The sequence below is a fragment of the Prosopis cineraria genome, unplaced genomic scaffold (assembly GCF_029017545.1).
Source record: "Prosopis cineraria cultivar Desert tree isolate PC_DT_omini unplaced genomic scaffold, ASM2901754v1 PC5, whole genome shotgun sequence".
In the NCBI taxonomy this organism is placed as follows: Eukaryota; Viridiplantae; Streptophyta; class Magnoliopsida; order Fabales; family Fabaceae; genus Prosopis; species Prosopis cineraria.
The window spans coordinates 707,545-779,633 of record NW_026555336.1 but is presented as its reverse complement, the minus strand read 5'-3'; the positions used below and the strand labels follow the sequence as shown (position 1 = coordinate 779,633).

At 31.7% G+C, this 72,089-nt stretch overlaps 1 protein-coding gene, 2 non-coding genes and 1 pseudogene across 3 annotated transcripts; all 4 read right to left on the bottom strand.

Annotated features, from left to right (window-relative positions):
- Positions 1 to 8,135: 8,135 nt before the first annotated feature.
- Positions 8,136 to 8,243, bottom strand: LOC129312270 (small nucleolar RNA R71). Its single transcript, XR_008593514.1, has one exon. It is a non-coding gene; the product is annotated as a small nucleolar RNA R71 (small nucleolar RNA).
- Positions 8,244 to 30,149: 21,906 nt separating this feature from the next.
- Positions 30,150 to 31,559, bottom strand: LOC129311434 (protein bfr2-like). Its single transcript, XM_054953764.1, has 4 exons — positions 31,245 to 31,559; positions 30,594 to 30,911; positions 30,416 to 30,519; positions 30,150 to 30,159 (listed from the first exon to the last, which is right to left on the bottom strand). Exons 1-4 carry the CDS (start codon positions 31,557 to 31,559, stop codon positions 30,150 to 30,152), a joined length of 747 nt encoding a protein of 248 aa, XP_054809739.1.
- A 3,707-nt stretch (positions 31,560 to 35,266) lies between these two features.
- LOC129312225 (small nucleolar RNA Z159/U59) lies at positions 35,267 to 35,349 on the bottom strand. The gene has a single exon (XR_008593477.1). It is a non-coding gene; the product is annotated as a small nucleolar RNA Z159/U59 (small nucleolar RNA).
- Positions 35,350 to 35,631: 282 nt separating this feature from the next.
- Positions 35,632 to 35,720, bottom strand: LOC129312226 (small nucleolar RNA Z159/U59; annotated as a pseudogene).
- Between the last annotated feature and the right edge of the window lie 36,369 nt (positions 35,721 to 72,089).

Below are 72,089 nucleotides of genomic sequence, written 5' to 3'. Positions count from 1 at the left end.
TAATCTCTGATTTTATATTTTCTTAAATATCACTAACAGTGTCGTGTTAATACTACCAGCACTTATATGAATCCTTTGTGTTTTTAAGCCTTGGATTCTTTGTTATCTCTATGGGTAGTATTATTAACAATGCCCATATTCTCTTGAAGGCTTATATATTACTTTTCATATCTTATTACTTTGGGCAGTAATGAGTCCCTACCAGTATTAAGGTCTCATTTGATCTAAAAGCTTTTGGGGTATTAGAGCCGTTTTACTGATATTCTTCTTAGATTCAATTGTTTCTCTCAATTGCTTGACACTATCGATACTGTCAGTGCCCCTATTGTCCAGACACCTCCCCTTGTGTTCCTTATTCAAAACTTTTGGACACTACCCATAGTATTTATGATGCATTAATACTTCAAATTACCTTTTGTATCCATATCAGTATTGGACTCTTCAATGCTTTTTCAATATGTATTCATAAAACATCCAAATATTATTTTTTAATTTATATGAAATTTAGCTTTTGATACATATCTGATACTTTAAGATTGTGAGTCAATTCTTTAAAATTGATATTTTTTTTGACTGCATTAAAGAAAAGTGGACATTATATCCCAAATGTTGGTGGGTAATATATGATTCTTCAATCCTTCTACTTCAAAAGCTTGCTCTTAAGCTTGTTGTATGGTCTTGCTCTTCATCATGTTGTAAAAGGAATTAGAATACATATTCATTCATTCATTCAATGAAAAGAAGCAAGTTGAATCCTAAAAAGGCAGGATACTTAGTTTATATGTCCACACATATTTGTGACTCTTGGCTATGAAAAGTGAAGAATACAAACAAAGTAAGTCTACAATGTGGGACATTAGTGAAGATGAATGGGATGACCTTCATGGTGCTAGAATTGTAGAAGTGGCAAATATATCCTAGATGAACCAGATATAGAAACTATCCTTCTTATAGATGATGGTTGATGAGAAAAGATATTAATACTATACCTATTAGTAGAAACTAGGTGGCAGACACTTAGGTATGGATTGAATAAAAGTACAATTAATGATTATATTTTTCTTGGTATTACTATAAAGGATCATATATGTATGCTACTTTGGATATTTTTTGAATTGAAATTATATTTTTATTATTTTAATGACTTTTTATAAATATATACATGCATGTATTGGAAATGTATTGTATCCAATACCTGTTTCGGTATTCGTGCATCCTAGATTTCAACATTACCAATAGTAAGATGACTCTACCTGTATTTAAACATCACTACTCATATTGATTCACTTTGTTTTCAATAAGCTTTATAGAGACACTTCTGGTATTAAGCATTCAATACTGGTAATGCTATCAATTATGAGGCTTTGTTTCACAACTCTTTGTTTTAAAGCTTCGTCTCTTTGATTTAATCATTTCTATCCACTTCTATGAGTTGTGTATCTCTCTTATTAATCTAAATCCACATTAAACACATCTTTGGATTGTTTTTAACTCATCTTGATCTTAAATTATTCCTTAACAGCCATATTACATGTGCTATGTCGTTATTCCTTTCACCTACTTTTTATCAAAGCATTAAATGCATTTAGATGTTTATCGCCTTTCTTGTTGTGAGTAAGAAACTCTACCATATAGTGCTATGCAACACCATCTTTTTTGAAGAAACTTAGAAGAAAGAAGCTCGACATTCTTACGGCTAATTCAATGAGTCTAATAGATGATCTTTCAATCTCTTCAACTATAAATAAGTTCATTTTTGAAGATGAAGGTGGAAGAGTTATTGCATGAGCTAACACATTCATATTCTTACCAACCTTTTATGCTTCCATTTACTAATTTTACACTTCACTGAATGTCTATTCTCCCTTTAAGAGAGTTTTCACTATAGTAGTTCACTTTGTAAACTTACTTTATTTACCTCTATTTTTCATACTTGAGAACAAAGGACTTAAGCTCAAGAAGTTTAAGTGGGTTTAACTATTACATTGGTAAGGAAGAGTGATTCAAACTCATAGTCTGGAATTGTATTGAAATAACCAAGGGTCCTAATTAATCTTGAGGATTTAGTAGAGAAAAATCTCAAATAAAGCCTAAGCTCTTGATGTAGGCTTAATTTGTTAGAGTTAAACCAGGATAAATACTTGTATACAATTTCCTCTCTCTCTCTTCCTCTCTCAATATATTTGGAGATATCGTTTATACTCTTATCTTATTTAATTTTGGTATTATTGGTCAAAGTTTTAATTAGCTCAATATAATACACCCTTCCTCTCAGAAACATTTACAGTATGATTCCAATATTAGTCTTAATTAACAATAAATCATGAGTGATGTCCAATTATAATGACATTATAATCTTTCAAGGCATATGAGGATTCTTTTACCATATGAGGCATCAATTTAGCCACTAAAATATTACCTGTCTCTACCCAAGATCTCAGTCTCACAATTTCAGTTTTGTCTAAAATTCGGACTTGTTTAGTCTTGAATTAATATCGAGACAACAAAATTTCTTCCATTGAATAGACCCATGCTTTTTTTGTTAAAGTAAGTACAAATGTATAACTCCTCAAGTAAGGGTGTTCAAAACTAATCTACACCAATCACACCAAACCAAACCAACATGAACCGACAAAACTAATTATAAATGAGGCTTAGTTTGGTTTTTCTTTTAACAAAACTAATTGGTTTGACTTGGTTTAGGTTTTAATTTCTGAAAACTTGAACCAAACCGAATGAAATCTTATTATGTTTATTATATATATTTTTATAAATTTGTCAAAGTTTTTTCCCCTTTTTCAAGTTTAATTATTTGTAAATCATTAGTAAAAATAAGTTACAATTAGCTCAATGTTATTTATAATTATTTAAGATAATTTTTTAACTTTATAATCAAGTGTTTTAAAGATAGTACATTGATTTTTAATAGTTGAATATGCTAATTAATTGTTAAAAAAATATTCTTTTGTACTCAAGAGATTTTTTCATTGCAAATAATAATTAGTAGTTAAAAATTATCAATTGACATAAATATATATTGATGATTATGAAGAATATCTCATTAAAAAGGTTCAAACTTGATCAAGACCTAAACCAAACCGATCCAAATCACTCAAAAACCAAACCAAATTGATTAGAGAAAAAAACCAAAATAGCGAATTGATTGGTTCGATTCAGTTTGGTTTTTTCTTAAAACCAAACCAAACCAAATCGAACTGAACTTATGAATACCCTTATCCTCAGGAATTTCAAATGCACTTAAACTCATCACTGCAGGAATTGGGTTCAAGCTTTCCCTAGCCCCTTCTCATCAATGGACTCTTGAGGTATACAAAGTAATGTAGTTCATTCAATTATGCAGGATTGAACATAAAAAATGGTGTAATAAATAAATAAATACACAAACAACATTGAAGCAAAACTTAATTTCTTGGTAAGATGATATTTTCTTTTTACTTTATTTATATTTTATATTACTTATATTCTAGTTATTAATAGAATATATTAATTAATAGAGATATAATATTAAATTCGGTAAGCCATCCTATCCAAATTTCAAGTATTAAGCCACGTTCAAACATGGATGATTATCATAAGAGATTCCTAACATATCATAAGATTCCCTTTCTTGAAAATCTACACTTTTCCAAACCCATAAAATAGAGGGAATTCTTATATCAACAAAAAATGGACACTGTAATTTTATTGCACTGTAAAAAAAGCTATTCTATGGACCATCTCTTTTTAGTAGATTATCTCATGCAAAAGATTAATATTTTATAGAAAATATCACACTATTTGCTCCCATTCTTTATCGAATCATATGAATCGATTTAGAAATAATGAAATTTCTATTTTTTTTATTAAATTACATGAAATTTTACCTAACTCCATATATGGAATGTATGAAATACCTATGAATAGAGGAATAAATTTTCTTTCATTGTATTACAATTTGATTGTACTATTTGATTCTATTCAATCAACAAAAATCCAAATAGGTTGTATAAACAAAAGGTTTTTTTTTGTACAACCTATTTGGATTTTTAATTATTTTATTTGTATGCACCAACTTTATAAGAAATAATATTGATAGCCTCTACTCATGTCCTAAATCATCTGAGACCTAGATTTGCCTCAATTATGGGTCTCGTGCCTTTAGCTTTACTCAGGTTAGCTTTTTTTATTTCAAGAGTTTGCTGAACTTCTTTGGATCCACGTCACTGCCCTTCTCCACATCATTTATTAAAACAATGATCTCATTATTTCCTATTCTAGCAAAACTGCCTATTAGAGCCATCATTACCTATTGGCAATTAAGGCGTATTTTCAAAATATCAATATCTACAACTGTGGCAATAGGTGCACAATTTGGTAATACTTTAATTTGTCCACTATTAGTAGATAAAATAATTTTCCTTCACTTTTGAATCCCAAACAATTCAATTTAGGTTTAGTATACAAAGATTTAAGGTCATTTCTTCAATTTGATCTCCATTTCTAAGTTTGTAGCCTTCGCAATAGCTTCATCGATGTTACCTACCAAATAAAAGGCATGTTCAGGAAGGCCTTCTAAACCCGAAAGCATATGGAATTTACATTACAAGTGATTCATTAAGCTTCTTTTTCTCAACACAATTTAATATTTTAGTTTACTTTTCATTTTTAACAATATTACTTTTTTATGTAACATTGAATATTCAGTGCATACTTTTGAATTACATTCAAATTTTCTTATCATATGCTCCTTCTACGTCACAATATATAGCATTTTCTAGAAATTTTAATTGGTTCAAAATAAACGGCATTGTGTTTTTTTTTTAATTGTTTTTTAATTACACCTCTACTTCATTTATTAGTGATGTTTTCGAAAAAAAAATTAATGTATTTAGAATTTTAATTATCATTGTAAAAGCACTTACATATGATGTTTAATGAATATATAATTGAAAAGATGTATAATTTTTAAGAGCTTAAAGTTTCATATAACTTGTTTAGAACCATAAAGTAGTTACAATGTTCTATATTTTACAATCCAGATGGAGAAGATTTTTGGAGAAATACCCATAGGTTCTAATTAATGAAATTAATTATAAATAGATTCACTGAATTTGTTAAGAGTTATGCCATTTAGAAGTCCAATTTAACAATTTAATGTTTACAAGTCTAAATTTTATATTTATTTGTCAAGTTGTATCATTTATAATTGATCGTGTGTGTGTATTTTCACAAGTTCTCAAAACTTGAACTGTTGTGGAAAAATACACATAATAAATTTTAAAAGACACAACTCGACTTGTAAATATAAAATTTAACTTGTAAAGATTAAATTGTTGAAGTTAACTTGGAAATAACAGAACTTTGACTTATAAATATGAAAGTTTATTTTACTTGTAAATATTAAATTTTTAATATAGGAAGCTATAACAATTTCAGACTTTGTGAATGTGCTAATGAAAATTGTTGGTATTAAAATGATTGAAAGGGTAAATTATCACTTTTGACCCTCGGACTACACCCTTAATCTTTAAAAAAAACAAAAAAGAAAATGATGCAAAACAACCCTTGCTATTAAATGAGAGACATTAAACGTCCATTAAAAATTTGTGTGGCCCACAAAATGTCCTGGGTGTCAACTAATGGGTCTTTTTATAGTTGATCAGTCATCGCGGACAAGTCAACACTAGCCAATTGACCACCCCAAGTTGGTCAATGTGGTCAAAAAGCATTAAGGTTGATTAGGCCAATTTATACATATATTATAAAACATTAATGGGTCCTAAATTGGATAACAATGGCTTATAATATGAGAAAAATATGAATAAATTACCTTAGGCTAAAGGATGAAGAATTATGCCTCTAGTTATATCCAGTCATGGATGAGGAAAAGTTGAAAATGTCAGTACGTGCTTCTACCATGAGTGAATGAAATTACAAAGGATTTGATCGGGGGCAGATGAACGGCATTCTATATGATTTCACCACGGGCAGACGAAAATACAAAGAGCACAATATAATTGTGGGTGGACAAAAAATCAAAAACACAAATCATCTGTAGAATTAATCCTAAATTAACATAATTAAGACGAAAGAACCAAACAGGCTTGGGTTAATGGGCTTTTAGATTTTTATGGTGTAAAAACTATATGACATACCTTGGGGAGGCTCATTTAGGGCATCCAATCACATCTTTGAGAGCTAGGAGGCAAAACACAAAATTTAGAAGAGTTCTTCCGAACTAGAAGCTTTAGCTCTTTATTTATTCTTTTTATTTTGTCTATGTCTTTTATTGAGAATTTGTATGACTTCTCTATGGGTTGTTTTTAAATCCCCATTGAAGGTAGTGAGTGGCTTGACTAGGATGGTTTTGCTATTTCATTTTTTTATTTATTTTTTCTATTGAACATTGAATTTTGTCTATGAAATGTACATATTTACTTTTATATTTATCTATCTTGATTTAATTGTCTTTTTATATAGATGCCCAATATTTAAATTGTCTGTGGGTAGTTTGAAGAATTAGAAAGTGAAAGACTTACATAAACTTAGAGAGATATGCATCAAAAACAAAATTAAAAATAATTTAGGTATGGGTGGTGATTTAGATCATAGCTTCATGATATAGTTAGAGAATAAAATTGAGTAGGAGCAAAATTTAACTCTAATTAAATATATTCTAATATGCTAGATGGTAATTTGACACCTTAGAAATGGTCACTATAAATGAAGGGAAATAAATAATTGAATTAGAATAAGCCATTCCAGTAAGTGAATCCTGATCCTTAGCGCTCGTTTAATTGGTTGGTTCCTATATTTTCTATCCCATTCTTGCGCTCTTTATTTAATTCAATAATTCTCTCAAATCACTTGCATTTATCATAACAAATATCATTGCTTTCCTTTGTGTTCGACCTAAAATACTCCAAATTTATTACTATACCTGGGGGGAGAGCTGGAATTGAGACTATCAAAGTGGATTTTCCTCCCACTATATCATCTACAAAAGCTATTCATCTTATAGTACAGGGTCATAATAAAGACTTAAAGAGATGAGACTATAGCTGTTAGAGTGGTTTTCATGCTAGCTAGTATATCTAGCAAGGATAAGCTAGGCCCCCGCTCTTGGTGCAATAAAAAAGGTGTTCAGGCTCTTTCTTTCACTCCTAATTCTGTTAACGCATAAGTTCCGTCGCTACTTTCTAGCCTACTATAACTAGAAGGCTATTTTCTAGTGCGATCATCCCTAGCTTGTTTGCTTGGCGGGTTTTCATTAACACAATAGTAAAGAATAAAAGAAAGTCACAGTTACATTGAGACGACAAACGAGGACAATACCTATTTCTTCTCCAAGTTGTGAGTAGAAGTAGTGGATCAAGTCACTTTAGCCGACAGGCAAACCTTTCATGATTTGTAAATCATTTATGAAGTGGCCCTTAGCAAAGATAGAAGGGAATGATCCTTGTGAGAAGGGCTGCTGGCGTTAGAAAACTACTATTGTGGTGAGTTCTCATCAAATGTTCTGGCTTGGATCAAATTCCATAGGATTGGTAAAAAATTCTTATTGCTGATGAAATTCATTTAGAAGGCTGTCCGATAATCTTGTACACTTCTGGGAGCCGATCAAGTTTTTAGAGCCATTTTCGAGTAAGGCAAACATCTTTGTTAGTTTCTTAATTTAATTTTTTTCTTTTTTTAAAACAACATTTTTTTAATTTGTTTCTTTCTTTTACTATGATGTATTTTTTTCGTTGCATGTTTACTATAAGCTCAAAAAGCCTTAGTGATTCTCTATTGACTTTTGTTAATTATGAAATTGAGCGTGCTTGCAAGGGAAATTGTAAGAAGTAGAAGCAAAGATAAAAAATAGCTATCATTGCTAACACCACCTTCCATCGTATTATGGGAGAGCTACAGAAGATGCTCTAGCTTTCATCAAGAATTTCTACTATGTGGTGTCCTTACTTCCTCTAAATGAGATGACATTAAAGATGAACTTCATATGTGATGCTTAGTGCATGGTCTTTATAATCATGCTAGTGAGTGGCTAATAAATCCACCTAAAAACTCACTCACTACATGGGATCAAATTTATGATGCTTTTATGTCAAGATTTTACTCACTGCACCACACTGAGGAGCTCCAGGTACAAGATTTTTAATTTCTCCCAACTACTAAGAGAGCCATTCCAAGAGGCATGGGAGAGATTTAATAAGCTACTAAAGCAATGTCCCTTACCATGACTTCACCCCTATAATAGTAATTAATAAATTCTAAAAGGGGTTGGTGATGGATTATCAAAACCTAGTAGACATAGCTACTGATGGCTTTGGAGGAGAAAGAATAATAGACCAAATGATAAACATTTATGAACATTTGGCTAGAAACTCAAGGCAAAAAGGCAATAGTGGGAGAAAAGTTTAGGCTTACTAAGTGGAGTCAAGCTTTAATTTGCTATCACAGCTTAATTAAAGGAGTTTAACAATAATATTTTTAACTAATCTCTAATGCCATTACTCGTAGATCTTCTATTCTTGTGGATACTACTAATTATTCTTATAGGTTTGTGCAAGTAACTACAACAACTAAGTAGTAGATGCTTACTTCATTGGTGCTGCTCAGTGTCAAGGAAGGCCTTATAATCCTTATGGTGACACCTACATACAACTCTAGATAGAAGAATCACCCTGATTTCTAATGGAAACCATATAAAGGCACCAAATGGAATTTGAACAGCAGAAAATGCCATTTGCCCTATCACTACAGCCTTCAACCATTGATACACGCTTCAATAAGTTGGAGGAGCTATTATCTAAAATGTGCATTACTCAAGACAAAGCTCTCCAAACTATGGAAGCTTATATCAATCTGCTAATAGAAATTTAGAGAATTAAATATGGCAGTTGGCTAGCAAGGTCTCTGAGCACTCTCAAGGACAACCTTCCAGTACCATAGAGCAAGGAGTTATGATGATCACTTTAAGGAGTGATAAATAGTTGGAGGACCTATTTCCTCTATAACATGCATAAAGAAAAGAACCACCACTGAGAAAGGATGTTAGTACTCTTGAAAAGGTAAATGACCACAAAGAGGACTCCACTCCCTTTAATGTCAAGCCTTTTAACCTCATATTAATTTCCCTCAAGCTCTTAAGAAACAAAAGCATGATGTGGACTTCAATAAATGCCTTGTATTGTTTAAGAAACTCCATATCAACATCCCTTTTGTGGAAGCTTTAGCTAAGATCCAAACCTATGCTTAGTACATGAAGGAGCACATCTTGACCAAAAAGAAACTTCAAGAATTTGACACTATAGCCCTTATGGAACAATGTAAAGCTGTAGTTCAATGAAAGATAACTTAAAGCTCGAAGATCCAAGGATTTTTTCTATTCCTTGTCTTGTTAGTAACTTAAAAATTTATAAATGCTTATGTGATTTGGGTTATTCTATTAATCTTATAGTACTGTTTGTGTTAAGGAAGCTTAGAATCATTGACCTCAAGCACATTAATGTCACTTTAAAGATGGCAGATAGATCATCATAGTACTATCTTAGAGTTGTGGAGAATGTCCTAGTAAAAGTCGTTAACCTTTACTTACTTGCAAACTTTATTGTTTTAGAATTAGGAGATGACAAGGATGTTTCCTTTATTATGGGGAGACCATTTTTAGCCATAGGGGGTGCTATGGGCAAGTTGAGTTTTAGAATATGGAATGATAAAGAAATTTTAAAATTTGCTAAGCCTACACTACTGCTAAAAATAAAAAAGTTTTTTGTGGCATTTAAAATTTTAGTTTTATAGAATTTATAAAACTCTATAAGTCAAAGCTGTCTAATATCTCAGGTGATGCTTCATTAATTAATGAAATGCCATGTAGTTGTTATAATTGCAAGGGTGTTTAATCTATAAAATACCACCTTTGTAAATGATTTTTATAAACAAATAAAATAAAAAGGAAGAGGTATAGGAAATGCGACCATTGTAAATTACTTTTTTTATAACAAATTGAGGTGGTGTTTCCTTTTATTAGAAGCGTCACCTCTCTATTTTATTTTTTATTTTTTTAAAAATAACTACCAAAGATAGTGTCATTTCTTCATGGAAGAAAGAAACACTACCTCTCTTATTTTTTAAAAAAATTGATAGAGGTGGCAATTTCTTCACCTAGAAACACCACCTCTTATATTATTTTTTTTAAAAATATTTTTTTAAAACTATATACATCCAAATTTTCCTTGTACAACAATTCCAGCAATACAATGCCAATCTAGCTATTCAGATATGCACAAAAAGATACAAAACATATATATCATAGCTATTCAGGTATGCATAGAAAGATACAAAACATATATATCATAGCTATACAGGTATGCACAGAAAGATACAAAACATATATATCATAGCCAATACAACATACAAGTTTATAACTCTATCTATCTATCTATCTATATAGTTCACCAATTAGTCAACACATCCCATGATAAATTTCAATAGTTTTACCAACAATGACAATGTATACAATTACCCTTGTCTTCTAATTGTTTCTAATAATCTTACAAAGCAATTCTTATATACAATTCAATTTCATCCCCCATTTTACAACTAAATTACAATTTATTTTGAAGATATACCAAGTTTTTGAAGCCTCCAAAACATAGGATGACCACCTTCAATTAGATCTTAAATTTGCCCATCATTGTATTCCATGCACTTTATGTCCTCATAGTACTACAAAATAATTATTATGATAGGATGTAAAAATTGACTGAAAATTATTGAATTGAATAAAAGTAAATGAATTTAAATTTTCATACCAAACTCAGAACAAAAGTTTGATCATGAGTGATAATATCTTTCATGAATTTCATAATGTAACACCCACAATCATTGAGATTGGGTTGGAAAGGGCATTAAAAAATCAAAAGGTCATGTAAATTTATGAATCTAATAAATATATTTTTAATAACTCAATAAATTCTTGTAAATATGAATATACAATAATATTTTGCTAATCATAAATCTTATAGTGAAGCCTTTATTTCTAGAAAAGGAGATCCCAAAGTGACTTCAAAAACTGTTCAATTCCCTATCAAAATAGAAAAGAAATTAATCAATAATAATAATTGAATCAAATATATAAGAATACGTAAAATAAATTAACAAACATAAATACTTACTTATTGAACAACCTTAACATAGTAAGGCGATTTTTTGGCATACTTTCATGTAAAGGAATTAGGTAATAAATTAAAGGCGAAGGAACAACTACAATATTGATAACAATCAAAATCAAATGTTGTTTAAAACAAATTTAAATTTTATTTATATATTAATAAATTGAAGTATTTAACACCAAAGAATAAATAAGTAATAAAATAATTACCCCACAATGTAAGGTACTGAGAATAACATATCTTTTCTAACTTTTGTCTTTTTTGGTTGACAATCCTTTCACAAGATCTATCTGTTCAGATAGACTCAACGTCCCCTTAAAGGAATAGAAAATATATGTAATAGTATGTTGATAAATAACAAAAAACTATATTACAACGAATCAGAATAGTTGATAAAAAATGAAAAATATCAAAGGATTGTTATGAAACAAGCACCTTATCTATGAAACAGTCTCTTTCTATTAATCATAATTAATCAATATAACTCCTGGCAATCCAAGATTTAACTAGAAAGGATGATTACCAATGTTTAATTTAAAAATAAGGGATCCCACATTATCTAAATAAAAATGAGTTGAAATCAATCAAAACCTTTCATATCAAAGTAAAAATATATTACGAAAGCATTGGATACTTTAGAGGAGTAAAAGAAGTAAAAAACGGTTGAAAACAAAACATGTACTGTGATACAAGGCAATGCACGATGGCTCGTGCATGCTGCACCGCGACGTGTTGCATGAAATTTCTGCTGATTCTGCTATCATTTGACAGCATAATCAGGAAACTTTTAACTTGCCCTAATTCTCCATCTAACATCTGAATGATGTGATCTAGGTGTTTATGTAAAGATCTTTACAATAACTAGCTAATGGCATAGTTTCACTTCCAAAACATGTCACACTAGGAAGTTGGACACCCAAACACATTTAAACCACTTTTCAACACTTTTACACAAAATAGGTGTATAAAACCTTCAACAATTGCCAAAAGCTTTTTCTACCACCTGGACCATGTTTAATGGACTTAAGACTACTAGTACAACACGTCAAAAGCACTAAGACATCAGTATCATAAAAATTCACTCAACCCCATTTTACCAAAAATAGAGGGGGAGGTAATTTGTCATTGCATCTTGCCTAAATCTTCACAATAAATTCAAATCATTATTTCTACACTTGAACTAGTATTTTAGCCCTATAAACATATATATCAATATACATAAAGACTAAATATCCAAAATACAAATCTAACATTTCCAACAACTAAAATAGTGCAAGTGTGATGGCATGTATCCTATAAGTGGCAAGTCATATACTGTTACACAATTAAATCTAAACTAGAGGTATACAGAAAGGAATGTGCTAATTCCCCACCTCTTTAGTCTTCTCCCTCTCAACACTAGAGCTAGAGTTTGAAAAATATTAAATGAAAGGAGTAAGTCTAGCCACTCAGTAACTAAGGTTAGACTTACCCTATGCAATTATATATCAATTATAAACCAAATACATACAAAAGGAAATTAAGTATGTAAAACATGCTGGCATATAACATAACTTATCGATTATCATTAAATAACTTCTTTAATTCTCATAATTAGATGCATTGTCACCATATTTTCAAATATGTGACATGACCTATACTCATGCCACTTACTACCACTTAACATTTATGACACGTCGTCATAAATTTACTTAGGCAATGATCAACCAACCTTATATCCTCCTTATTTCTTAGATTGAAACCGTGGGCTATAACACTAATTAGGGCTCCGTTCATGTAATTGGACCACCCAATCTCACCAATCGTGAGGTATGACCAAGTCAAAGATCATAGAACTCACTCTTGAACCACAGCTTCCCCATTCTCAAATCTCCGGGGTGTCTCATACCTAAGCTATTCTCCTCATTAAACTGGTGGAGATAGCTAGGTTCTAGTCCCTTGACAAACTATAGGATAGTCCCTCGATAAATTATGGGACAAGGCTATACCCCTGTGCATTGGAGGGCAGCCTAAATACCATATAAATTTTTCTCTACTCCCAATCCCTAGGAAAACTCTTGCCATTGATCATGCCATAATTATTACTCACTTGTTTTCATATTTTTTTTGCTTTTATATACTCTTTATCATAACAATTACATTAAGCTCACGACCATGTACTGCCTAAGTGTGTATTCTCATCATTTTCTCAAGATTCATTTCTCATTAACATAAAAATACCTCTACACAACATCACATTCATTTTTTAAAAACATAAGCATATTCATAGTTAAGATTCTCTTGACTTCACATTTTGCATTTTCAAGCCAAAATAGCTTTTTCATGCAATCATTGAAACATATATATAGTTTTTACTTTAAAAATAAATCCCACACATGTAACATTCACAATTCATATTTAACAACCAACTAACAATCAATTAACATATAACTACCTAAAGTAGAATTTCTCCTGGTTACCTCAAACCTTTGAGAGGTCAAAGGTTTACTCCTCAATCAACTAGCTTTCAAGCTTTAATTTTTGATTCAATAGGTGATCAAGAGCTAAAACTACAATCAACTAAGTTGAATTTCATCAACATAACAAACTCAAACATTTGAAACCTCAATCTTTACTTCTAAATTGCCCAACATTTGCTCTACAAGAGTTGGAGCCTATCCATTGAGTTTAATAATTACCTTTAGCCCCCAGTAGTATTAATGAGCCATTAAATCCCCATTAATGGCATCACAAACTTCCAAGCAACTATAATAAATTAGATTTTTGGATATTAATGGTGCCTAACAACCTAAGATACCAAAACTCATTATACCTAGGTTTAGATACAATAATCTACCCCTATTAACTCTATTTGAGTTAACAAATTCAAATCTATAACCTATATAGATCGAAATTTTACTTTCACTATCAAACTCTAACCATAAAATCATAAATATAGAAGAAATGGGGAGATTAATGAGTATGATACTTACCTTGAGTGTTTGTAGCCTTCAAAATACTCTCAATATCATCCATAAGTAAACCTTAATAGAGTATTAGCATGCCTCTCCATTTTTTTTCTTTTCTTTCTCTCTATTTCTATCTCATTTTGCATCTGATAAATGATAGAAAATAGCCATGTGCCGTAGTGAACGCACAGTGTGTCATGGCACATGGCACAGAGAGATCTGCCCTCATTCAGAAATGTCTGTGCACTGTGACAGACAATCTCCACATCGCGGCGCAGCAACATCAACTCTTCCTTTTCTTCTCCTTTTGATGCCCAGGTGGCCTGCCTCGATACCGGACCCACAACTAAGGCTGAAATACCATTAAATATGATTATTAGACCTCTTTGGCCACATACCACTTCAACTTGCTTAATTACCCTAATTAGGTTTAATTAATCAGAGAATCAAAACTCGAGATGTTACAATCTATGTGTTGATAGAAGTAGTATTCACCTATTCTTGATTAAATATTTCCATTATGGATTTTTTATCAAGAAATTCCCAACTCTCAGCTTTATAATAGATTTGTTTTTCATTTCAATTGTTTTGCTCTTAATAGTAATTCTCAGTACAAGAGAGCGAAGAGCATTATGACAATTACTAGCCATTTTCATTTTTGAAGCTTCATGAGGTCTACTTTTTTATTTTTGTGTGGTAATAGATTCCTTGGAGATATTACTATGTACTTCAATTATTTTCTTATTCTTTGATTTTGATTAAGTCTGTAAAAATCATGAAATTAAGTCATACAATTATAATTACATCTAACAAATTATAATAAAGTGTGAATTATAATTAACTTGTCAAAGAACTCAATGAGATATAGAGGCCATGCAACAAAAGCCCCCTCAACATCTTTAATTAATACAATATCCTCATTAAAAGGTATTGGTAATTTGGCCTCATCATTTGTACGAATGTCCATAGAAACTCATAATATACTAGGGTGTAATGGAATTGTATATCTTCAATAAAAATTGTAATAGTACCCACAACAATTGCCTTTTCGAAGGGAATTTCTATATACAATTTGCATTTGATTCACCCTATGAACAAATAAAATATTTAGCAATTTATGTTATAAAAAATGATAATGTCCTTAAAAGTTGATTAGAAAAGGTACTGTCAGAGGGAGAGCAGGGTAGTTTTATAAAGAGATGTAGCTATCTCACAAACTAGGGCTTTCAACTACTATAATTCTCACCAAGCCCTGCTACATCATAGTGTTCATCTACTTGAATAATTTCTTATTATGTTCTTGCAATTGATGATATTACTCTTCATATTACTGCTCGCACAATTGCTGTTTTAGCATTTATTGCCAAAATGTATTCATTTCTCCTTTTAACTCAACAATGACACTCTTGTTTGAGTATCTTTAGCCCCCAAAAATAGATTGTTTAGGTAACACTAAAATCAACTCCTCAAACATGACTAGGAATTTCTAAAACATTTAATGTTTTTATAAGAATGTCATCGTAGCCAAATTGTTGTTCTTCTTCTACCCTTTCTTGTAATAATGTTTGCTATCACCTAATGATCATAACAAATTATTTATGACATCGAATCATTTAAATAAAAGTTTAAACATGAATTAAATACTAATACTTATAAAAGTTTGCCAAACTTGTCTCATACCTTCATCTTCAATTTTACTTTTTGAGTTTAATCTTCTTTTCACCCACATTTCTTATCGTGTAAGTTTTTTGCAATCTAAATTATCTTCTATGATCTACATATTAAAAAAATTAACTGAGTTCATAAATCACTCAACATATGTAATAGATGCATGTAATTATTGAATATAAGGAATGTATATTATCTTGCCCAATGAATGTGTATCATTTTCATCCCTTCTTAAATCGATAGTTTTGATCTTCTGCTAATTCATGATACTGCTTACTTTTCTTATATTCAAAATACAAATCATTCACATTAATTCATATTAATTATGTATAGGTAAAACTATATTTAATTGGAAAAATTGTGCATTACCTTAAATTTTTCAATTGTGTGTGTAAGAACAAATCCATCCTAAATTTATTGAGATATGACCCCTTCATAAAGCTCTAGTGGGGTTTCAATAATATGTTCGGTATTATCTATTAAATACTATTTGCAAATATTTGCATAGAATTTTCCAAGAACTCTAGCTTTTTTATGAGTCTTGTCAAGTAGAAAACAAGACTACAAGAAGAAGTAAAACAATTTGAATCACTATATGTGCAAGAAAAAACAATCAAAATAATGGAATATTAATGATTTTTTTTACCTCAACTTGTTCCCATATGAATCTCTTCTATTCTCCCTAGACTTCTCACTAATTAGTAAATGTAATAGGCATATGGTCCTAAGCTACAGCCCTAATATAATTGCCTAACTTTTTTTCATTTGGTTTAATGGCTAACCCTTGACATTCTAGCCAACTGGTAGTTTTATTCATATGTTTCTATTTCTTATCAATTTGGCCATCATAATTCTACCACATGAAACATCTTCATGAATTTTCTCTTTTGTTGCTTGAGGTTCAACATTATCATCATCTTCACTAGTAATATATCATCATTGCTATAGGAACCCATTTTTGTGGAAGAAAATTAAATCGACACATCAACAAGGGCATGTTAAGAAAAATAAGATACACAAGTAAATTAATTTGAAGGAAGTAAAGTTGAGCCATGCGAGTTAAAATTAAAATAACTTTTTTTTTTGTTTGATTTAGACTTGATAGGTTGACCCAAATCCTATCTCTATGATCGTCTCTCATGTACACATGCTCCTCTTCAATTAAATTATTATCAAAATATTGTATTGTCCCATAGAAAGGATCATCCTCAATATTCATATCTTAATTACCTTGAGCATCGTCATCTTCTTCATGTTTTTTGTTTAATAAAAGTATAATAGACAATTTTTTTGTAGGATCAAGAATAAAAAACACTTGTTAAGCTTGCGAAACTAAAATAAAATGTTCATCTTTATATCCAACTTTTGATAGATCCACTTGAACAAATCCTAATTTATCAATCACAATCTACTATTATTGTTATCAAACTACATCTGAATACAAGCACCTTGAACATAGAGTAATCCAACTCCTATATACATTCAATGACACTAAAGTATGACATTTCTGCATAGATAGGGTTGATATCTTTTGAATTGGATTCATGTAGAGGACTAGCAATAAGAGTTACTCTATTATGCTGCATTGTACTATGATCATCTTATTGTTTGGTATAGAACATGTAAACATTGATTATATAACTAGTGTAAGATAAAAACATGTAAACTTAATCCCTTGGCTAGCCATCTCAATTTTTTCAAAAACATTACTGGGATTCTTCCCCAACTCCTTAAGGATGTAACTTTTAAACTACTTTACAAAGTTTTGATTGTGTTCTTATGTTATCAAATTCTCATTTCTAACATTAAACATGTCGATGAGATTATCATTGTATTCTTCCACAAATGGTTGAACTTCTTTAGTGTTGTGCAAAACATATAGGTAAGCACGTTCACATTTAGTTGTTGAAATGTTAATTACTTTATTTTTTATTATTCCTTTCCTTGATCTTCATCCATCATAGTGAGACTTTAAAAGCCTTATAGTATCAATGTTGGATAGATAATTTATACACAATTCAATTGCTTCTTCAAATATATACCATTCATTAATACAACCCTCAAGAACATATTTCTTTTTCACATAGCCTTTAATATTTTCATGCAATACTCAATTGGGTACATTCATCTTAAGTAAGCCAAGCTGTACATTTAAACTTCTTTGACCAAATGAACTATTAGATGAACCATGATGCTAAAGAATGAAGGTGAGAAATACATTTCAAGTTCACACAAGGTCAAAGTAGTTTACCTTTGCAATTCTAGAAACTTTGCAAGGCCAACCACTTTAATTTATCACAAATCATCTTAAAGAATAAACATAGATTAGGATGGTGCTTCGCATTTTCTTGGGAAAAATTTCTCAAATATCAATTAGTAAGAAATTTTGTATGAGTACATGACAATCATGAGATATAAGACCCTATAACTTCAAGTCTTCCATTGTTACATAGTTATTTATATTTGAAGAGTATTCCTCTAGCACTTTAACTTTATGGAGGAACTAAAAAAAAGATTTTTTTTTTCTCTTTTTCATTAGAGTGTAAGCCAGTAGTGGTAGATAAGTATGACTTTCATTCTTTATTAGAGCCAACTCTTTTCTTATTCCATGGAGACCAAATCCAAGCTTGACTTGTTACTATCCTTACTTTTTCCTAGCAATTGGAGCAACGTCTCAATCACACTGTTGTAAATAGTTTTTAAATACATGACATGGAACAAGGAAATGTCTTAGATGTAAGGACTTCTACTATGGCAGATAAAAAAAAATAATTTTTTCTTCCAATCACTTGTCATAACATTTCTCACTCAAGGTTTGCCAAAATGATTGTTCATGACTTATTGGCATGGTCTCATAGTCAACTAATATTATTAGTCAACAAGTGTGTCTATTATTTTTGAAAAAAGTTATTGATTATATCCTAAAGAAAAACCGGCAACATAATGGTTTAAAAATGAAAGTTTCCCAGGTTTCACACCTTTTATTCAACACTTATAATAATCAAAAATAACAATCAAGTCAAGTTATAGACAAATGATATCCAAAACAATTAAATGAGTCATGAAGATTAAAGAAATTATAGTATGGTCTAACCAATTAGAAACATGCATCATCAAAATTGAACAATCAAATTAAAAATAAATTTGAACAAATTAATTGAATATTTTAAAAAATTTAACAACATGATGACTTAAAAATAAAAGTTTCTTAGGAAAACTCTATTCAACACTTGTAATACCTAAAACAATTAATTCAACATTTTTTATTGCATGCAAAATAATTATTCTAACTAACAACCAAACTAATATTTAATAGTAACTAAATAAATTAGTCAAATTAAATCAACACAATATGAAACATATCAATTATACATGAATACATTTTTTAAGATATAAATTAAATAAAATAATGGTTAGAATAAGCAAAAAAAAAAAACAAAGTGTACCAAGAAAAGAGGAAACATGATGATACAAGCTGTCAAAGTTTAGGAAAACCAAGTTAGGACCACGAGCTAAAAGATCATGAACTAAAAATGGGAACACAAGCTAAAATGGGGGACCGTATGTTGAAGGAATTTTAAAATGGAGTTGTAGGGACAATGTGTAGTCAAAAATCCAAATCTAAAGTTAAGGGACAATGGTAGGGACCTTGAGAACATCAAGACAAACTTTAAGAAAGTAAATGGTGGGGACAAGAGCTAACCTTAGGAGTTAATGAGTTAGAGGATGCGAGCTTTATAGATGAGCTATAGGAAAATGGAGATTAGATGAAATGAGCACATGATTGAGCTTGAAAATGGAGCTGGGAGATGAGTTGAAAAGGAGGCAAGCTTGGAGGAAGAAGAGGCATGCGCTAGTTAGGGCTTGAGTGAGCTCAAGATTGACATAAGGGTGAGGAAGAAGAGATATGCAAATAGCTAAGGCAAAGGTTTTGGCAAAATGTAAAAAGAGGTGGCAATTCTTGAGGAACAATCACCACTTCTAAGATTTAAAATTTAAAAAAAATAATAAAAATACTAATTAAAACAACTAGAGATGTGGCATTTCCTATAAGGTTGCCCTTACTAATCCATAATTAATTTTAAAATTAAGATAATCATAAAACTAACCTAAAAAGATTGCCAAGTTTGTAAAATTCGCATACAAAGGATCCCAAGTTTTCAAGCTTTCAAGTTTTCATAACCAAAAATCAGAGTTAAACAAATATACAAAAGCATAGGAATCCAATATGTATTAAAGCATCTACATTAATATTGAAAAACATCACTTCAACAAACAACATAGGTGTGCCATAGCATACTACAGATGCATCATGGCATGTCTGCCTCTACGCCATGCGCTATGGCGCATTGCACAAATTTGACAATAATTTTGATGTTAAGGACAGCTCTTAGGGCAAACTTCCAACGTGTTCTATTTCTCTATTTGACATTTGATTGAGATGATTTAGGTATCTATAAAATTATTTCTTCAAACTCTAACTAATGGCATTGGTTTTGCATTCAAATCATTTCTCAATTAAAAATTAAACAACCACTTCCAAACTCACTCCTTTTACCAAGTTAACACAACTTGGGTGTCTCATTCTCTATCCAAGTGCTAAAAGCTCACACAACTCCTTAAATCATACTTAATGGAATACAAAGGACTTATACAATACACCACAGCAAATCAATCACATGTATATCACATCTTCACTACTTAACCCCTTTGATCACAAAAACATAAAGAGGAGCCAAATTATTATGAAAATCATAATTCTCCTTTACAATCATTCACATCGTAAATCTCATACTTGCACTAGTATTTTGGCCTTATCTAGAAATTAAGATTTAGCATACAAATACCCTAGGGTCCAAAATATATAAATTATCTCATAATTACACATAGTTTGAGTAAGCAAAACAATGCAAGCCCTAATTGGCAAATTATCAATAAAACACATATTAATAAGTCTACAAGAAGCCTACAGTTAGGATTAACAGAATCCTATGCATTAGATCATTTCCCACGATCTTTATCCGATGAGCTAATCCCTATAATATTGTAGACTAGATTAACTAATGTTAATCTAGTTTATACAAATGCATGTCAATTAATTATTAAGATACAGATGGCTATTACGCAACTTTTACAAGTTTGTTTTCCTTTCAAAATGTGGCCATAACCACAAACGTAACAACCATTTGGTTGGGCACAACTATACAATAAAGTTTACATTAAATACAATCCTAGAATGACATATGGGAACATAATATTAACAACCATGTACCCCTATCAAATTATGTCAAAATATAAAAGTAATATCTATGTGGTTGGATATGATATGCATGGTCAATGTCATCCTTATACCTCTTAATATGTTCAACATAAAACTGGTGACTATTTAATGAGAAATGTCCAAGAACTTAGACTATCCAAGCCTTCCACTCATGAGGAGCTTCCCGACCAAGAGTACTACACTTTCTTATGAAACACAGTTTCCCCTAATACTAACAACTATGGGGTGTCGTACCCTAAAGCTAGCCTTCTCATGAATTAGTAAAGACTACTAACGTTTAAGTCCCTCGATGAACAAGTAGGATAGTCCCTTAACAATAATAGGACAATGGCTATCTCCCAATTCTAACAGTTGATGGTTGGGCTAGCTTTCAATTCCAACGATAAGTAGCCTATGCCATATAGATTTTATCACTACTCCTCTCCTATGGTAAACTCCTATCATAAATGATCATGCTATGCACACATATTTAATTGGCAGCATGCATATTCATAATCATTAATAGCATGCAAATCACTAACATTATTTTCATCATAACATGCTTAACACGTTTTCCTAACTATCATGTTCACCTACTATCTAAATTCATAATTTCCCTTTTTACTATGATTATATATACACACACACATCAATGTCATCAATTCAAACATATACTTGCATATTGCGTAATTTATCACATTGCCATAATTTACATCAAAAATAAGTTGATAACTATCATATGGTTTTCAAACAACAAATAATCAACTAACAAGCAAATATACAAACTAAAATTTCTCCTAATTACCTCAAACCTTAGAGATCTCAAAGGTTTACCCTTTAAAATAAACACTTCTAAAGCTCTTCTTAAGCTTAAATTATGCTGATGGTGATTAATCTACAATTAACCATACCTAAAATTATCAATGCCTTTAAAATTGAATTCACAATCCTTTGTCTCAATACTTTCAAACTTCTAAAATCACAATCTCTCACTTTTAAACATACACATTAGGTATATTAACACTCTTTAGCTCATATTAACTTCATTAGACCATAAACCATTGTTAATGACCATAAAAAAAAAATCACCAACAACCCTCATTAATGTCCATTTTGGCCATTGATGGGCTACACCCACCAAATACTTAAAAAGTCATAAATACTAGATTTAAATAACATAAATAAATCCTATTGACTCTATTTAAGTCAATAGGTTTGGATACATGACCTATAAGGACCAACAATCCTTTCCTCAACTGAAACCCTAACTTAAACTTAAGAAAAATGAAAGAGGAAGGAAGAAGGAGGCTTGGCACACTTACCTGGGATGTTATCTAGCTCCAATTTACTTTCAAACCTTCAATATAGTAAGCCCTAGCAAAGCCAATCCCAACTTTTCATTTACTCTTTGTTTCTTTCTCCCAATTTTGACTTTCAATACAGTCTTATGACTGCTAAATTTTGACCATGATATAGAGACCCATCCTTTGTAGATTTCCATGCATGCACTACGACGGATGTGTTGCACATCATGACATGTGGCATAGTCCTATAATCTTTATTCTTCTCTCTTTTGAGGTCCGGGTGACTTAACTTCACTTCGGACCTAAATTTAGAGTTGTAACCATAATCCAAAACAATAATTAGATCTCTCTGACCATACACCATATTAATTTACTAAATTTACCCTAATTTAGTTTAGTTAACCAAGATTAAATTTTTTGGGATGTTACATTTCTCAAAAGAGTCTTAGCATTTTGTAATTTCTATGGGCTTTAAAGATTCATTTGAATTAGTCTTTTGATGACCCTATCACAATCATAGATCCCTTAACAATTTTATAAGCTTGTCTGGCTTGTTGTCTTTTATGCAATGGGGCCATGACATAGAACGAGTCCACTCGTTGCCCAAAATCCTTTAAAAATCAAGCGAATCACTTCCCTTGCATACTAGACCTCTTGACACGTCAAATGCTAAGGTGGAAGTGAGGGTGATTCCTCAACTAAGAAATATGAATTCTAAATTACTTTTGGTGTTGGAGGAAGTGGCACATGAGGAACGATTTATGGATTGTAATGATCAATAAACTATGAAAGATCACTCTTAATTAGGTTCTATCATTTCTCTACTTCTATTTTATGGTTTTACCCTCTTAAAACTGTAGAGGAGCGGCTGCCAAAATGTTTCCCTAATAAATTACGTGATAAGCTTAGTTGTAACCTTATTAATCTGCTGATATTGATTGAAACCATGTAAGTGAAGTGAAAGTTGATTGAAACCTTATCAATCTCTTGATATTGGATCTAGTTAGTAGCTACGGGTTATGGGGCTGGTGTGTCAATTCTATAGAAAAATGATTTGGCTGCTGTTAGTTATCTCGGCACTTCCACACAATTTATTCACTGTGAAGCTGTTTATGGGGGAACTACTTCTAATCATTGTAAGAGCACTTGGGACGATTATATTTAATTAATCTCAGTTTTAGTTGTAACTGGAAATGGCTTATGATTTACGACTTTAATGCATATCTGGATACTGGGGATAAAGTGGGTGGAGCTGAACTAAACAATCTGACCATAAGCTTTCAGAGATTGTATATTTAATTCTCAATCATCCCCTCTTAATGTTGTAGGGGATATCTTTACTTGGGAGAAAAAGCTTACTAAGGAAAGAATTGATTGGGAATTGTGTAATGTTAATTGGAGCCTCGGATTTCTGGAAGCAAACGTCTGCCATCCATGTCATTTTGGCTTAGAATATGGACCTTTCTTGGTGAATATCAATCTTAATAAAATCATTAGACCAAGAAATTATAGTTTCAAATGCCATGTTGCCTGGACTTTAGAGATAGGGTTTTTTGATAATGTACATGCTGCCTGGACAAGTGAAGACTAGAATTCTTGTGTCAAGAAATTTGAGATAGATTCTACAAAATGGAATAGAGAGAAAGTAGGAATATCATCCAAAGGAAATAGAAACTAATTTTGAGGTGTATTGAAGGTATGGATAAAGCTAGAAGAATAATGAAGGATAATTAGTATTTGGCTCAAGTTAAGAAGTTATGGAATGATTGTAATGAATCTTGTGCTCCAAGAAGAATTAACTTTGTACTAAAAATCTCGTTGTGATTAGCTAAAATGGGTTGATCGGAATAGAAATTTTTTCCATGCCTCTATTATTATGAAAAGAATAAACTAAATTGATGATTTAATTAAGGGATGAGACGTAATAATGGATTAGCAATTAAGATTGCTTGAAGTAAATGGCTCGGGATTATTTTTATGATCTTTTCTCTGGTGAAAGGGAATAAGATAGGGAGCTAAGAACTAAAAGGAGTTGCCCAAGCTTGACTATTGCTGAGCTGAATATGATACAAAGAGAGGTTACTAACTATGAAATCAAGCAGCCCGTGTTTGAGATGAGGGCTTTTAAAGCTCCAGAACTTTGATGCGCTACAAGCTTTCTTCTTTCATGACCATTAGCATATCATTAGTGAATCTATTTACAATCTGATCGAGAAAATCTTTGTAGATCCTCAACATGTTGCTGAGATTAGTAAGACCCATCTTGTGTAAATTCCTAAGGTTAAACATCCTGAGACCTTGAAACATTTCAAACCAATCTTGTTATGTAATGTGAGTTATAAAATTGTGTTCATAGTCATTGCAAACGAAGTAAAGCCTATAATGGATATGATTGTGGGTCATCATCAATGTAACTTCATTCTAAGTAGATAGAGTAGTAATAATATCATTATGGCTCAAGAGGTGATTTATACTACGAAACTGTTAAAAAAGAAACAAGTGGTTGGTAACACCAACTCTATGCTATTAATTAAGGAAAAATGACAATCAAGTCCCAAAGGACCAATTTTATACTAGTTAAATCCCAACTAATTCTAAAAGGCCAATCTAGTCCCATGCTATTTTTTCCCAATCAGAATTACGAAGGAAATGATGAAAATGCCTCTACGAGTAAATATAACATGTACACTCATCAGCTCCAACATTTCCCTCTCGATTTGTCTCTTTCCTAGCATTAATGAGAGCTACATGTAAGTGGTGGAGCTGTACGTTAAAGAATACCCATTCCTGAAACAGAGTGATGCTTGGAAAAGGTAGAGTTGCCCTAATTATTGACTCAAGAAAGCTTAAGGAGTTGTGCTAGTGCGTGTAGACAAGTATTTTTTTTTTGCAAATCCTTGCATCTAAACAAAAAAGTTTACTTCATGAAGGTCTGATTTCTTACAAAATGGCTTTTATAAGGAAAAAGATGAAACAGTTTTCTGCAACTAAACATGAAAGAATTTTTTTTATTTGACGTTATAAAATATTTGGCATGAAGATTCAACATTTTGCAACTGAAAGTGTAAGAAATTATTATCGAGTGTCCATATTTTAAGATGAAACGCTGTCACTATTTAATTGATGTGAAAATCACTTATGTCAAAAGTAACTTGTTTCTAAATGGTATATTATTACATTTTATTTTGTTTCTTGTAAGTTGATATTATTGGGTACGATGGAAAGTAGTTGTTTAAAGGAAATTTTTTGTTATTTTCATTTTGGTGGAGATATTGTAAAAGATATGCATGGGACAATGCATTATGATGGGGGGAGTTGTAATGGAAGAATGATTAGAGAAGGAATGTCTCTTGAAGGACTTATTAGATTGATTTCATCATGCTTGAATTATGATTTAAATGGAATAGAGTTGAAGTACACAGTAAAGTTTGATTGCAATGCTCTTTTAAACCTTAAAGATGATAAAGGGATAAATCAATTAATGAAATTGAATGATAATTTTTCTCATATGTATATCATTGGGAAGATACAGTAAAGTACAGAGGCAATAAGAGATTCAATTGATAGGTAAGTTTCTTTAATAGTTGCATAATTAATATTATGCTAATATGAATATGGATGGTAGTAATAAACATGATTTGAATGAAAATGTAGAGCAGGATGTTCAACTAAGAATTCACATGCTACACAAGATCTTGAAGTTCTACCATGTGTAATATAAAGTATTTTAACACCAATGCCCAAGCTAAATGCAACAAAGTGAAAGGATTTGCTAGTAGGACCTGGGCAGATTTTTACGAGTGCTAATGATTATAGACAAGTAATCTACAAGTATAGTATTGCACACAAGTTTGAATATAAATTTATGAAGAACAACACAAATAAAATAATTTCAGTTTGCAAGGCAAAAGGATGCTAATGGAAGATAACAGCATATTCATTAAGGAAGTCTATACCCATGCTTCATGTAACAACTTTCAAGAATGAGCACTTACATTTTGCCTATGAAGACCTTGAAGTTTCTTATAGTACAAGGTGCACACTGACTTCGTCTATAATTGATGACGTAGTAAGGTCTAATATAGAAAAAAGACCTAATGAAATTAAAGCTGACATATATAGAGACTATGGCATAAGTCTAACTTATTGTCAAGCTTTAAGAGAAAAAGAGAGGGCATTGGTAGAAATAAACGGGCTTCCTGACCAATCATATATGCTTGTTCCTTGGTTGTGTAGTAGACTAATGGAGACTGATGCTGATACTATAGCAAAATGGGTGGCTTTTGAGAATAATAGATTTAAATGTTTATTTATTGCATATGGTTGTTCCATTAAAGGATTCTCGTTTAGAGCTAGGCCTATTTTATATGTGGATAGATGTTTCCTCAGTAGTCCTTATCGGGGCACCTTACTGGCAGCTTCAACATACGATGTCAATAATGAGTTGTTTCCATTAGCTTTTGCAATAGTTAGGAGTGAAACTCATAATGATTGGACTTGGTTTCTATAAAATATTAAAGATATCCTTGGTTCGCTACAAGTAATTATTGTTTCTAATAGAAATAATGCTATTATTAGTGCTGTTAGAGCCATATTTGGTGGTGATAGACATGCATTTTGCTATCAACATGTTAAGGAGAATTTTAGCTCTAAGTTTAATAAAGTTTGTAGGGGAATAGGAAGGAACAACAAAGAAGAGGCACTAAAGTTGCTTGATTACATTGCCTATGCAAGGTATGAGCATGAATTTCATATAGCCATAGGAAATTTGAGGATGTTCTCTCTACAATTAGCAAGATGGGTTGAAAATCAAGGCGATGTTGATCGGTGGGCACTATTATTGTTCCCATTTCAAAGATGGGATAAGATAACAACCAACTTGGCCGAATCATTCAATGTATGGATTCTTGAGGAGAGGAGGCATAATATATGTGTTCTTATAAATGAGCATAGGGACAAGCTGAGTAAGAAATTTTTTGCAAGTAAGGCATCCATGAGTAAGTAAAAAAGCATAGTTGGTCCCAATGTTGAAGCAAAGTTGAAGGAAAATATTTTCAAGGTAGAAGTTATGATAGTTTAGCTGCATGGCTCACATATTGCATTAGTTCAGACACTGTGTGGAGATGTATGTGTGAATCTGATATTAAGGGAATGCACATGCAAAGTTTGGCAAATGTCTAGAATTCCTTGCCCACATGCCTATGCAGCCATTAAAGAAGTGCATGGTAATGTGTATAACTATGTTGAGGAATGTTATCTTCACAGCTCACAGGAGAAAATATACAGTGGCACTATGCATCTTGTTGAGACCCATGACATGCCAAAGCCAAATACATTGATAGTGTCTCAGCTCATGAACCAAACCTTTTTGCTGCCTCCTAGAACATCTCGACCAGCTGGCAGACCTCGTCGTGTGAGGATCAAGTCTCAACATCAATAAAAGAAGGTTTATCATTATCATTGTTCTCACTGCCATGAAGCAAGTCATATGCAGAAGAGGTGTAAGAATCCAAATTCAAGTTGATGTTATTGTAAATGAGTTACCACATGAACTTGAATTTGGGTGACATAAACATAATGGTTGTTTTAGGGGTTTTTTAGGCATATAGCAACCCCTATTTTGTAAATCCAAGTTGATGTTTCTATAATATGAGATTAGATCAACTTGGATTTAGTTGACATGTATAAGTTTATATAGATATACATTAGTAGTATTAGGGGTTTTTTTTTGGTACATAGTAACCCTTCATTTGTAAATCCAAGTTCATGCCTTTATGTATGTGGACAGTTGATATGTGCAGATGCATTAGATGAATTAATACATGTTTCTTACATGTACAGTTCGTATCTTCTAGTTCCTCGATCCAAAATTTCGTGTACGAGTTGCCACTTTTTTGTAAGGAAGTTGTAAAATTTGGTATCTAAATTGCAAAATACTAGAATGATGTCCTAAAATATTTAACTCTTGTAGAATTTAATAGGTATTCGATCCAAAATTTAGTTTACAAATTGCAACATGTTCCTAAGGAAGTTACAAACTTTGGTGTCTCAATTGCAAATTACTAGAGCTTTGTCATAAAAAGAATAATTCTTGTAAGAATTTAATAGTTCTTCGATCCAAAATTTCGAGTACAAGTTACAAATTCTTCCTAAGTAAGTTACAAAGGTTGGTGTCTTAGTTGCAAAATACTGAAACATTGTCCTGAAAGAATAACTCTTACAAGAATATAACAATTCTTCGATCCAAAATTTTGTGTATGAGTTGCAAATTTTTCCTAATGAAGTTGCAAACTTTGATGTCTCAGTTGCAAAATACTGGAACAATGTACTAAAGGATTTAACTCTTGTAAGAATTTAATAGTTTTTCGATCCAAAATTTAGAGTACGAGTTGCAAATTTCTCCTAAGGAAGTTACAAAATTTGGTGTCTCAGTTGCAAATTTCTGGAGCTTTGTCATAAGAATAACTTGTAAGAATTTAATAGTTCTTCAATCCAAAATTTAGAATATAAGTTGCAAATTATTTCTAAGGATATTGCAAAATTTAGTTTCTCACTTGCAAATTATTGGAGCTTTGTCGTAAAGAATTTAACTCTTCAACGAATTTAATAGTTCTTTGATCCAAAATTTTGAGTACCAGTTGCAAATTGTTTCTAAGGACATTGCAAAATTTAGTTTCTCAATTGTAAATTACTGGAGCTTTGTCCTAAAGGATTTAACTCTTCTACAAATTTAATAGTTCTTCAATTCAAAATTTGGAATATAAGTTGCAAATTATTTCTAAGGACATTGCAAAATTTGGTTTCTCACTTGTAAATTATTGGAGCTTTGTCGTAAAGGATTTAACTCTTCAACGAATTTAATAGTTCTTCGATCCAAAATTTTGAGTACCAGTTGCAAATTATTTCTAAGGACATTGCAAAATTTGGTTTCTCAATTGCAAATTACTGGAGCTTTGTCCTAAAGGATTTAACTCTTCTACAAATTTAATAGTTCTTCGATCCTAAATTTTGAGTACCAGTTGCAAAGTTTGCCTGACAAAGTTACAAAATTTGGTCTCTCAGTTGCAAATTACTGGAGCGTTATCCTAAAATAATAACTTTTTTAAGAATTCATTACTTACCCTACCCAAAATTTTGACACATAGTTGCGACATTGTCTATATATAATTGATTTGGTTGCTTGTTCAGCTTGCATGATAGTTGAAAAGAGTGTTTTATTTAGAAAATTCCTTGATTTATTTGTTACATTGAATTGGAACACCATATGATTAAAGTAATATAAGTAGCAGCCCGGCTGTGTCAATTGGCAAGAAATATATGTTATTTTAATTTATTGAAAATAATAAGTATTAATTAGTACGTATGATATAAAATCTAAATGGAGATGTTGGCAATGTTGCTCAGACAAAATCATAATTTAGTTAGGTAAAAATGCATGCATGTGACCAAATTTTGATCAAATTACATGTTTTGGATACAAAATTAATCAAGCATATCCCATAAAGGCCAGCCTAATTTTGTGGCCAAAAATTCTATTCTTATACACCCCACAATGTATTGGTAAAAATCTTCTTATAGGCCCTAAAATTTGGATATAGCTTCAAATTCAATTGAGCATGTCTTCACACCCATTAAAGATTAATGATGAAAACATGTCAAAGATTAAAAATTTATCTACACTTCTTTCCTACCCTCTTTGGTCGGTTAGTTATTGAGACAGAGGAAAATACTTTGTTTCTTACTTCATTTCTCGTGTGATTTACCAGCCATCACACCACATCCACCCTAAACTATCTCAGTTGTTCCTAAAAAAACATAAAGAAAGTTTAAGTTTCACATTGATAATTGGAAAAAAATATTAGAAAGATTGTGGATCACATATGTTTGAAAAGTCCTCCATGGTTAGTCCTCCTTTTCTTCTTCTACCATCCCATTCTGCACAATACTTTATCACATATACCCCACAATCATCTCTACAAATATGAGCAATTCAGGTATGGCAAAATGTCTACTAGAAATGAATACATTAAAAGGTAGTTATTTTCATAGATAGTTACTTACACATTACTCTGTTTGGGAAGTTCTTCAAATATCATCTCCATCTGAAAATCCTCTTCATATTTCTCCGGGTTACATGCTTGTAACAACTCAATTATGCTAGTTCTCTACAAATAGTTTCGGAGTTAGATAACCATTCCCATTTAAAAATTTAAGTAACCTAAACACTAATAAAGCATACCATAAATCCAGCCATCATCTTCTTCTCTTTAAATAACTTCCTAGCTAATGAATCAAGGATGAAAAATTTGTCATTTTTCAAATCAGCACAATAGCAAAACCAGTGATTAAACACAAGCATGGGTAAGAAAAGGTAATCACAATTTATAAGGTTATATCCAAGTTGATCACGCATGACCATCTTTGCATCCTCAAAGATAGACCATCTTAACTTTTTATCCCTTAGGTTGGCCATAAATTTTGAATCAAATATGTACCTTTGCACCTTCCCTTCATGAAGTTGCTCACCAACCATCACTTTTGCGACCATGCTCATAACCTACAAAGAACACATCCAATACTCAATGTGCTATCCAATTAAGCAACTAATTAATTAAAACTATCAGACATATAGCTGTACTTATCCATTTTTTAGGACCAAGACTTTGGCATTCGGCCCTATTTAAGTAGTAATTGTACATCTCAACGACATACCTAACAAAAATGTGTTATTGTATCAAACATAATGCACCATGATTATCAAAAAGTAATATCACATTACTTACTCTTCACCCTCTGCTTGATTGGTCTGCTTAGTGCAATATTCATATATTTATTGTTCTTTTGTAATTCTCCCTTGTATTGGTTCTTTCAAAAAAGGTGACCAATTTACCTCAACCCTTTTCCTCTCAAACCTTCGAATCATTAAGCTTTCATCTATTCTCCTCCTCTTCTTACCATCTTGTCTTTTATCACTTTCTTCCTTACTATCGGAGCCTTCATCTTCATCTTCTTTAGATCTAGCTCCAGCTGCAGTTTCATGTCCATCATCATCCTCATCTTCATCCCCATCTTCATCCCCAGCTTCATGTGCATCTTCAGCTTCATCTTCGCCCTTGTCTCCATCTTCATCTTCTTCTTCAGCTTCATTTTTATCTCTACATTCCTCTTCCTCCACATCTTCTTCACTTGGTTCGCCAACTCGCATGATAGCTTTACTATCAAATATTTAAAGCTGGTTAAGACTTTATTACAACTTCAGCACTTTACTTGCAAATGTATTGGCATATTGCAAAAAGTCTTCATATAACTCCCTCACACCCTAACCAAGTTTCAACACCAAGCTTATTAAACAAGTGAAAACCAAAACATAGACAATAAATTATAAACATTTATATACTGGGTGAGTTATCGTTGCAAGTGGAGGTAAAACTTCAGACACTTCATTAGCCTGTCCACTATAAAGAATGCCATGGATGCTTTCTTTTTCCAACTTAACCTGTTTTTGCACCATGTGTTGGTTCCACAAATGCATCACAGGCGTTCTACCATCTACTGACAGTATTGGGCCCAATGGAAAGTGGTACATGTAAAATATCTGCACCAGAAGGATAATTATAATCTAATTAATAACAAATAAATTAGAACAAAATATAGAAGGATTTTAAATAGTCTATACCATTAAGAAAAATAAGCATCCTCCTACATTCTTCTTCCTTCATCCACTCCTTAATGCTGTCTTATAAGTCAAAATTTCTCTAATAAGCTCTGACAATACAAAAGATGACCAGTCATATTCTTGAACATTTTTCTTCCTACTTAAAATTTTAATACTCCTCATACTAACAGTTGTACTTATTGTGGGACAAAGAAATGTTTTAAAAGTGAATAACAAAAACATCGTTTCAAAATTTTTTTCTGCCTTGTCGAATATGACCATACTCTTCAACTTAGTGAAGGGTTTGCCAAGATAATTGTTCTTTAATGCTTGAGATGCTTCGTTGTCATCATCTAAAAATGCAGCTTTCCCACTATAAGGCACACCTAAGATAGTGTGCATATCCTTTCCATCAACACTTAATTTTTTCCCTCTAATTCCAAGTGTTGAGATTGGTGTGTCAAAAGCAGTAATTACTTGTTCACATAACTCTCTCGGTAGTTTATTAAATTTAAAATCCAAGAGAGATTGGAACCCCATTTTCTTGACCTTAGTACATAACCTTTTATGTTTGGATATGTATTCCACAACTTCCTTGAACTAGCCAGGAGAGCAACATGTATTAAATGAAACCTATAAACTAAGAGGAATAATATAACACCATACAATGCATAACAATCATACTAAAAAAACTCATCAATTTAAAATAAATACAAGTGAGTGATACTGTTACCGTGGAACAAGATACTGATTCCTTGCCTTGTCCATCTAATAAAGCCATGTTTTATATCTTTCTTGTTCAGCATTTGATAACTTTCGCTAAGTTTCTCTCATTGAGTCATTGGCTTCTATAAGACCACTAAATTTTCCTTTATTTTTTTCAAGAAACTCTTTCTTAAAGTTATCGTATCCAGACTTCCTTTTTGTTGTAGCTTTCTTGTTCTCCATATTTTCTTGGTGTCTCAGATGTAAATTACTCTTTTTGGTTTGCAACAAAAGCAAACAAAATAAATTCAGCCAAATATTACACCCAAAACACACCACAGACATATACACTGACATGGAATAGTGAACATGCAAGGTGGCAGCTTTTAATTCAGCCAAATTCCCTCCATTTTGTCCTATTGTCTGCCTTTTACTTTTCATACTATTTAATTGATTTGGATATCACAAAAATGAGGAAACGCTGTGAGTGGTCAGCATTAAAAATATCAAGCCACTATCATTACATATAAGCTAAACTAAAGGACATGTATACGCAGTGATTACAATCCCAAGCCACATCATTACAAATATGTTTCAAGTGCTTGGCAAAACTAAAGAATGCACATACCAAACACCACCTAAAAGATTCTTCATATTTCAATATATCTTATCATAGTTTGGCTACTATAATTATAAATGGGTAGGGTACCAATGCACACATTATCTATCTCATACTGTAACAAACTTAGAACCTTACATAAAAGGAAGCAAAACAAACATAGAAGACTACATAGAAGATATAAACAAGAACCAGGTCTTACAAAATGCTACTCGAATTGGAAACACCATATTGATATGCCATATTTTGTTATAAAAATTAACACCTAAATAAAGGTATTTTACAAAATCTCCCATACATATTCCCACAACTTAAATTGGTTTATCTTAAAACAAATGAGTTTATTCAAACGTTTAACCAAATTGATAGTTTAACTTAAAGAAAATCAAAATGATCATTCCAGTTAATCTGCGTCAATAAATATTCATTGTTCTTGCATCAAATTCTCTATGCAATCCAAGTTTTTCAACCATGCATTTATAAGCGAATAATGTGTGCTTAAATCCATCTTCCTTTTTCACTGAGTTGAACATTTCAAGAGCTTTAAGTAGGTCCTTTTGAGATCTTACAACAACAGCAACATGTTTAGGAAGTAAAGTAGGACTCATTCCAAGATGACACTATGAATAATTTTATGTATGATAATCAAATAAAATCAATCTACCAAACATGAGTAGTTCTTTACTTGTGCATGTACATTAAACCTTCAAAGTTACACATATAAAAACAGAAAATTATTTTAGTAGCAGGACATAAGCCTACTAGCTTGCTTCTTTGTGCCCTGACAAACAAGCTTCCCACCTAATTATCACCGATGCAAGTCCCAAAAAAAATTGGTTAAAATTAAACTAATAAATTGAAAGAAAGTAAGCAGTAACAAGAAGAATTTTATTAATAAAGCCTAGCAAATTTGCTCATGGTTAAAGGGCATAACAAACATGCATGTCTACAAGAAGAGAGAAGTTAAACTTTTGCGAAGAGAAATTGAGAAAAACACAAACAAGTTTTGGGCGAGAAAGATTACACTAACAAAACCTAGAAAATCACCTTCTTTTCTTTGATAGTTAAAAAAATGTCTCTTTTTGTAATAAATTCCCAAAACTGTTTCTTTTTGTGTTAAATTCCTGATCCAAAAAAGGATCTTCAGTAGGATAAACACTCACAGGAAACAGGAATAAAAAATGCACCTTAAGTTATAGGGAGTGAGAGTGATGCTGGTGAAGGCTGGCCGTTTTATGGCTTGATGTTGCCAGTCAACACCGAACAAAGAGGTGGGGACTAGACACTCCTTTCAAATAGAAGAGGGATGTTTCCTCCCCCTCGGGGGGTGGGGTTTTTTTTATGTTGGTGTGGGGAGAGGCTGGGTCCAGGAAGGAAGAGGAAGATAAATTCACTGAACTACTCATGAAGAAGCAGAACAGATTGATAAAGAGATATTTGTATGAAATTGCCTAAAAGAAGTGAAGCAGATTGAAAATTTATTTCCATCCATTGAATATTAAAATATTTGCATGCATTGGTAAAGAGAACTTAAATATTGTCAACATTTCCATGGATTGAAAAATTATTTTCAAAGAAGAAGCACAACAGATTTGCACAGCCGAGTATTAGTAAATTGTACACTAAAATGAAGTGTATAAAAAGGAAGTTTCTTTTCCTAAGAATCCTCATAGGCATTCGATTTCTAAGCATTTAGTGAAGAGAGATTCAAAAAGCCAACAACTTAAAGAAGACACTAATGACAAGTGAAAGACACATCCCTAAGGAAATAACACCAAGTATTATAATCCCCATAGCACGTGAAATAATAAACGAGTTGATTTAGGACAACAAGCACACAATACTTTTTGATTCCTAGAAATGAACCTTAGACCCTAACCACAAGTCATTAATTTTCTAATTAGGGGAAGGCCTACGAAAAGCTTAACAAGAAGCCTCTTCAGTTTAGGTCTCAATTAATTTTCTACACAGACAACTTGAAAGAACGAAAGTTATTATTTGATCATTATGAGAGGCATTTTGATTCGGTAGAAAAACCAGGACACCAGGACAGGAAAATCATTTATGAAAACTATAAATTTTAGACGATCAAATACTCACAGTCGTGCCCATTTGCCAATTTTTTTTGTTTTGTTTTTGCTTTTGCTGAAAATTTTGACCTGCCTCTAAGCTGGGATTTGGGATCTAGGTCCTGAAGTCCCAACAAATAATAAGGGAAAAAAATACACATATTCAACAGAAGCAAAACAAATCAGGTATAAACCTAAGAGATACAAGGGTTTGTGTGTCACTAAGAATGTCTCTTCATGTCAGGTCTCCAAAAACATTCTTCATGAAATTCTCATCAGAAGAACGAAAGTTTATTCAACTCAATCCTTATCAGAGACAAAAGCAAATCACATAAATTCAGAACAAGCACATCCTAAGAAATATTCATAATAAAAGAGTGGTAGAAAAATAGCAACAAAACCCCACGGGCACATTTCATAGCATATAAGTTCTAGGAACTTTCAGGAAGAAGAACAACATAGTGAAGCCATAATACTAGTTTGGATATACCTCACTGAGCGAGTAAGATTTAAAGATTTGAGACATGCATACGAACTATAAATGGATAAAAAGAGAGTTTTCCTATATTAATATAATCTGCCTTTAGCCAAAAAAGAAGAAGAGAGATTTAGGTGTATAAATCTGAACCTTAATGGCAAAAACCTTACCCCTGGCTCTCTATAGTTGTTATCGCCAAAATCTGAGCCCTCGCCACCGATTTTCCCTTACCTCTGTCACCGCCGCCAATGTTTGCCTCTTCTCTTTCACGTGTTTAACTTTGAGTTGCCGGCTACGCATGCCACCCCTAGAAACATCACTCCCCTCTAGCCCAACCAAGCTCTCGTTCACCCTATGTAACTGCAACCTCAATTCAAGGTAGAGAAGCTTTCCTCCGATCAATCAATTGACATAGCTCCTCGCTAGGGCAGAGAAGATCAGAACAGAGCTCGTCGCTAAGGCAGAGAAGAGAGCTCGTCATACACATGGGATCTCGTCAGCAAGGTAGAGAAGAAATCGAGCTTTTTAAAGTTACTTCAAGAAGGCTGAAGGGAACTCGTTCAGATTAAACAACGCTGACCTAGAGAAGATAGCTTCGCGTCTCACACTAGGACTTGTTCAGGCAAAGAAGAAAATAAGCTTTCACTTGAAGAAGGGTATTTCAGTCTTTTCTTATGACATCAAAATACCACTTAAGGACTCTGGGACTTGATTGGCCTTTTAGAATTAGTTGAGACTTAACTGGTATAAAATTGGTCCTTTAGGACTTCGTTGTCATTTTCCCATTAATTAATTATATATAATTTTAATAATTATTAATTTACTTAGTTATTAATTACTCTCTCCATCCCAAATTATAAGACATTTTTAGGTAAAATCTCATACCAATAAACCTCATTAAATACACCTAACAACCTTATCTTTCTAAAATAAAAATATAAAATTTTAAAAATACCCATTATTTAATATATTAAAAAGAGAAGAAATAGAAATTAATTATAGAGAGAGAAAGGGTAATATTGAAATTGGCACATTTAATGAGACCTTAATCTACCCAAAGTGTATCATATTTTAGGATAGAGAAACTACTTCAAAAGTGCCCTATAATTTAGGACGAAGGAAGTATTATTTTTATTAATTATTCTTCAATTACTTAATGATTAATTATTTATTTTTTAAAATGTATTTAATTTTCTTATTATTGATAGTTAATTATTGTTATTATTCAATCATATATATTTTTTAATACAACTCTGTTATACTTAATATAATTTAAAAGTAATTAATATTAGGGTTAAAGTTTAATTTTATCCATATACTTATTTTTTAAGAGCACTGGACACCGTATATTCTTTAGTTAGGCAATTTTTTTCCTGAAGTATTTTTTTGAGATCCAAAAATACCCTTATGTGAGGAAATTGTTAATTCTGCCATTATATGCTGACGTGGCATATGCGTGGGGCCCACACATAATGATAGATAAGACTCTAACCATGTCATTTGGTACTAATTTGCCCTTAAATTCTTTTTTCAAAAGCATTGAGCATACTAAAGTCTTTTCTAGAAACACTGGGTACCTTGAAATTATATTAAAATAAAATTTAATAAATATTGCCAAAATATTAAATATTTTCCCATTTAATAATTTAAATATTATTATTTATATTCATTCAAAAATTCTAAATTACTTTTTAAATATTAATAAATCAAACAACCATTTTATAAATTTATAGATAATTTTTTATTTTTTATATATCGATCTTTAATCTTCTTTTTGAGATAGTGTTCAAATTAATACGATTTTTATGGTGATGGAACTTACTTATATTTTAATATTGGTTAAGTTGCTTAATTTACTTAGTCAACTAATGATCTTCCTCTAAAATATTTCACCACGCCAATTTAATACTCTTTATACGTTGTAGTGTTAGAAGTAAAACAAAAAATATGACAATCAGGACCAATAAAATGATAATAAAAATATTTATTTGAAAGATATTGCTTATTCCATTAACATGTTGGAAAAAGTTACTTTACAAGAAAAAAAATGAAGAGATGAGAAGAAAAAATTCCTTTAATCTAAAGGTCCATTCCCTTCATTTTTAATGTAAAATTGCAAAATATTAAGTTGGGTGGTGTAATATTTTGAATAATAATATTTAAATTATTAAATATTAAGATACATAATATTTTAATAATATTTATTAAATTTTATTTTAACAAGACTTTAAGGTGCCTAGCAATCTTAGAGAAAAATTTTAGGGTGCTCAACGCTCTTAGAAAAAGAGTTCAGGAGCAAATTAACACTAAAGAATATGGTTAAAGTTTTATATGTCACTGTGCGTGAGCCCCACACACATGCCACATCAACAAAAAATAAAAAAATTAATGGTTCATTAACATTGGGAGTTTTTTGCTCCTAAAAAAAATAGTTCAGTGGTAAAATTGTCCCAATTAAGAGTATACGATATTCAGTGCTCTTAAAAATAAGAATGTGAGCAAAATTGGACCTTAACCCTTAATATTAATTTAATTAATATTATCACTTAAATATAATTAATATTAACTTCATATAAGATGAGAGATGGTGTTTCCTGGTTGAGTAAATGCCACCTTTGAGCTTTTCATCAATAAATGATAATGTTATTAATATAACACAACAAAATTTGAGAGATGCCACCTCCAAATCTAAGAAATGCCACCTCTCATCTTTTAATTAATATATAATAATATAATTTACTAATTAACATAATTAATAAAAATTACTTTTAAATATTATGGAACTTGAGATATCTTATTTTAAATTATTTTTATAGAAATTGAGAATAGTCACTTGAAGGTTTAAAATTATTAGATGTATAATTATTACTAATTAATGTTACTTTCATAGTTAGTAATATTTATATGTACATTTAATATTTTTATTATTAAAATTATGATTCTTAAGTGGTTTTTTTAAGTGTCACTTTGTTGTATAATAATAATAAGCTATGGCATTTCATGTAAGAAACACCATCTCTTATTGTTTACTAAATTTATAAATAAAAAATAATTCTTAAGTGGTGGCTTTTAAAAAAGGAAATGCTACCTAAGATGTTTTATAGTTTATTTAGTAACATATCATTTTTTAATTGTTATAAAATGTATACTATTAAATCTCATTTTTATAATAGTGCAACTAAACTCCATGCTTTTGAGGATTCTTCTTCCAACATACAAGATGAAGGGAAGCACTCAAATGACCCACCGTCCTATACCCAAGGAAAGAAGGAGATCTACTCACCCTTTGATGTACCTTGACCTCGAGGCTACATCTAGCTAAATACATTAAAAGTACTGCTTATTAAGAAGCAACTTAATCACTACTAAAAAATAAACTAATTTAGCGAGGGACGAATCCCTTGCTAAATGGAAGTTAACAAGGGATTTTGTCCCTCAATAATTTCATTGCAACAAACATGCTTGCTAAATTTAACGGTGAAAGATATTCCCTTGCTAATTTAGTGAAGGATTTAGCCAGGGATTCATTCCCTCATTAAATTTAGTTAACTGGCATATATACTCTCTTTCTTTACTAGTTAAACTGAAATATATTTATAATTATTATATGAGAAATTAAATACATGTTACTTAATTGCACAAATGTATTGAATAATATATTATAAAAATACATTTGTATATTATATTTTATTTTTAATTATTAACATGATAAAAATATTTATATTTATATTTATATGATTCTTTATATTATATTGTTTAATAATATAATATTTTTTAAGGAAAATGAACTCAAAATAAAGAAAATATTAAATATTAAATAATTTTATTATGAATATTTTAGTTAATTTTTATCTTTATTTTTAAATGAAATTATTCAAACATATAATTAAAATTTATTTTTAAAAGTCAATTTTTTTAGTAATTAGCTAGGGATAAAATCCATTACTAATTATCTTATTTTAAAAAAAGATTGACAATCTCTCACTATTTTCTTTACTAATTATCTTATCTAAAAAAGGATGATTGTCCCTCACTATTTTTCTCTTTAATTTAAGATAGAAAGGAATTAACAGTCTCTTACTATTTTTCTTGCTAATTTAAAGTCGAGATACAAAATTAACATCTCTCACTAATTTTCTCGTTAATTTAGCATTTTATAGAGGAATAGAAGATCCTTTGCTAATTTGTATTTTTCTAGTAGTGAATGATTTTTTTTTAATTTTTTGTTTATTTATTTAGTACTTCTTGCATTTTTCTCTTATTTTGGAAAAAAATTTCCCTCCTCTGATTTATCCTATTTGGAATATTTTTCTCTTAGCCTTGATGACTATTTTGATTTGATTACATCTACTTGACTTTGCTTATTTGGATTCTTTTGCCTTTATGACCCTTGCAAGTGATAGTCGCTATCATTCATGCCCATTTGATATTTTTATTTTTAGTGAGCACATGTTTCAATTTTTTGTTTTAGCATGTGATCATTTTAAATAACACATTTTGTGGTCCCCGATTATTTGTTCTTTAATTGTTGGTTATTAGCACCTTAGTGCCTTGGTTATTTGTTCTGAGTAATCACACCTCTATATAAAAAGATATTAGGTTCGTATAAAAAAGATTTATAACTGCCTAAGGAAGGCATAGAGCTTAAGAAAAAAAATGCATGGGTGAAAAGAAGGCAAAAATACAGAAATAAAGTCAAATAAAAGCTCCAACAGGCAGTGATCCCAATGTACAAACTGAGAAAATAGGCATAGTCTAAAAGATATAAATTTTTGACTTTGTAGATAGTACCTAGTTAACCTTGACATTGAATTACCCTTAGTAGTGGTCCATTGTGGTTCTACTTAGAGCCTTTTTTTTATTGAATTCAGTAGAGGATCTAGTGGTTAATTTTTTTTTTTTGCTTGCGGGCATTCTTTTGTTATTTTCTTGATTGCTTGGTTTTAAGGATAAATTAGGTTCATTGTGATTCTATAACTTGAAGACATGCAATGATGTGAAGGAAAAAGTGGGATCGCGCTAATTTGGGATAGAACCCGAAGCACAAATAAAAGAAGTAAAAATGAAACAAAGAAATGTTAAGATGAAGATATGATAAGGGACGAAAGTAAATAAAACAAAAGGGCAAAAAGATAAGGATCAAGGAAAATGATAGCTAGAACACTTATAGCTAACTCTAGCAACCTTAACCTTTGAGATACCACAAGAGTTGATTAAATTCTTGATCATGCCAGTATTCACCTCAAAATTCCCACAAGAAAGCACAACTCATACAAAGAGTTTTACTAAACTTAAGAGAAAATTCTCATTGATAACTTTTCATTGGAAGAGTACAAAAGGGGGTTTATTTATAAGCAAGAGAATAAAAGACTCTAGAATCCCTAACCTTATATGACTCCCTCCAAAATGGCACCACCTCTTTGACAAAATAAGAAGATTCCTTATTCCTTGGAGATTCAATAATAATGGCTAAATGAGGGAATTTAAAAAAATTTCTAATAACTAAAGTCTTGCTCCCTAAGTCAAATCACTTAATAAAGGCCACAATAATGAAAAGGAATCAACATTAAAGCTAAAAATCAAAAAGGAAAATAATTAAGTCTTGAAATTCAAACTTAGGCTAAAGTAAGAAACAATTTAAATTCTCATTGAAGGCTTAAAGATGATGGGAATCATGCCTTCTCTCTCTTCAAGTCTACTCATAAATTCATGCTCCTGTTGTCCACAATATCCCTTAAGCATATTTAACACATGGTGAATTAAATAGACTTTGGTCTTCATTAATTGGGTTTCCATCTTCATGGATTTAGACCTTGAACAAGATTGAGCCCTCTCTAAGTTGGGTTTAGGACATGTTCCTTTCTCCCTTAACCTATATCCCTTGTTTCCAATTAGCACATGGTGAATTAGGATACTTAGAAGAGACTTGGATGCATGAGCCTTCTTTTGGTTCAATGAACTGGGCTTGCAATATTTGGCTCATCATAAATGGGCTCCCTTTACTCTCTTGAAATTCTTCTCTTGGATACTTGGGCTCTTGAAGTTCTCTTATAGTATGATCATTGGGCTCTTTCACATCTTTGTCTTGGGCTATTGTCTCTAGACCTCCAACACTTTGTAATGGATCCTTGAACATATGATGATGATCTTAGACCTTATGAATCATGTGGCCTTGATGAGGATGAAACTCAATCACACATCCTAGCTCCTTTTGGGCTTTAAGTACTTAACTCCCACTCCTTCAACCATGCTCTTCATGATCTAAGTCTATCACTTAGGTTGGGTTGTCTTTAATTCTTTATTGGCCTATTAGATTTATGTCATGTAATAGTCCAAGTATGGGGGAGTTTGATAAGGCTAATTTATACATGGATTATAATAGATTTTTAGCTCCCAAATTGGATTATTATGCCTTATAGTATGAGGAAAATAGGAATAAATTACCTCACTAAGTGTTTTATATGTTTTGAGAGAAATGGAGCCAAAAATGACCAAAAATGCACCAAAGCCATTACACCTTTGGTTATTAATAATTGCAAATGAGTAAAAGCTAAAAATACTGGTTTGTGCTTCTACTCTGGGAAGATGAAATTACAGGGATTTGACTATGGGTAGATGAAAGGCTTTTTATGTTCTTTAACTTCATGCAGACAAAAATACATGAAGGGCACAACCATAAGCAAACAAAAAAAATAGAAACGCAAATCAATTGCATAATTAATCCTAAATTAAAAGACTTAAAATAAAAGGACTAAAGAGACTTGGGCTAATGGGTTTTAGATTTTTATGCTAGAAAAACTATATAATAAGCCTTGGGGATCCTTGTTTAGGGCATCTAATCACATCTTTGAAAGTTAGGAGGTAGAGCACAAAGTTTGGAGGTATTGGGTAATCCCATGTAGATGAGAATGGGATTGGGATTAAATTTATCATTACCCCATACCAAACATAAAAAGCCAGTACTAGCTGGTCCTAATCCTAATCACACATCTCTAATCCATCATGACAAATAGGGCTTTAGTTCTCAATCATGCCTTGAATAAAAAATCTTTCAATATATAGAAGGATACCTATCTATAAGCCAGGAAAAAAAAGAATACTTAGATATACTAGTAAATCTAAAAGGGTAGATTATAAATCTAAAAAATGTTGACTTGTAAATCTTCACATTTAAAAATTGAATGACCTATGCAAACATTGTGTAAATTTACTTGTAAATATAAGAATTTTAATATTGTAAATGTAACATCCTGAATTTTTCAATTTTGAGTTTTTAAGTGTTAAAAAGGGTAAATGGGTAAAATTAAGTGATCTATGAGTTAATGATGTTTTTAGACTACTAATATAGTCATTAAGTCATTAGACAACTTTGGGAGAGGGCTAAGTTAGAGTTTGAGCATACCAAGGCACAAAGAGAGGCTCAAAAAGTGTCTAAGCCTTTTTGTGCCATATACCATGTGCCACAACAGATGCATGAAAATATGATTAAATCAGATAATGCACACAAGCTAAAACAGAGGGAGAAAAGGAGAAACATGGGAAAGGCAATGGAGGAGGATTTGAGGTCTGCTAGGGGGTGCACTTTTAGAGCTATTTGGAGGCTATTTGAGATAGCATCACCTTGGGTAAGCTTCCTATCCACTCTTCTTCCTTTCTATGCAAATTTTCTATGGATTAGGTAGTATTGATTTTGATGTTCATTCTTCCTTAGGTTTTGATTGAACCCATTGGCTTCATTAGGGCCTTATGAAGTCAAATCAAGCTTTTAAACCTAGATCTGAGGATTTTGTAGTGATTTGATATTGATGGTTAGGGTTTGGACAAATTATAAGTGAAATTTGAAATATTAGGAGCAATGTGGATAAAGAAATGATGTAATTTAAGTAGTTAGGTGTTGGTTGGAATTAATGAAGTGCGATGGAGGTACTTATTATGCTAAAGAGGAAATTTGGGTATAATAGGTCCTAAAATTAGGTGAAAAGGGGGGTTTAGTTAGAGTTATAATTGATTATAGGTATTTATTCTTACATATTAAATATTGATCATATGTCATTGAACAAGTAAACTTTTGAGAAATTGGAAATTGGCTATGGTAACCCTTTTTGTGACAAAACATTTGAGATAATAAGATAATCTAATCCTTTCACTTATGCATTTGAATATCTATGAGGCTTGTGAAAGAGTGTGAGAGAGAGAGAGAGAGAGAGAGTATGTGTGTTTGTGTGTGTGTGTGTGTTAATTATTATGAAAATTATGGTTTATATTTGAACGATTGATGTTTTAGAAATTCATGAAATATGGTACTGAACTAAAGAATTTTCCTATGCTTAGAAACCCTTTTTTCATGTGTTTAACTATGAAATTGTGTGAAATAGATACAATGTGAAATATTAATCCTTGATATATGTGAATATGCCTAATGAGTGTTATGCATATGATTAAAATGTTGTGAGCATGATCATTATAAGAAGGTGGGAGTTCACCCTAGTGTTGTCAAGGGATATTTGTATAAAATCTATATGGTATACTAGCACCTCAGAGGCCTTGGTACATAGTCTTTATTATTATTTGAATGTTTTAGTAATATTTGAGATAGAGTTGGCATATGACACCTTAGGTATTTAAGGAAAGGGGAAATCTATGCTCCCTAATGGGCAAAGGCTCCTTTGGCCAAGGATGCCTCCCATAATTGATGTGCTTAGGCAAATTTAGTTCTACTATATTGTTAGTCCATAGATTCAGTCAAAGGAAATAAGGAGGATATAGGGTGGAGAATATTGACCATGCATTGTATGGTTTGTTATGTGACATCATATATTAGAAATGTATCTAACAAATGTTTTTACTTACCACTTTACACACTCATATGCTATTCTTGTATGCTTGTGAATATATTAGATTATTTGGTTACTGAATTCTTGACTTACAACTATGATTATGTTTTAGAAGGAAAGGAAGGTGCCATTGAGATTTGAGAGGCTTGTATTTGTAAAGTACACACACACATCTCTCTCTCTCGGTGTTTTGTAACGAATGATTTGTATTAATATGCCTACTTAGGGACATATGTTGTTTTGATGCACTTGCACGAGAATATGCAAAATTATGGGTAACTTGGCTTATGATAATATAATTGTGATGAGATTATTGTAAGGGGCTGAGATACTAGTACAAGTAGTATTATAGTAGTATTTATATGTATGCTACTGATTATGGTATAGTTGGATGCTATTTTTGCCACCCTTTAATTTATTTGTGAAATTGCAGTTTTAAATGGCCAAATTATATTTGAAATGCAATTATTATTTTATGATTGGTCAATTAGGTTTATTATGGTTCATTTGAGTTGGTTCAACTGGTTTTAAAATCATTAATATTAGGTTGGTGGGTTTCAACACCCTTATGGTTGTTTTCAAATGAAAATGGTCAATTTTGTGTTTGAGTTTTCAACTTTTAAATGGTAAAATGTATAGTTGTGAAATTAGTACCAATAGTTAAGTGGTTTAAAAAGCCATATGTAGACCCTTGAATTGATCAAATCAAACATCAAACAACAAAATGGCGTACTCTAAAATTTCATCTCAAAGTATTGTTATAACAGCAATTTGCTGTCATGACAGCAGGGTTGCATCGCAGCGAGGCATGTGCATCATAGCACATTGCACAATGCTAGAACTATCCTCTCTGTGTCATCTTCCATGATAGATGACATATGTGCTATGATGGATAGGGCATTTGGGAGATGACTATTTTGCCTCATTTCAATGTTTGGATGTGCTCTAGTTTATTCCTATGCTTTCATATTTAATTGTTTTAATCTATAGTTTGAGCTCAAACATTATTTAAAAGAGTTTTCTGAGGATCCTAAATCTTTTAAACTTGATTTTTAAACCCTTGTTATGATAACCTTATCTAAAAAATTAATAATAATTATTATCATAATGGTACTGTGTTTGTGTACTGTGTCATAGTAATGTCAAAGTAGTCATTATAGTAAATATTAAGAAACTAATTCATGAATTTGAAAACATTAATATTTTAATAAAAAATAATGTAAAAAATACTTTTTGACTCACCATTAACGTGTCAATGCCATTTGGTGAACAACATTGACTAGTCAAAGTTTGTGTGAAACGATTCTTAAGGGGTAATTCCATGGCAATTTGACTGCAATACTATACCAAAAAAACAATTATTTACCCATATGCTACACTTTCAAAAGTATTTCCTCATATGCTATAAATTTGGAGTTTGCTTTGATACAAACTGAGTTCCAATTTTTTTTTTTAATATGTATGGAACTCAATTTTAATCAAATTGAGTGCTATATTACATTTTTTAAAAAAATAAGTTGATATGACAAGCTAACAAGCCACCCTTTTCTCTTCCTTCTCCCTCCATCGTTGTATGGATAATTATTCCTTATTCCTTGTTTTTTATTCTATTGCTTGGTATCTTGGACAATCTAAGCATATTATCACCTCCTACTCAAACTAATGAGAATTCCTACCATGTGGGATTATTATTTATGCAAATTTGGATATAAATTTTACATTTAAAATATCGCATTTCAAATCTAACATTTAAAAATTCATATGTTTAAAATTATTTATGTGGGTTGTTTACAAGATTTCAAATGAAAAAGAGATAAGTTGATATTTGAAATAAAAATAAAAAATTTAAAGTGATGTGTCAATTTTTATTTTTTAATTGATGAGAAAAAAGAATGAGAGATAAAAGATATAGAGATATCAATGATAAAAACAAAAGAAATTTGGATTAACAAGTTTATACAAATGTATTTGGATTAATAAGAATTTAGATTAGATCAAATCTCTTACTTGGGTACACAAAAATTTAAGTTCCAAATCCAAATTTATTTATTTCTTATTATATTTCTTTTGTAACTTTAAATTTCCTTTATACCATAATTAATTGAAATTTTAGTCACTTCAAACATTTCATTCTTGTGTTTTTATTATTAAAGTCTTCATGTTTTCTTATCTCTCATCCTTGTTTCTCATTAATTAAAAAATAGAAGTTAACACATCACTTTAATTTTTTATTTTTGTTTCAAATATCAACTTATCTCTCTTTTTCATTTGAATATTTTTAAGGGAGAATGACAAATAAGGACCTGCTAAGAACATTAATCCCAATTACGGACTGTGAATGAAATTTAAAATCTTAGTTAAAGACCATGGTCCTTAATTGTGATTAAAAAAATATAATTTGTGAGATGGGATTCATTATTGCCACTTGGGAATTCACTAACCCAACTTGAAAAAATTTGTAACGTATATTGTAAAAACATGAAACCCCACTTGGAAATGGAATGTTTAACAAAAAACATCACTTGGAAATTCACTAACTAGACTTGAAAAAATTTCTAACGTATATTGTGAAAACATGAAACTTCACTTGGGAATCGATTGTTTAATAAAAAACACTAATTTGGATAAGTCACTTTTTTATTAATGATTCTCAAGTGGAGTTTCATTTTTTCACAATATACGTTAGAATTTTTTCAAGTCTAGTTACTGAATTATCAAGAGGCGCTTTTGTTAAGCATTCCATTTCCAAGTGGGGTTTCATGTTTTCACAATATATGTTAGTAATTTTCTCAAGTTGGGTTAGTGAATTCCCAAGTCGCGTTAGTGAAATATATGTTAGTAATTTTCTCAAGTTGGGTTAGTGAAGTTCCCAAGTCGCGTTAGTGAATCCCCCTCACAAATTACATTTTTTTATCACAATTAAAGACCATGGTCCTTAACTCTGATTTTAAAATTTCACAGTTTGTAATTAGGATTAATGTTCTTAGCAGGTCCTTAATTGTCATTCTCCCTATTTTTAATAGTCAAATAAAAATTTTAAACACTAAAATTTTAAATATCATATCTAAAATGTGATAATTTAAATATAAAATTCATATCCAAGTCTACATAAATAACAATCACCTATGACGAGAGTTCACATTAGTTTGAGTAGAAGGTGATGATACCCTCAGATTTTCTAAGATACTGAGTAATGGAATAAAATATAAGGAAAAGGCATAATTACAACACAAAAACGAGAGGAGGGAGAAAGGAGAAAAGAGAAGTAACCTAACAGCTTGTCCGATGTGCATCAAATCAAAATCCAAATGTATAGTATATGAGGAAATACTTTTGAAAGTAGAGCATATGGGTAAATAAAAGAATAATTAAAGACTGTTTGATTAATTAGTAGAGAAGAATATGACGACATTCAGGCAAATTAAAGACTGCTCCTTAATGGACAATAATTCAAACAAAAATGGATAATCAATTAAGGCTTGCATATGGTTTGTGTGTGTGTATATATATATTTATTTATTTCTTTTATTATATTTTCCCTTTGGTCATGTTTCGCGTGTGCTTAAAGGCGAAGACAAATCCACCAACTGATTTGGTTTTCAACTTTCAATTGCTCTTTATACCTATTGACAATTATTTGGTGGCCGTAGATTCATGAAAAGAATGAGAGAATTAAGGTGGTGCGATAAGTCCCATCCATAACATGCGTTTCAAGTCGTCGTGAGAACGTACACACATATTGACCAATTTGCCTAGTCTCGCATGGGCCTTCATTTTTAAAGGAAGAGAATATTGTAATTAAGAATGACAAGCATGCATGCATGGATTCAAATAATTTATTATCTACTAATTAATGATTTACTAGCTTCAACAATCCATGCTTGGTGGAAAAATTAATTGAAAATGGTCCATGCTTGGTGGAAAAATTAATTGAAAAAGGGGTTTGAGTGTTGATCATTATTTTTTGAATTATGAGTCAAAAATATTTATAAAGTACACACAAAGGATCAAAATGACTCTAAAACTCAACCACATGTCATTTATACCTCTCAGCTTTAAAAACTCATTGCTCCATCCCTTGACATTAACTTACCTAACAAATTGTTATGTGAATCCCACATGAATATTTTAATATTGTTTATTATAAAATATTGCTTGTAGGTCTCACATTATTATTTTTTTAATTTTTCCTTCTCTCTCCTCTCTTCCTCTCTCCCTCTCCATCTCTCATTCTATCATCCCCTCCCTCTCTGTTTGTCTCTCTCTCCCCCTCCATTCCAATCTCCCTCTCCCCTCCCTCTCCTTCTCATCTCTCTCTCCCTCTTCCTCTCTCTCCTCTATTCATTATCCCTCTCCCCTCTCTCTCCTCTATCTTCTCTCTCTCCCCCTTTTGTCATCCTTTCCCTCCTCTCTTTAGTCCTCATCCTCACTAATGCCATGATAACTCCGATGATTGCTGTGGATAGGCTGGACACGATGAGCATGTATGCCTCCTTGGTTGGGTTGAATGCACATTCATGCTCACTTGCTCTCATTGCCACTAGCCTCCTTGGTCAGGTTGAACACACACACACATGTATGCGTTTCTCATACTCTCTATCTCTCTCCCCCTCTTCTTCTTCTCTCTCCCCCATGGCCTCATCCAGCTTCCCCTTTGCCACATTACCTCCCTCCCAAACTAAAATTCTATGTGTATGTGTGTTGAGAGAGAGAAGAAAATGCAAAAGAAACATGGCAAAGAAGGGAGGAATAGAGGAGAGGTAGAAGGTAGAACATGCAGAGACTCAAAAGAACATGCAGAGAAGGTCGACATGAGCAGAAGAGGAAAAGAGAAGGTATGTGGCTCTACACCAATCAAAAGAATGAGACTCAATTTACTCCTTCACAGTAACAAGAATAGAGGAAGGAGAAGATGTATCATTAACCAAGAAGAAAAAACAGAGAAATGACCCACAGTGGCACAAGGAAAATGGACCTATGAACACAATGGTATACGACGAGTTTAAAGCAAGGAAGAATGGAGGGATCTTGGCCAACATATAGCAACAACAACCGACACCCTTCTCTAGTTGATGGCAGTTGAACAGTGAAGAAAAAAAAGGGGAAAATTACAATCAAGTCCCAAAGGATCAATTTTATACCAGTTAAGTCTCAAGTAATTGTAAAAGGCCAATGAAGTCTCCAAGTCCTTAAGTGGTATTTTGATATAATGGAAAAAGATGGAAAACCCTTATTTGGCTATTGATTTGAGATTGCTCATTCTTCAACTGATTAGAGGAAAGCTGTTCGTCCCTTCCCTACCCTACTGTCAACAACAACATACACTAGTGATTGTTCCTTTTCTACACTAAGCAATCACTTGCAACCAAGTAGAGGAAAGCTATTCATCTCTTCTTTCCATAATCGCTGGTCACATACACCAACGATTAATTGAATAGGGAAGTTGTTCATCTCTTCTTTGTCTTCTCTCTGCTGTAGAGTCTATAAGTTCGGCTAGACATTACGAGCTGGGTACTTCTCATCTTTATTGTTTAAGGCAGAGATTTTGCATCTGCCATTTTGTGGGCTATTCCTCCCATTATATTTCCTTTTTTATCCATTCTACGTGCATAATTCTCTAATGCATTTGCTTTGTTGTCTTTATTTCACAGTTGTTATGTTGTCTGTTCTTTTGCATAATGTTTGCCCCTGCTTTCCTGTTTACTTAGTCATTACACTATTGTTTACTTTAGATATATTGCTTGTTTACTTATTTATTTTTTGTCACAGGAGCCTTGCTTATTGTCACATACATAAATATATAACAAGTCTATGCTTGAGTGGGAAATTGTAGTTGGTTTACATTACAAGGTTAGTGGCGGAAAGTTATCAAACAGTTCATCTTAATGCTTTGTATTTAATGCTTTGTATATATTTTCCTAATTTTTATAATATTTAGTGCTTAACACTTAAAGGATCATATCTAGTAGTTTAATGTTCTACTACATCATAATTTAGATTTAATGTCTGGTTTTTCATTTTAGGAAGGTTTTATGTCTTGATTATCTATCTATCGGACCTTTAGTGGTTCTGACCATTATAGTGTTTTTCTTGCCTTAGTGTTTTTTCTTTTTCCTTTAGCCTGAGCTATCCTTTTTATATAGCTTCAGTTTGTTATACTTAATATGCTTATCTTATTGAATTTGTAAGTATTATTTACATGGCTTGAGAGCCACATTGACTTGGCCCCTCCCATGCCACATCCTAACCTCACAATAGTGTATGAATAAAGTGACTAAAACATTGAAGCAATATACCTGCTAGATGCTATTGAAATCATGCTACTGAAGGATTTTAGAAAAACAAAGCATATTAGGTAAATAGTAACAACAAAAGAACCAGATGCATCATATTGTTTACATAACAGGAGATGTTATTTGAATCTAAAGTGAATAATAAGAGTTACAAATTATGATTCCAAATAAAAAAAAATGAAGGCAAGGTATTTGTGTGAAATTTGACACAATTACACAGCATCTCTCATATGCACAACACATGTTGTGATTAATCTTCTTCCTCATTGATAGTTAATTGTTAATGTAATTAGAGTCTTCTTTGCCAGAGACTGATGTTCATACATATAACAATAAATACTATATATATGATGAGATTTTCTTTAAGTTGGTATTCTAGAATTTTTGGACTAATTAATTTAAAAATTCATAACTCATTCTAAAAATATCAAATGAAGCTCATTCTTATTCCTTTTTTAAAGCTTAATCAATCCTCTATATGAGAAAAATATTAGACTGTTTTTTGTCTAAGTTACAGTACATTTTATTCATTTTGATAGGCTCCTTTGTCTTGCTCTTATGAGTTTTCTAGATTCCCTATCTTCACGTTGAAAATTTCATATCTCAAGTTACACGGCTCCAATTAAAGTGATATTTGATTTCTTAAAAATTTAAGATGTTCTTCATAAGATAAAAATATCAGACAAGACATAAGGTTGCCCTATTAATATAGTTGAATAAATCTTTGTAACTACTTGGTTATTAATTATATTATAGCCATATTTCTAAAGCTATGTACTAGACTTTCTTTTGTGCATTAACTTGAAAATTCATAACTAATTCACCACAACCTAATTTGATGTGATCCTTAGTCATTTGAAAGCCTATAGAATCGCTTATAGAGTCTCGTAAAAACAAGGCATGCTACAAAATATTTTAATGTCACATGATTTACATATTTTTATCAAATTATGACACCAAATACATTATCACTTTACTCATTGTCTTTTTCTTTTCTTGAAAACTTCCTTTGCCTCTCTTTCTATGAAGGAAGAAAGGAAATGATTAAAAATGGTTTAGTTATGGTGGAATTAACAAGAACACATGAGCGTAACCACTTCCTAATCCTCGCTATTGTGTATTATTGCCACTTAATCCTTTTTGTGTCTTTATAAGTTTAGTTGGTAAAGCTGTAAAACCAATTCAAACTACTGTATATAATTTTAGTCTTTATAAGTTTAAGAAGACCTATAGTACTATGCACATGTAAGATTGATTCAAACTTTGATATGTCTAGTGGACTATAATTTTGTGTGGGAAAATTTATATATACACAATGAATATACACCTTAATGGTTTAGTGAAACACATTATAATTTGAATCCTTGCCAAATGTATGTAATATGATCCATAATTTTTCTAATTTTGGTCTTTCAATTATCAATGTCAAACTTGAAATTTTCTTATGTCAGTTTTTACTAGTTTTGTTTATATTAGTTTTCAATAGCTTAATTCTTGGGCTGGTCAAGACCTAACCAAAAATAATAGTTTCACTGGCTCACTTGCCTAACCAATATGTCCGATTCAATTAGTGGTTATAACCATGATGGCCAATAGAATCTTAGTCGTGTCTTCTAGGATTGTTTTGGTGTTTATTGACTTAGTAATGTCTATGATGAAAAACATGTCATAAGGCTAGAATTGAGTTCATCCTTTTTTTTATTAGAAAAGGAAATTTTCCTTTTTTGATAATAAATTTGTATCTAAAATCTAAATTATTTAGATGCAGTGATCTTAGTTGGATTACCACTTTATATCTTGCATTAGAGAATATTGATCCTTAACTCAATAAAATGATTGATGTTTAGGTTAAATGTTTTTGCAAAATACCAGTTCCTTGGATAGATGCAGTTGTTTCTTTCGTTCTGTCCATTCATGCACATCTTCTACAAAAGTGAACAATAATAATATATTAAGATAACGTTGGAAGATGGCTAACTTGGCTAAGATGCTCAATTCAAGATCTAGTATTATGGTTGTTCTTAAAGCATGAACACCATTATTCTAGATACTTAAAGTAGATTTGTAAGTGTTGCTTTGAGAAAATGTGATGCATGACTCATTATTATCTTTCATATGTTGGGACTGTTAGTATTGCAGATTTTTATTGTATATCACCTTATGAATGGTGCCCTTCAGGTGCTCCTATAAGTTAGAAAACTGAATTTAGGTCATTAATGGATTAGATTGCAAATAGATTCCAGAGAAACCAAGATGATTTCTTTCTTAAGCATAAATTTTTAAAAGGTACCTTTAGTAATCAGATGGCCTAATGTTTTCGAAAATGACTATTATTAGCCTGTTAAAATTGAGCATGTAGCTAACTCTGGCTGCAGTATCGGGTGTGATAAACTACATGCAATTTATGCTATACCTTTTTTCCTTTTTCATATTTGCTAAAGTTTAATTAATTTAATAAAAGCTGCCACCCTACATGTTCACTATTCCATAATAGTATATATGTATGTGGTACGTTTTTGGGTGTAACATTTGGCTAAATTTGTTTCATTTACTTTTGTTGCAGATTAAAAAAAAGTAATTGCAACTAAGAAACCAAGCAAGGATGGACAACAAGCTACAACAAAGAAGAAGTCTGGATATGACAACTTTAAGAAAGAGTTTCTAAAAAAATGAAGGAAAATTCAGTGGTCTTATAGAAGCCAATGATTCAATGCGAGAAAGTTAGCAAAAATTATCAAATGCTAAACAAGAAAGATATAGAAGCATGGCTTCATTAGATGGATGAGGCAAGGAATCCGCATGTTGTTCCATGGCAATGGTATCACTCACTTGTATATATTTTAAATTAATGAGTTTTTTGTTGAATATGATTGTTATGCATTGTACAATGTTATTTATTCCTCTTAGTTTGTAGGTTCTATTTAATATGCATTGCTCTCCTAGCCAGTTCAAGGAAGTTGTGGAATACATATCCAAACATAAAAGGCTATGTACTAAGGTCAAGAAAATGGGATTCCAATCTCTCTTGAATTTTAAATTTAATAAACCACCGAGGGAGTCATGTGAATAAGTAATTACTGCTACTTTGACACACTAATCTCAACATTTAGAATGAGAGGAAAAAATTAAGTATTGATGGGAAGGATATGCACACTATCTTAGGTGTGCCTTATGGTGGGAAAGCTGTCTCTTTAGACGATGACAGAAAATCATCTGAAGTATTAAAGAAGAATTATCTTGGCAAACCCTTCACTGAGTTGAAGAGTATGATAATATCTGGCAAGGTTGAAAAAAATTTTGATTGTTATTCACTCTTGGAACATTTCTTTATCCCATAACAAGTACAACTGTTAGTATGCAGAGTATTAAATGTTTGAGTGGCAAGAAAAATGTTCAAGAATATGACTGGTCATCTTTTGTGTTGTCAGAACTTGTTAGAGAAATTAACTTACAAGACAGCATTAAGGAGTCGATGAAGGAAGAAGAATGTAGGAGGATGCTTATTTTTCTTACTGGTATAGACTATTTGTAATCTTTCTATATTTTGTTTCAATTTATTTATTATTGGTTAGATTATAATTATCTTTCTAGTATAGATATTTTACATGTACCATTTTCTATTAGGCTCAACATCATTAGTAGATGGTGGAACGCTTGTGATGTATTTATAGAACCAACACATGATGCAAAAATGGCTTAAGTTAGAAAAGAAAGCATCTATGGCATTCTTTATGGTGGTCAGACTAAAGAAGTGTCTGAACTTTTACCTTCACTTGCGGCGATAACTCACCCGGTATATATATGTCTATAATTTATATGTATGTCCTTATTTTTATTTGCTTAATAAGCTTAGTGTTGAAACTTGGTTAAGGTGTAAGGGAGATATATGAAGACTTTCTGCAATATGCCAATACCTTTGCAAGCAAAGTGTTGAAGTTGCAACAAAGTCTTAACCAACTTTAATATCTAATAGTAAAGCTATTGTGAGGGTTGACAAACCAAGTGAAGAAGAAGTGCAGGAAGAGGAATGTGGAGATGAAGATGAAGCCGAAGATGATGATGAAGATAGAGACAAAGACAAAGAGAAAGCTAAAGATGCACATGATAATGGAGATGGGGATGAAGATGATTAGGATGAGGATGACAGCAGACATAAAGCTATAGCTAAAGCTGGATCTAAAGAAGGTGAAGATGAAGGCAGATGAAGGCTATGATAGTAAGGAAGAAGTGATGAAAGACAAGATGGCAAGAGAGGAGAGAGAATGAAAAAGCCCAATGATTTGAAGGTTTGAAAGGAAATGGGTTGAGGTAAATTTGTCATCTTTTCTAAAAGAACTAATACAAGAGAGACTTACTAAAGAAGAACAAATAATGAATATTGCACCAAGTGGACCAATGAAGCAGAGGGTAAAGAGTAAGTAATGTGATATTACTTTTTGATAATTATGGTGCATCATGTTTGATATAATAACACTTTTTTTAGTAGGTATGTCATTAAGATGTATGATTACTACCTAACTGGGCCGAATGCCAAAGTCTTAGTCCTAAAAAATGGATAAGTAGAGTGGCATGTCTAAAAGTTTTAATTATTAGTTGTTTAATTGGATGGTACATTGAGTATTGGATGTGGTCTTTGTAGGTCATGAATATGGTTACAAAATGATAGTTGGTGAGCAACTTCATGAAGGGAAGGTGCGGAGGTACATGTTTGATTTAGAATTTATAACCAACCTAAGGAATAAAAAGTTAAGATGGTCTATTTTTGAGGATGCAAAGATGCTCATGCCCGATAAAATTGGATATAACCTTAGAAATTGTGATTACCTTTTTTTGCCCAAGCTTGTGTTCAATCACTAGTTTTGTTATTGTGCTGATATGAAAAATGAAAATTTTTCATCCTTGATTCATTAGTTGGGAAGTTATTTAGAGAGAGAAGATGATGGCTAGATTTATGGTATGCTTTATTAAGTGCTTTTGCATAACTACTTTAGGTTACTTAAGTCAATAGATGGGAATGGTTATCTAACATTGGAACTATTTGTAAAGAACTTGTATAACTGAGTTGTTACAAGAATGTGACCCAGAGAAATATGGAGAGGATTTTCAAATGGAGATGATATTTGAAGAACTTCCTAAACAAAATAACATGTAAGTAATTATCTATGGAAAAAACTACCTTTTTATGTATTCATATCAAGTAGATATTTTGCCTTACCTTAATTGCTCATATTTGTAGAGATTGGGGTATATGTGATAAAGCACTGTGCAGAATGGGATGGTAGAAGAAGAAAAGGAGGACTGGCTATGGAGGACTTTTCAAATGCATGATATGTGATCCATAATATTTTAATTTTTTTCTTCCATTATCATGTCAAACTTAAAATTTCTTTATATGTTTTTTTTTAAGAACAACTAAGACGGTTTAGGGTGGATGTGGTATGATGGTTGGTAAATCAAACGAGAAATGAAGTTTTTGCCTCTGTCTTAGTAGCTAACTGACCAAAGAGGGTAAGAAAGAAGTCTAGATAAATTTTTAATCTATGACCTATTTTGATCATTAATCTTTGATGGGTGTGATGCATTTGCCTTGCTGAAGAGTCTATTCCTCATCAACATTCACCATTTTGATTTTGTAGAAATTGCCTCTTTTTAAATTTTTTCCTTGAGTGTCCTTAGCTGAAGGTAGACTATGTAGTTTGTACAAGTGAGGACATGCTCAATTGAACTTGAAGCTGTAACCAAATTTCAGGGCTTATAAGAATATTTTTACCAGCAAATTGCAGGGCTTGTAAGAATAGGATTTTTTGGCCACAAAATTGAGCTAGCCTTTATGGGATATGCTTGATTAATTTTGTATCTAAAACATGTTATTTGATCAGAATTTGGTACATATGCATGCATTTTAGCTAGCTATATTATGATTTTGTGTGAACAAATTGCCAACACCTCCATTCAGATTTTACATAGTAGATACTAATTAATACTTATTGTTTTCAACAAATTAAAATAACATGTATTTCTTGCCAATTGATACAGCTAAGCCACTAATTATAATACTTTAATCATATGGTGATCCAATTTAATGTAACAAATGAATCATGGAATTTTCTAATTTTATTATTATTTTAGGACAAGTGAAGTGATATAAAACACTCTTTGTAACTATCAAACAAGCTGAATAAGCAACCAAATCAATTATAAATAGCCAATGTCACAACTGTTTGTCAAAATTTAGGGTGGGGTAATTATTGAATCTTAAGAAAGTTATTGTTTTAGAATAAAACTCCAGTAATTTACAACTGAGACACTAAATTTTACAACTTCCTTAAGAATAATTTGCAACTCGAACTCAAAATTTTAGATCGAAGAACTATTAAATTTGTAAAAGAGTTAAATCTTTTAGGACAATGTTCTAGTATTTTGCAACTGAGACACCAATTGTTGCAACTTTCTTAGGAATAATTTACAACTCAAACTCAAAATTTTAGATCAAAATAATGTTAAATTCTTACTTACAACACTAGTACACACAGGCAAATCTACACCGGTTAAAATAGCTTATCTACACCGATTTAGGGTCCAGTGTAGATAAGACCGGTGTAGATATCATGAATTATCTACACCGGTTATTTAACTGGTGTAGTTAACCGATATATCTACACCGGTTATAAATTTGGTGTAGATAACATTAATTATGAATATATATGTAATTTTTTTAAAAGTTGATATCTATACCGATTCTGGTATAACAGGTGTAGATAATCATATATCTACACCGATCATTGCCTAAACTGGTGTAGATAACCTATATATCTACACCAATTAGTATAGATATATTATTATCTACACTGGTTTTAAATTCTTACAACACTAGTACACACAGGCAAATCTACACCGGTTAAAAATAGCTTATCTACACCGATTTAGGGTCCAGTGTAGATAAGACCGGGTAGATATCATGAAGTTATCTACACCGGTTATTTAACTGGTGTAGTTAACCGATATATCTACACCGGTTATAAATTTGGTGTAGATAACATTAATTATGAATATATATGTAATTTTTTTAAAAGTTGATATCTATACCGATTCTGGTATAACAGGTGTAGATAATCATATATCTACACCGATCATTGCCTAAACTGGTGTAGATAACCTATATATCTACACCAATTAGTATAGATATATTATTATCTACACTGGTTATTCGTTGAACCGGTGTAGATAATAATATATCTACACCTGTTATATCTATAACCGGTGTAGATATTTGTTTTCTAAGTAAAATTTTCCCTTTTTTCATTTACTCCAACCATTATAGGCTGCAATTTAAATCTTGCATTAATCAAACATATAATAGCTAAATAACAATCAGCCAGCCAGACAATCAGATATTGTTCAAATCAAATGAATTTAAAATTATGTACAATTCCAAACACATAAAACATAAATTGTCAATTAAGTAATCCTACACACAACTATATTTACTAATGTTTACAACTACACAGTTCCATCTTCTAAAGGATGATTATTATAAAGATCGAACATGAAGAGTCCCCAATGTTGCCTTATTTGATGGATCTCTGAATCCAAAAATGGAGATGGATCATTGAACATCTGAAAAGATTAGGGATAAGGGAATTAAATCAGTAATTATATTAGAAGAAAAAATAAATAATATCTAAAATTACATTTACCTCGTCAGTGAAGTCAGTCAAGCTAGCGGTGATGATATTGTATGCATGTCTCAACACATAAAAGCCACACAAATTAGTAGGGGGTTGCCGATGGCTCTATGGAATAACACAACATTGTCATAATTATACTGGAAGAAGGCTCTATCATCAAAATTACATAAAATAAAAACATGTATAACTTGTTACCTTTGGTGTTATCCATGTAGGATCATTGACATCACGTGGGGCCTTGCCCAACCGAACTTGCTGGCCAATCCTTATAGCCCTATCATTAACATGACATAGTTAGTAACTTAATCACTAAAAAATTTTATTATAAGCCTCCTTAAGCACACTTATTGCTCGCAAGATTTCTTCATTGCCGGATTGAGTTTACGATGCAAAGAGCATAAAAAGATTATAGAATTGCTCTTCATCGAAAACACTATCAATTGCCAGTGTGTACTGCAAAAAAAGTCATTTAAGTAAATATTCGATAGCATTATGAATAAATTCAAATATATTTACTTACAGATTGAGAAACATGGAAATGATCCATCATATGCCATCAACAAATCGATCCCATAGACTTAGCTCGAACAATTGTGGCTTTTAACCCACTTTATGGGACGATGGGGTTTCCTGTTAAATAAAAAATTAGTAACACATTCTTAAATATAAAAAATTCATTACAATTATTAATAAAATTTGTTACTGAATCTTGAGACTTCCCAACAAGTCTTTTTGGCCATAAGCAAAAATTGCCCTTGGCATCTTCACTGTCTTGATCTCATCAGTGGGGAATGGGACAGAAGCAATCATCGATTTTTACCTCTTTAATAGTGACCTTGACAACATCTTCTTGAACTTCCTGAAAGTGGCATTTAACCCCTTATGGATGTAACTGTGTGCTACTAAATGTCTTTCTGGATCTTCCACATATAAGTAGCATAGTTCACCCTCTGGAGCAGGGTCATCCTCTGAAGGAAGTGGAACGATATTGCTCCCTTTAATACTCGGATGACAAGCAGGGGGTGAGTCTGTGGGCTACTTGGCTCTTTGATTGAGCTCATCATCATCATCATCATTTCTTCCCTCATCTTTGTAGCCTAACTTCAAGAGTAGCCCCAACCTCAGCCCTTGCCTCAGCCCTTGATTGAGCTAACATCACATCCAACTCCTCCCTAGTCACGAGTCCTGAAGAATGGCATTTTTGAGGTGGTCTAAATACATCTCTTATACTCACCCCTAATCCAAATCCCTAACATGTCCAGGATGCTCTCCTTTTCCCGTAGCAACAGCTAGGATATCATTTCTTCCCTCCTGGATGAATGATCCCTCAGATTGCTTCTGTTTAAGCTCATCCTGTAACATACAAATAATAATTAATTAGTAATATTTGATATTTAAAATAAGATTACAAATGACAATTGTACTTACAATTTTTTGAGCGACCTCACGAGCATGCTCACTTGAAAAGGACCTGTCCTTCTTCTTGTGGGCATAAATCCATCTCTCATCACGACGTATTGGAGATGGTGGAGACAGTAGAATAGAAGGATCTAATTGAGCTTGTTCTTCTCTCTTCCTCCTCTTGGCATCCATCAATTCCTTGTCGGCCAACACATAACCACCATGAGAGTTTGTTTTGGGGCATTGTTTCTTCCTTCTAACTTCTTGTGCCTTTCTCCTCTTTTCCTGTGAATTAGAATTACAAAATATTCGTTATCTAATAAAGACAATGATATATAAACTAAAATAAACAAAAAAACTCACTAGAGCATCTGGCATAGTCCGAAGCCTAATGAATTCTTTAAAAGTAGCTGCATCGAGAAAGTGTATGGGTACAAGGATTAGGCTATGTTTATCCTTTTGGAACCTCATATGCATAAATCTCTTAGCTAGTGATGTCTTGAAACCCCTCCAATGATCACAGGCCCAGGTCATCAACCTATGCTTAAAGTCTATACTCGTGGGGACATCGTATGTGACCTGTAATACATGTCATTGCAATAGTTAGTGATATAGTCATAATAATCAGTAACAAATAATGATAACAAGTGATAAAAGCACATTTATCATACATTGATGGCTTCTCATATCTGTTCCTTCACTCATTTTGGGACATCGTCCCATGTAGGTGCCAATATACTTGGCTTACTATGAGCTTGAAGGCCTAAAAAACTAGTAAACTTAGCCCCTTAGGCCTGATTAGCTTCCAATTGTTATCAAACTAGATCGGAAATCTTCTTGCCTCTGCTCAGACTTAGAGCTAACTCTCTTAATCGCGTGCCACTTTTAGGCCTCCTGGATCATGTAGATTGGCTGCTACTCGTAGTTTGAGGACAGCAGTCACACAGTTATCACCACTGGTAGACATGATCAGGGTAGAAGGGTCAAGCTGGTCTTGATTAACACTCCGATCCTCCATGTTCCTGTTTAGACAATAAGTAAGAATCATCAGTGATATAACTAATAAATAAAGCATATTTTAATATGAATAAAAAAGCATATTTTAATATGAATAAAACACAATAACTAACTAATAAATCATACATGTTATAAATAAATAAACTAACTTTTATCATATTTTAAATAGAAATATTCTCCTATATCCCTTCATGATGATCATCTCTCGTGCCATATTCGTCATCCAATTCATCTTTTACATTCAATACAGGTAAGCCTATCGAGAAAGAAGGAGTCTCAGAAATATTGAAATTTGAAACAATCCTTCTCATCAATATTAACCTCTCTTTTTCCTTCAAGAACTACTGACCATGTTTCACTTCTCGAATCTGTGACATAAAACACTTGTTTCGCTTAGTCTGCCATAATAAAAGGTTCATCGCCAAAACTTAAAGTATTTAAGTTGACTAATGTAAATCCCATCCTATATTGATAAAAACCATTTTTAACATCAGCCCACTTGCATTTGAAAATAGGGATTTTAAATTTAATATAGTCAACCTCCCAAATCTCTTCAATAACCCTATAATAAGGCATGGATGCGAATAAAGGATTTTGGTCTTTCGAGCTGGAGAACTACATGCTTGAGGCCACTAGTGTAACACCACTGTTCTGCACATTACTCCTATTGTCTAGAGACTTTGTGTAGAACAAATACCTAATGATATCAAATGTAGTCCAGCATATAACATCACACTCAGGACCTTGTGCCAGCCCCTTAACAATATCAGAAACACAATCTTCCTTTTGAACCTTCTGCTTAAACCACTTTGTAAAAGTATTGTTATAATATCTAATTAATCTTTGCTCAGTTGGATTTTAAATTTAATATAGTCAACCTCCCAAATCTCTTCAATAACCCTTAATAAGGCATGGATGCGAATAAAGGATTTTGGTCTTTCGAGCTGGAGAACTACATGCCTGAGGCCACTAGTGTAACACCACTGTTCTGCACATTACTCCTATTGTCTAGAGACTTTGTGTAGAACAAATACCTAATGATATCAAATGTAGTCCAGCATATAACATCACACTCAGGACCTTGTGCCAGCCCCTTAACAATATCAGAAACACAATCTTCCTTTTGAACCTTCTGCTTAAACCACTTTGTAAAAGTATTGTTATAATATCTAATTAATCTTTGCTCAGTTATCCTAATTTGACTGTTTTGCTTCCTCACAAGTTCTTTATGCACATCTATATAGTCTTGAACTTGATCAACATTATTCAAGATATGTAAGTGTGCTTGTTACAATTCATGAGGATCAGTAGTCTTTACAGAAATGCCACGTCTACGATCTTTGACATCATATTGTCTCAACCCAATAGGTTGTACATTGTTTAAATAATCTTGGCAAAATTCTGCTACTTTTTCAAAGACATATTTTTGCACAATGGATGCTTCAGGACGGTGTGAACTCTTCATATATCCTTTTTAGAACTTTCATTATTCTTTTAATTAGATACATCTATTGTAAATGCACAGGGCCAGACAACTTTATCTCCCTCACTAGGTGAACAATTAGATGTATCATAATGTCAAAAAATGATGGAAGAAGAAGAGCTTTTCAAGTTAGCATAAGATAAGATATGCTTCATTTTCTAATTCATCCAATTCTTCAGGCTCATGGACTTTACGGCATATAGCATTGAAGAAAAAGAAAATCCTAATTATGACATCTCTCAATTCATCTTTCCATAAGCCTCGAATAGCTACTGGTAATAGTTATTGCATTAAAACATGACAATCATGAGACTTGAGACCCACTAATTTTAAATCTTTCATCAACATGAGCTTTTTCAAATTTGAAGAATACCCTGAGGGAACTTTCATGTCGTATAAGCATTGACAAAGGCTTCTTTTCTCATCCTTGTACAAAGTATGTTCAACCGGAGGACAATAAGTCCTCTTACCAACTGGCCTTAGATGTAAGTCTTCTTTAATTTTCATGTCCACTAAATCCAATCTTGCCTTCACACCATCCTTAAACTTGCCTGGTATATCAAGAAGCATTCCAACAATACTATCACGCACGTTCTTCTCCACATGCATGACATCAATATAATGTCTCACATCAAGATAGCGCCAATATGGAAGGTTAAATAAGATAGATCTTTTTTCTGTATACTTTTTTCACTATTCTTTATAATCTTGCCAAATGTAACATTGATATATTTCACCAATTCATAAACTTGCTCCCCTGTCAATGGCTTTGGGGCAGTTCCATGCTCTTGACCACCATATAAAGCTTTCCCCATTCTACGATAATGGTGGTCCTTTTCAAGAAACCTCCTATGGCCAAGATAGACTGTCTTCTTTCCATGATGAAGTTGATGATAGCATGTGCCCGCTTCACAAATCGGACATGCTTTATGCCCCTTAACACTGTAGCCTGAGAAATTTCCATGTGTAAGGAAGTCATTTATAGTACAAAAGATCACCAACAAAATAGGCCATGAACTATGTATGCTGCTAAGGCTACTATAAGGATTCATGCCATTTGAACTAAGTCCAAGCTTGAAGTTCCTTGGATCACTGCTGAACTCAAGAAATAAAGAGTCAATTTTCTTCCATTGTTCCGAATCAACTGGATGTCGAAGGTTTCCATCTAAATCCTGTCATCCGCATGCCATCTTAGATTCTTCGCATCCTTTTCATTAGCAAACAATGGTTTAAACCTTGGAATGATTGAAAGATACCATAACACCTTCGCAGGAGCTTTGTTTTCTTTATACCTTGGTGTTTCACATACAGGACACTTTTGCTCCTCTTTATGCTCTCTCCTATACAATATGCAGTCCTTTGGGCATGCATGTATTTTCTTAAACTCCATGCCCAGTGGGCATAAAATTTTCTTTGCCTTATAGTAGCGAACCGGCAATACATTTTCTCTTGGAAGCATTAATTTGAATAACTCAAGCATTTATGTGAAACTCTTATCACTCCACCCAGATCTAGCTTTTAAGTTCACCAATTCCAACACTGCTTTCAACAAACTAAATTCCTCACACCTGGATATAAAGGTATCTCTACATCATTGTACATATTATTGTATGCTTGGGATTGCTCAAAAGCCTCTTTACCCACATCACGAATCATGTCCTCTAATCGATCAACCATATCATTCTCATCATTATCAACAACAAAATCAACATGCCGCCATTGAGATGTACTCGGCATCAATATATTCAATCTTTCACCATGCCATATCCATACTCTATAACTTTTGAGAAACCCCTTACAAATTAAATGTTCGTATATCTTATCTATACTTAGCCGCCTCTCATTCAAATAGTCCCTACAAGGATAATAAAACCTCCCACTATCATCTTCAGCATTACTTTGACCAAATTCCAAAAACCCCTTAACCCCATTACCATACTCTGCGCTCGTTCGTTTAGCATCTATCCAACTACGATCCATGTTTAATTTGTCTTCCTAAAACACGACAAAGTTCATGGATTATTATTGAATCCATTATGATAGGGCTAGACGAAGAGTTATATATTAAAAAATTAAGAAGAAGCATGTTAACACAATAATTTCCAATTTAATTTGGAAATTTTCAATCTTTTGAGAATATTTTTTAGAGTTGACTTCTCTCCTATCTAATAAGTAGGAACAACAAGAAGCCAACTTTATATTTTTGGCCCTTTCTATAAAGAAAGAGGGACAAAACAATAATTTTAACAAAAATTGGCAGAGTCTCCCATAAAAGTTAGACTTTCCAATAAATTTACAATTAAAAATATAAGAAAAAAATAATATCATTTAAATAAAATAAAGTCACATGCAATGCCTAATGGCCTTAGGCCTCTATCAGCACTTTACCAGCCTATAGAAAATAAATTAGTAATGATGTCACCATAACAATTTAATTCACAGGAAATAAACTAGCCTAATAAAATTTATATACGCACAACCCAATTCCTTTAAATTCAAAATCAAGTAAAAATACCTAGTTTAGTTCCAATGAAAATATAAAAATAGCAATTTGGCCAAGCCCCCAGATGATTGGAATAAATAATCAATACATTACCCCAGGTTACTTCTTAACTAATCATCTTGTATTTTAAATAGTTTTGTATTTTTAAAAAATTCAAACACTTACTTGTCTGACATTATATTGCAATCTTATTTCTAAAGCAAATCATCCAAAATGTAATAAGGATTGTCATACAGAAATAGAAAGCAGCAAGAATGAAAAACCATGTAAATCATAGGAATGGTATACTTCAAAACTTTGTTATTAAATTAATTAGCAGCATAATTTATAATTATACACAGATTAGTAGAGAAAAGAAGGGAAAAATTTCAAACACAACATAAGCAGGATTTCAGACATAACGCAAGCACCTAATAAATAATTAATCTCAATCCACAACAATAAAGAAAGGATCAAAGCTGCTAACCTTAGAACTACAACAACACGAAAAGGAGGGAGGATTTCACGATCAAGCCACGAACGGGGAAGGATGAAGCCTTATCCACGCACACCAAACCAGTTACCAGCGGCAAAGGACGTCTCGGCCCTAGTGTTTCAACAGCAGAAGAATGAAAGCAAATCTCGAACAATTGCAAGAGATTTTAGCAGAGAAGGGAAAGGGGTTTGGAAGAATTTAGCACAGGGAACGATCTCCACCAACTGCAATCAACCCACAGCCACCGACGATGCAAAATGACAGTACAGGCCAAAGGAAGAAGAGCAAAGGAATGAAATAAGTGGGAGGAAGATCAGAGTAACAGAGATTTAGAAACAAAACCTGAACGAGAAGGGTTAGAAGACGATGAACTCTCTCGGTGTGAGTGACGAATATTTTGAAAAATGAAAGTTTCCAAATGAAAGTGATATTCAGAAAAGGCGGAGAATGCAATATCTACACCGGTTAACAGGACAACCCGGTGTAGATATGGGTTCAGAAATTTATTTTTTTAAAAAATAAAGACATCTACACCGGTTTCTATAAGTTAATAAAAAAAGAAAAAATTATGGTAAATAACTATTAAATATATCTACACTGATTTAATAAGGAACCAGTGTAGATATTAATGTAACTACACCGGGTATAATTGGAACCGGTGTAGATGTGTGTATCTACACTAGTTTAGATGTATATCCGATGTAGATATTGGTGGAAAAAAATTTTATGTATGAAATTGCCATTGCCTCTGATTTCTACACTATAGGCGCAATAATAACCGGTGTAGATATGGGGGTATAAATTTTATATTTTGTACTAGTGCAAAAGTTATTCTTTTAAGATAACGTTCTAGTATATTACAACTGAGACACCAAATTTTGCAACTTTCTTAAGAATAATTTGCAACTCATACATGAAATTTTGGATCGAAGAACTATTAAATTCTTACTAGAGTTATTCTTTTAGGACAATGTTCTAGTATTTTGCAACTTCTTTAGGAATAATTTGCAACTCATACATGAAATTTTGGATCGAAGAACTATAAAATTCTTACAAGAGTTATTCTTTTAGGACAACGTGTTAGTATTTTGCAACTGAGACACCAAATTTTTCAACTTCCTTGGGAATAATTTGCAACTCGTACACGAAACTTTGGATTAAAGAACTACTAAATTCTTACAAGAGTTATTCTTTTAGGACAACATTCTAGTATTTTATAACTGAGACACCAAATTTTGCAACTTCCTTATGAATAATTTCTAACTTGTACACAAAATTTTAGATCGAAGAACTATTAAACTCTTACAAGTTATTCATTCACGACAATGTTCCAGTATTTTGTAACTGAGACACCAAATTTTGCAACTTCCTTAGGAATAATTTGCAACTCATACACAAAATTTTGAATCAAAGAACTGTTAAATTCTTTCAAGAGTTATTCTTTTAGGACAACATTCTAGTATTTTGCAATTGAAACACCAAATTTTACAACTTCCTTAAGAATAATTTGCAACTCATACATGAAATATTAGATCGAAAAACTATTAAATTCTTATGAGTTATTCTTTTAGGATAATGTTCCAATATTTTGCAACTGAGACACCAAATTTTGCAACTTCCTTATGAATAATTTCTAACTTGTACATAAAATTTTAGATCGAAGAACTATTAAACTCTTACAAGTTATTCATTCACGACAATGTTCCAGTATTTTGTAACTGAGACACCAAATTTTGCAACTTCCTTAGGAATAATTTGCAACTCATACACAAAATTTTGAATCAAAGAACTGTTAAATTCTTTCAAGAGTTATTCTTTTAGGACAACATTCTAGTATTTTGCAATTGAAACACCAAATTTTACAACTTCCTTAAGAATAATTTGCAACTCATACATGAAATATTAGATCGAAAAACTATTAAATTCTTATGAGTTATTCTTTTAGGATAATGTTCCAATATTTTGCAACTGAGACACCAAATTTTGCAACTTTTTTAGAATAATTTGCAACTCATTCACAAAATTTTGGATCAAAAAACTATTAAATTCTCACAAGAGTTATTGTTTTAGGACAATGTTTCAGTATTTTGCAATCAAGACATCAAAATTTGCAACTTCCTTAGGAAAAATTTGCAACTCATACTCAAAATTTTAGAATGAAGAACTATTTAATTATTGAACTTGCAAACTTACCAAATTAATTTTGGACATGGCTCCAAAAATTTACAACTGACATACCAAATTTTGTAACTTCTTTACGAATAATTTCCTATCTCTGTTCAAAATTTTAAGATGACAAACTTTTGATGATCATAGAAGATATGAACTATACATATAAGAAACATGTACTAATTCATCTAATGCATCTACACATATAAGCTATCCACATACACAAAAGCATGAACTTGGATTTATAAACAAAGGGTTGCTATGTACTAAAAAAATCCCCCCTAATACTACCAATATATATCTACATAAACCTATATATGTTAACCAAATCCAAGTTGATCTAATCTTATGTTATAGAAATATCAACTTGGATTTACAAAAAAGGGCTGCTATAAAAAAACCCTAAAACTACCCATATGTGTATGTCACCTAAATCCAAGTTCATATGGTATCCCATTTATAGTTACATCAACTTGGATTTGGATTTTTGCGCCTCTTCCGCATATAACCTTCTTCATAGCAGCGAGAACAATAATAAACCTTCTTTTGTTGATATTGAGACACGATCTTCACACGATGAGATCTACCAGTTAGTCAAGATGTTTTAAAAGGCAGCAAAAAAGTTTGGTTCATGAGCTCAAACACTATCAACATATTTGGCATTGGCATATCATGAGTCTCAACAAGATGCATAGTGTCACTATATATTTTCTACTATGAGCTACGAAGATAACATTCCTTAACATAGTTATACACATTACTATGTACTTTAATGGCTGCATAAGCATATGGGCAAGGAATGCCAGACATTTACCAAACTTTGCATGTGCATTCCCTTAGTATTAGATTCATACATATATCTCCACATGGTGTCCGAACTAATGCAATATGTGAGCCATGCAACTAAACTATCATAACTTTTGCCCTAAAAATATTTTCCTTCAACTTTGCTTCACATTTAGACCAACTATGCTTTTTTACTTACTCATCACTGCCTTACTTGCAAAAAATTTCTTGCTTAACTTGTCCCTATGCTCATTTATAAGAACATATATATTATGCCTCCTCTCCTTAAGAATCCATGTATTGAATGATTCGGCCAAATTGGTTGTTATCTTATCCCATCTTTGAAATGGGAATAATGATAGTGCCCACCGATCAATATCACCTTAATTTTCAACCCATCTTGCTAATTGTGGAGAGAACATCTTCAAATTTTCCATGGCTATACAAAATTTATGCTGATGCCTTGCATAGGCAATGTGACCAAACAGCTTTAATGCCTCTTCCTTGATGTTCCTTCCCATTCCCCTACAAACTTTATTAAACTCAGAGCTAAAATTCTCCTTGACATGTCGATAGCAAAATGCATGTCTATGCCACCAAATATAGCTCTAATAGCACTAATAATACCATTATTTCTATTAAAAACAATAGTTACCTATAGTGAACTAATGATATCTTTAATATTTAGCAAAAATCAGGTCCTATGATCGTGAGTTTTCACTACCAACTATTACAAAAGCTAATGGAAACAACTTATTATCGACATCATATGTTAAAGCTGCCAGTAAGGTACCCCGATAAGGACCATTGAGGAAACATCCATCCACATATAAAATAGGCCTAGCTCCAAGCAAAAATCCTTTAATGGAACAACCATATATAATAAATAATTGTTCAAATCTATTATTCTCAGAAGCCACCCATTTTGCTATAGTGTCAGTATCAGTCTCCGTTAGTCTATTACATAACCAAGGAACAAGCATATATGATTGGTCAAGAAGCCCATTTATTTCCACTAATGCCCTCTCTTTCGCTGTTAAATCTTGATGATAAGTTAGACTTATGCCATAGTCTCTATATATGTCAGCTTTGATTTCATTAGGTCTTTTTTCACATTAGACCTTACTACATCATCAATTATGGATGAAGTCAGTATACATCTTGTACTATAAGAAACTTCAAGGTCTTCTTAAGTAGAATGTAAATGCTCATTCTTGAAAGTTGTTACACGAAGCAAGGGCATTAACTTTCTTAATAAATATGTTGTTATCTTCCATTGACATCCTTTTGCCTTGCAAATTGTAATTATTTTATTTGTGTTGTTCTTTATAAATTTATATTCAAACCTATATGCAATACTATACTTGTAGATTTCTTATTTACAATCATCAGCACTCATAAAAATCTGCCTAGGTCTTACTAGCAAATCCTTCCACTTTGTTGCATTTAGCTCAGGCATTAGTATAGGGATACTTTGTATTACATATGGTAGAACTTTAAGATATTGTGTAGCATGTGAATTCCCTACTAAACATCTTGCTCTGCATTTCCATTCAAATCATGTTTATTACTACCATTCATATTCATATTAGCATAATATTAATCATGCAACTATTAAAAAAACTTACCCATCAATTGAATCTCTTCTTGTCTCTATACTTTGCTGTATCTTTCCAATGATGTACACATGAGCAAAATTATCAATTAATTTCATTAATTGATTTATCCCTGCATCATCTTTAAGGTCTAAAAGAGCATTACAATCAAACTTTACTGTGTACTTCAACTCTATTCCATTTAAATCACAATTTAAGCATGATGAAATCAATCTAACAAGTTTTTCAAGAGACATTCCTTCTCTAATCATTCTTCCATTACAACTCCCTCCATCATAATGCATTGTCCCATGTATATCTTTTATAAAATCTCCACCAAAATGAAAATAACAAAAAATTTCCTTTAAACAACTACTTTCCATGATACCCAATAATATCAACTTACAATAAACAAAATAAAATGTAATAATATATCACTTAGAAACAAGTTATCTTTCACATAAGTGATTTTTGCATTAGTGAGATAGCGATAATGTTCCATCTTAAAATATGGACACTCAATGAAAAATTCTTACACTTTTAATTACAAAATGTCAAATCTTCATGCCAAATCTTTAGAAACATAAAATAAAAAAAATCTTTCATGTTCAGTTGCAAAAAAGCATTCCATCCTTTTCCTTATAAGAGCCATTTTACAAGAAATCAAACCTTAATGGAGTCAACTTTTTTGTTCAGATGCAGGAATTTGCAAAAAAAAAAAACACCTGTCTAAGTACACCAGCCAGACAAACTTAGCAGAGAATAAGAGCTTCTTGAGTCAATAATTAAGGCAACTCCATCTCTTCCAAGCACAACTCTATTTTAGGAATGGGTATTCTTCAATGTGCAGCTCCACTACTTACATGCAACTCTCATTAATAGTGCGAAAGAGACATATCGAGAGGGAAATGCTAGAGCTGATGAGTATATATGTTATATTTAATCATAGGGGCATTTCCATCATTTCCATCAGAACTCTGATTTGTGAAAAACAGCATGGGAATTTATTGGTCTTTTACAATTAATTGGGACTTAATTGGTATAAAATTAATCCTTTGGGACTTGATTGTCATTTTCTCAATACAAAAGCAGATGGCGAGTTGTAGAGAGAGGGAGAAGAGAGAGAGGATAAAAATAAAAAAAAGTAATGTGGGGACCATTTTAACGGATGTTAGGACAAGATAAGGAGAAAAAATATTTCACGTTTAGAGAAAAAAAACCTTTAAATTGAGTTTAAGGTCATTGTGTGTATCTCAGAAATATTTTTTAACCCTTAACCCTTATTTTTTTGAGACACACACACATTATATGTTATCTACAAATTTGTTGTTTGATAGTTAATAATCTGATTTAAAATATAATGATAATTAGTTTCTCTGCATTACATTTTTCATTAAAATTTCACATTATATTTTTGAAAGTTAATGATAAAACAAACTTTCAAATTAATGAAAATAATTCCACACATTTAACTAGTCTGTCATTAATGTAAAATATCACAAATTAATTGAATGAGTCATGCTATTTGTATAAGTAATTAACATGCCATTATTCCTCAAACTCTATAAAATACACATAACTCGCATATATATAGTTTTATCAACAAAGCATGAGAGGAGAGAGAATTATTTGAAAATAACATAAGGGTTTGCTTGTTTTGTTTTGTTTTTTGTTTTTCCTTTTTCACTGAAGTCTTTCATTGTAGATTAAAATAAAGGGTTAAAATATATTTTTTCCTTAAACTATTCTTTTAAGAGCACTCAATGCTCTAAACAATTTATCATATCAATTTCATCATTGAAGTAATTAAAATGTAGTATATTTTTCCCTTGATTTTAAATACTCCAACATTGAATATTTAAAATGTTGACAAAGACTTTAGTCTGATTGAAAATGCCACCTATCTTGTAAGGTGAATCCAAGTTATGGTGTGCTTTTACCCATGATGAAAAAAAAATTATTTTT

What these genes read in the sequence shown, in the direction of transcription:
- LOC129311434 (XM_054953764.1), bottom strand. Translation starts at nt 31,559, where the DNA reads ATGCGAGTTGGCGAACCAAGTGAAGAAGATGTGGAGGAAGAGGAATGT. An exon ending in TTGAGAGGAAAAGGGTTGAG is followed by an intron (nt 30,912 to 31,244) that starts GTAAATTGGTCA and finishes TGTTCTTTGTAG; the next exon opens with GTTATGAGCATGGTCGCAAA. An exon ending in AGATGATGGCTGGATTTATG is followed by an intron (nt 30,520 to 30,593) that starts GTATGCTTTATT and finishes AACTATTTGTAG; the next exon opens with AGAACTAGCATAATTGAGTT.